The 64,332-nt window shown below is 53.9% G+C and overlaps 4 protein-coding genes across 5 annotated transcripts; 3 read left to right on the top strand and 1 right to left on the bottom strand.

Moving 5' to 3' along the window:
- Nucleotides 1-10,694: 10,694 nt before the first annotated feature.
- RSPO1 (R-spondin 1) lies at nt 10,695-34,747 on the top strand. The gene is given in 7 exon segments (XM_063418923.1): nt 10,695-12,175; nt 12,177-12,354; nt 28,717-28,815; nt 30,635-30,826; nt 31,619-31,768; nt 32,497-32,685; nt 33,630-34,747. Coding segments are annotated over 7 exon segments (981 nt in total). The 5' UTR covers nt 10,695-12,154; the 3' UTR covers nt 33,782-34,747.
- A 6,191-nt stretch (nt 34,748-40,938) lies between these two features.
- On the top strand, nt 40,939-51,691 carry GNL2 (G protein nucleolar 2). Its single transcript, XM_063418725.1, has 17 exons — nt 40,939-41,042; nt 41,091-41,164; nt 41,248-41,332; nt 42,855-42,949; nt 43,846-43,985; nt 45,228-45,412; nt 45,658-45,724; nt 46,780-46,938; nt 47,486-47,599; nt 47,745-47,873; nt 48,221-48,325; nt 48,417-48,575; nt 48,719-48,835; nt 49,157-49,593; nt 50,238-50,317; nt 51,000-51,097; nt 51,511-51,691. The coding sequence occupies exons 2-17, from the start codon at nt 41,101-41,103 to the stop codon at nt 51,658-51,660; spliced, it is 2,184 nt and encodes a 727-aa protein (XP_063274795.1). The 5' UTR covers nt 40,939-41,042; nt 41,091-41,100; the 3' UTR covers nt 51,661-51,691.
- A 605-nt stretch (nt 51,692-52,296) lies between these two features.
- Nucleotides 52,297-57,707, bottom strand: DNALI1 (dynein axonemal light intermediate chain 1). The gene is made up of 6 exons (XM_063418728.1): nt 57,584-57,707; nt 56,928-57,022; nt 56,682-56,851; nt 54,664-54,842; nt 53,710-53,874; nt 52,297-52,639 (listed from the first exon to the last, which is right to left on the bottom strand). Exons 1-6 carry the CDS (start codon nt 57,650-57,652, stop codon nt 52,604-52,606), a joined length of 714 nt encoding a protein of 237 aa, XP_063274798.1. The 5' UTR covers nt 57,653-57,707; the 3' UTR covers nt 52,297-52,603.
- Nucleotides 57,651-63,134, top strand: SNIP1 (Smad nuclear interacting protein 1). Of its 2 annotated transcripts, XR_010082951.1 has the most exons (5): nt 57,651-57,943; nt 58,016-58,118; nt 58,560-59,158; nt 61,678-62,071; nt 62,178-63,134. XR_010082951.1 is itself a non-coding variant. In XM_063418726.1 (4 exons), exons 1-4 carry the CDS (start codon nt 57,651-57,653, stop codon nt 61,940-61,942), a joined length of 1,260 nt encoding a protein of 419 aa, XP_063274796.1. In that variant the 3' UTR covers nt 61,943-63,134. The 2 variants fall into 2 exon arrangements, 1 of the variants encoding a protein (XP_063274796.1); XM_063418726.1 differs by having other exon boundaries at nt 61,678-63,134.
- The last annotated feature ends 1,198 nt before the right edge of the window (nt 63,135-64,332 follow it).

Below are 64,332 nucleotides of genomic sequence, written 5' to 3'. Positions count from 1 at the left end.
TTCCCATTCCCATTCCCATTCCCATTCCCATTCCCATCCCATTCCTATTCCCATCCCCATCCCCATCCCCATTCCCATCCCCATTCCCATTCCCATTCCCATTCCCATTCCCATTCCCATTCCCATTCCCATTCCCATTCCCATTCCCATTCCCATTCCATCCCCTCCCCACCCCGGTGGAGGCCCCCGGCACAGCCCCGGGCAGGAGCTCTCCTTTCCCCCTCCTGCTTCTCCCGCTGTTTACGAGCTGTGAGTGGGGATCCTCGCCGTGACTCACCGCCCGCAGCCACGGCTCAACCACAACTGTAACTTTCCAGTTTGCCTCAGAAACAGGGGGAGGGCAGCACGGAGGGGGGAGAGCTGGAAAATGTTAGGAAAAGGCAGCAAAGTCTCTAAAGAGACCAGAGGCAGCCGAGAAAAACAACAAATGGTCTTAGTAGGATACTAACATTTTAACAAGAATTCCTTTAATTTAATCACAATGAGATTCACCAAGAGGAGGAAGAAGCAGAAAGTTTCATCTGAGCATTTAATGAAAAAATCTTCACAGTACAGGCCAGTGCTCCTGCAATTAATTCCCCTTTGGTGGAGAGTTTCCATGTGCACCTCCGGAGTCAGAGCTTTCACGCCTTGGCGTTCACAGAGCCACCAAAGGGTTGGCTTTAATCTTCTGCATCTGCCTCTGATGTTTGTGGCATGGCAGCCACTCTCTGGGATGTCCCAAGGGGAGACTCCGGAGGTGGCAGGAGGCTCTATGGTGAGAGCAGCATCCCTGAGGGCTCCGTGTCCCTGTCCCCAAGGGGCTGGCAGTGCCATGTGCGCAGTGGGCAGGGGAGCTCTGCCCTGGGCACAGCTGCTGAGAGCTTCCCTGGCCCTGCTAATGAAATCAGCTCATTTGGGGTTTAGGTGGAGAGCAGCTCTCGCTGCCACTGAGCTCCGAGTCAGACAATACAGATGACACGTCCTAAACGGCGCTTTTAAAGGCTCACAGCAAGCTTGTAAAGATTTTATTTGTATTTGAGGCTGTGATGAATAAAGGAGTTGGCATTGCTGCCTCCACCACCCTCCAGGAGCCCCGTCTGCCTTCCTGAGGGGAACACGCCAGGGAGCAGGGCTGTGACACCAGGGCAGCCTGGCACAGGGCACGGGGCAAAGAAAACAGGGTAAAGGACACAGGGCACAGGGCACAGGGTAAAGAAAACAGGGCACAGGACAAAGAACACAGGGCTCAGGGTAAAGAAAACAGGGCTCAGGATAAAGGGCACAGGGCACAGGGTAAAGGAAACAGGGCACAGGGCACAAGGCATGGGGCACAGGGCAAAGAAAGCAGGGCACAGGGCACAGGGTAAAGAAAGCAGGACACCGGGCAAAGAACACCAGGCACAGGGCAAATAAAACAGGGCACAGGGCAAACAAAACAGGGCACAGAGCAAAGAAAGCAGGGCAAAGAAAACAGGGCACAGGGCAAACAAAACAGGGCAGAGGGCACAGGGCACAGGCCTCAGGGTATAGGGCACAGGGCTCAGTGTATAGGGCACAGGGCCCAAGGTGTGGAGCTCACAGCACAGGGCACAGGACAAAGGACACAGGGCACAGGGCACAGGATGGTGGGCACGGGGCTCAGGGCACAGGCTGGTTCTGATGGGGTCTCTTGCTCCCCGTGCTCGGGCAGCAGGGCACCTCTCCCTGTCACACTGCAGGTGACAAGGTGTCCTGTTTCCAGGCTTGCTGCTTTGGGAAGTATCTTAAGAGAAACCTACTTTGCATTTAACCATCTTCCTTGAGGAAAAAAGCAGGGCACAGGGGTGGTGAGAGGCCAGGGAGGGGCTGTCCTGAGGCTCTTGTCAAGGGCAAGCTGGAGCAGCTGCTCATTGACCTGCTCTGAGCCTGGCTGCCCCCCTGGGGCAGCTCCTGACTCCCCCCAGCCTCCCCAGCACAAAATCCAGTGCTGCCCTTTCCCAGACGTCCTTCCCAGGCTGCACGGGGTGATTTCACCAGCTAATCCCGGGCAACTGCTGAACCATTGTCTGCCCAGCGCTGAGCTAGGATATTATGGCTGGGAAAACTTCCTTCCGATCTGCAAGCTGTGTGAACAGAACTTGTTTAAAATAGCTGCTTTGACAAACAAACAGAGCCAGCTCCGTTTTCATCAGCATCTCCCCTCCTCAAACATCAACATTTGCGTTTCGGTAACAGGAGACGGCGTCCGGAGCAACCGCGGCCGGGGCCGGGCGGATCCTCGCCAGCACTGCTGGAAAAGGGCAGGAGTGAGGGAGAGGCTGGAGGGCCAATTTGGACAGTGACAGGACCCCTGGTGTCCCAGCAAGGCCCTGCCAGCAGCCACTGTCCCTGCCCAGATTGTAGCCCCACGGGCGCCCTGAGTGGCGAGAGGCACCCCAGGAAAGGCTGGAGTTCCTGGGTGCGCTCCCTGGGATGGGAAGGAGCAGTGCTGTCAGACAGCCCCTGAGCCACAGAACATCCCCAGGACAGGCTCTGAAGGCCACCTTGTTTTCGTTTGGGTGTCATTATTGAAAGAGTCACTTGCGTGTTTTCTGGTAAAACGGTTTGCTGCAACGCTCCTCTTCTCCTCCTGCCTCAAACAGAACCCAACAGGAGCACATGTGGGGATGGGATGGGATGGGATGGGATGGGATGGGATGGGATGGGATGGGATGGGATGGGATGGGATGGGATGGGATGGGATGGGATGGGATGGGATGGGATGGGATGGGATGGGATGGGATGGGATGGGATGGGATGGAATGGGGGCAGCTTCTCATCAAAAACCTCTGCAAGGGACCGGGGTGATGGTGGGGACAACATCCTGGGCACCATGATCTTGTCAGACCTAGCTGATGCTGGGTGCCCAACCTGCCATCTCCCAGAGCTGGGGCTGAACCTGAGGAGGGGCAGGAACTCTCTGGGTTTCCAGCACGGTGTAGCCTTGCTGCAGGCAGTGCAGAGGCAACAGGAAGAAGTTCTGTGGAAGAAGGAGAAGGCCAAGTGGCTGGGTTGGTCTGCAGCCACTGGCACTGCTCAGGGCCACCCCCCTGGGAGCACAGCCCTGTATGGCCAGCACAGCTGTCCCCACGGGCAGTGCCATGGTGCTGCAGGGAACTGGGTTGTATCTAGAGGTGTTTGATAAAGACAAACAGTTAGGCTTGTCCAAAAATGAAGCAGCACACCATTGGGACAGGCAGGAACCCAGGAGTGCTGCCACTGCCTCTCCGAGGCTGCTCTTGAGAGGAAAGGGTGTCCCGTGCTTTAGAAATCACTTTCACTGACTCTTAAACCCAGAGGATCCCTGCTTAGCTGGAAACTACCCTTCCAACAGAGAAAATTAATTATGTCCCAAAAACAGTGCGAGAAGCAGCAAGGAGGCCAGCTGGAAGCAGCCTGAGTGCTCTGGCACCCAGGGCCAAGTTCCATTTCTCATGACATCAGTGGGTGCTTTGGCTGCCATGCCAAAGCAGCCAAGGTCTGTCCCGGGTGCAGACAGCTGCCTCCACAGAGAGGAGAAACTCCAGGCCTCTGGATGGTGCTCCCAGTGCAAAGGGTTCCCCCCCTGCTGCTCGTTTTAGGGATTTGGAGTGCGCTGCCCTGAGCCACAGCGCAGGCTGGGCTGCCCCAAGCCCACATGGGCAGAGTGGGACCCACCAGGCCTGTGCAGCCCCATTGCCCTGAGAGCCCCAGCAAAGAGGAGCTGGTTTGGGACTGCCTCTTCTGTTGCTGGCCATGGGCGGCAGCCCCAAGGGGCTAGGGAGTGCCTAGGGGGTGGTGGGTGACTGTGTGCCAAACCCCTTTGCCCTTGGGGGAGGGTGAGCGTGGCCATGGGAGACGCTTTCAGCCCTGGGGACTGGGCAGGGACTGGCAGAGAGCTGTCCCAGGGCCTCTCATCCACCCAGATCAGTGAGGGAGAGCGTTTGACTCCAATAAGAGCCCCTGGGGACAGCTCCTGCTGGGTGACACTCTGTGTGCAGCCCGTGATGGACGCGGGATGGATGCAGCCCAGGATGGATGTGTGCAGCCTGCTCCTTCCCACACTGACAGCAGCATCCTGCAGACACTGTGAGGAAGGTGAAGGGATACAGCAGAGTGAAGAGAGGCCTGGGGACAGCCTGGGGGACACCACCAGCCTCAGTGCAGTTGTGTGTCATGGATGGTCCCTGCTCAGCTCGGGTATCTCAGCTTCCCTCTCTGCTGCAGCAGCAGTCCTTCAAGCCCAGCTCGCCATGGGACCATTCCTGCTGGGACTGAGTAGGGCACAAGGGGTCACTGGCACAGGTCCAATCAATGCAGCTCCCCTGAGTCCCCCCCTGCACAGCTCTCAGGCTCCAGCACAGCCAGGCAGCCTTGCCACGAGCTGGGGAGGCCTCGCACCATGCTCTGCTTCCCCTGCCAGCAGCGCTCAGGTTACACCGACACAGCGAAGCGGCAGCAAAATGAATTCAATTTATTTACTTTTTAAATGCAATGGTGGGAAACAAAACATGTTGCAAAAGTTGTTTGTCCCGTACCAGCTCTGCAAACCCGCTGCAGAAGGAGTGGCTCCTGGCAGCCCAGCTCTTCAGAGAGCAGCGATTGCTGGAGTGACACGCTGTGCCAAGGGCCAGGGGATGGCTGGGCTGACATGCTGTGCCAGGGATCAGGGCAGTGCTGGAGTGACACACTGTGCCAAGGACAGGGCATTCCTGGGCTGACACGCTGTGCCAGGGATCAGGGCATTGCTGGGCTGACACACTGTGCCAAGGACAGGGCACTGCTGGGCTGACACGCTGTGCCAAGGACAGGGCACTGCTGGGCTGACACACTGTGCCAGGGAGCAGGGCATTGCTGGGCTGACACGCTGTGCCAGGGAGCAGGGGATGGCTGAGCTGACACACTGTGCCAGGGATCAGGGCATTGCTGGGCTGACACACTGTGCCAGGGAGCAGGGCATTGCTGGGCTGACACGCTGTGCCAGGGATCAGGGCATTGCTGGGCTGACACGCTGTGCCAGGGAGCAGGGGATGGCTGAGCTGACACACTGTGCCAAGGACAGGGCATTGCTGGGCTGACACGCTGTGCCAAGGACAGGGCATTGCTGGGCTGACACGCTGTGCCAGGGATCAGGGCACTGCTGGGCTGACACGCTGTGCCAGGGATCAGGGCACTGCTGGGCTGACACGCTGTGCCAGGGATCAGGGCACTGCTGGGCTGACACGCTGTGCCAGGGATCAGGGCACTGCTGGGCTGACACACTGTGGTGCCAAGGAGCAGGGCATTGCTGGGCTGTGACAAGGACAGGGCACTGCTGTTGGAGACACCCTCCCCACCCTCTCTCCCTCCCTTGGGGGCTGCTCCAGGCACAGCCAGGCCTCGGACCAGCCCAGCTCCCCAGCCAGGGTGACCATGTGGGCTCCCAGCACCACTGGGCTGCAGCCAGTGCCAGGCAGAGCTGGGGCAAATGCTGAGGCAGAGGTGCTGTCAGCGTGGGGCAGCTCCTGCCCAGCACCCTGCAGCTCCCCTGAGCCGTTCTGCCCCATCCCTGCTGCCTCCAGACCAGGCCTGGGACAGAGAGGGAGCGGTACCTCTGGGGAGAAGGGGCACCCACCAATGCAGCTGGCACCTGCCCAGGTAGGACAGGGCAGGGGGATGAGGTGGGAGCCATTGGCAGGGCTCACCCAGCAGTGGGGCTGGGCAGGGCTGGGGCTGGTGTGTCTGGAGAGCCCCGTGATGCCCCCGAGGCACCACCACCCCCCTTGGCCCAAACTTTCCCGTGGCACCGTCAGCGCTGACGATTTACGAGGGACCACCAAGCCTGGGCATTGTCGAGCACCTAATTGAAAACACTGTGAGGGCACCACGGCAGCGTGGCCCGGGAGCTGATGCTGATGGCCACCCAGGTGCCTGGTGGCACTGGGGTCCCAGCAGGGCACGGCTGGCATGCAGTGGCACTGCCAGGCCAGGATCCCCCGTGGTGGGCACTGCTTGGCTCTGAATTCATCCTGCTCAGGCATCTGTGGAAAGGGGAGAGGCCCCAGGGAAACCTCCCACAGATTGCTGCCTCCCACACAGGAGGGTGCTCCTTCCCAGAGCTTTGGTTAGGAGATACTCATGAGTTAATTAATCCTTGAGTTTTTAAGCAGAGACATATTTATGAGCCCTCTAAGAGGCTGGGGCCCAGAGAGACGTTTCTTTATTCTTCCTCCAGCTCAGCTGAAGGAAACCATAAGGGGAAAGAGCGACTGAGCCACGAAATCATGGAAGATGGACTTCAGGCTGGTGATGGGGAAACAAGCCCCAACTTGCCAGGGTGGGAACAGTGGCCAAATGACTGCTCCCTTCCCTCTCCTTTGTCTCCTCATCCTTTGTCAAGGGGTATCTCCAGTTTGAAGTGCAGATGTGAAGCCCACATGGGGTTTGAGTACCCACCACGAACCTCCCCAGCTCCTTCAAGGTGGAAGATACCATGGTCTCATCTGTCCCCTTCCCTGGCACCTGTGGGGGGCACTGGCCCCAGAGCTGCAGCTCCCCGTGCCAAGGGGGCCTGGCAGGATTTTGTGCCAGGGGATGCAGGAGCACAGGGAAGCTGCCCTTGGTGTCAGCAGCCCAGAGTGCAGCAGAGCTGAGAACATCAGCCAAGGCACCAATGTAAAACCAGGAGTGGAGGACGCATCCACTGTGCTTTTGTTGGGCTCTGCTGCATCCCAAGCAGCCAAGATAATGCCCAGATACCTTCCTGGGCAGGGCACGTTTTTCCAGGCTAAAAGCTTGGAACTGAGGCTGTTTTGCTTTACCCATTTCCTCAGGGCGAGCTGCTCCTGGCATTCCCTGTCTCCCTGCAATCACCAGTTTATCTATCCACCTCAGAGGATGCTTCCTCAGCTTTACTGTGCATCTTGGCCAATAGCAGTGGAGAAATGTGGCCACCACATGTTGGCAGCAATTGAATCCTGGGCACATTTTTTCTCTGCGCAGCCTTTAAGCTGTGGGAACCATTTCAAAGGAAACCATTCCCCCTATAACATGCTTGTGATCTGAAGATGTCTATTTAGATGGCAGCCCGGCATTAATTTAGCAATTCACTACAGAGTTTGGCGTGATGTTTAAAGCACTAAAATAAATTGTGGCGAAGCCGTTTCCCTCAAACCAGATTGTGTGGTTTACATTATTTGTCAACCTTAAGTACAACTGGCATGTTTGTATCACTCATGCAAAGCCCCATTGTGCCTCTCTAGAAGGGGGAAGAATCCGCACAGAAATGCATCCAAGTTCCTGCCCCGGCAGTTTCGTGTCCCTGGGAGATCTGCCCCGGAGGCACGCAGCCCAACCGGCTGGAAGAGAGCCTGGGCTTTCCTCACGATGATGGGTGTTAAGTGCAGGCTCATATAGGTTATATTACAAAGGGCCGCTTTAATCAGAGGCAGATTTGCGCTCTCCGCCTGCAGTGCCTGAACTCCGCCGAGCCGCGGTGGCTTCGGCACACCCAGGCGAGCGCACACACGCACTGAGAACAGGGCTGGGGGGCTTGGGAGGCTGCTCGCCCACCGAGGAGGGTGCCCAGGGCCAGCACCGGGGACAGCCGGCCCTGCTGCCTCACCGCCCCGGCCCGATGTGCCCCGGGTATGGGACAGGAGGGAGGGGAGGAACAGGTGAGGGAAAGCTGCCCCGAGCTTCTCAGACCCCGCGGGGTCAGGTTCTGCCCTCTGGCAGCTCTCCGAGGGGCTGCTCTGGTGATCCCCCAGGCACGCAGACAGCCCAGGGGAGCCGGGACGGGCTGCGGGCTGCCCGCCCCGCTCCTGGAACACCTGGAGAGCAGCTCACACCTGGAGATGCTGCCCCAGCCTGGCAGCACCAGGCAGCCCCGCAGGGTCCCCGGTGGCTCCGGCTGTCCCCGCTGCCCTGGGCTTTCCGCGGGGTCAGGCGGGGACAGCACGGCGGCACTTTCGCCAGCGCCGCCGGGAGCAGGTTGGCGGGGCGTGCTGCGCCTGCCTCTGGGCGAGCAGGCGGGATCTCGTCTGTGATCTCAGCGCTTTATCCCTTCCTTCCCTCGCCTCGGTAGCGGCAGCAGCCAGAGAAATCCCCGGATGGCTGTCACAGCTCTCCGCACACAAGCTGGGCTGGCAGCGCCGAGGGTGTTTCATTCCTCCACCTCCCCGGTGCCAGCAGAAGCGTCCTGCGGAAGCGGCCGGGGCTCTGCACTGACACAATCGCGCTCGCACATCCCTCCCAGCCCCGGCAGCTGCCGCGGGCTCCCAGCTGAGGGTCCAGCCCAGCCCACCCCACCCAGCCCGCACCCCGGGGCGCCGGCACCACGGGCAGGTCTGCTCCGCAGGACAGCGGCTCCCTCCCCTCCTCCTGGATGGTGGCATCACAATCCCTTGGGATCACTGCCCAGTCACCGAGGTTCTGCTGTTCTCCTCTTCTCCCCGGCCGCCCCAGCCCCTCTGAGCCCCCTCCCCTGGGCCCTGCTTGGGGCATTTCCCCACCGCGCCCCCAGAGCGGCGTGGGGGCGTGTGCCCTCCTCGCCCTTCCCGCAGCAGCTCCTCAGCTGCATTTCTCCTGCAGCATTTCTGAATTGTAAGAGACACCCGATTTTCTGGAAATTAAGCTTGAGACAACAACAAAAAAAAGCTCTGTTGCTGCCCAGAGCCGCCTGTGCTCTGGCCATGGACGTGTTTGTGCTTTCACTGGGTGGTGGCAGAAACTCCTTCGCTGGGATGGGGATTCCGAGGGAATCTCCGGGCAGACATGCGGCAGCAGCGGCTGCAGTCCCCTCCTGTCGCAGGTACCCTGCTCCGGCAGCGCCTCTCGATGAGACACCGCCCGCAAGGGCCGCACAAAAGCTCCCAGCCACGGCATGAAGTAATTGTCACATTTTTCTTCTGTAAGGATTAACGTTCCTGCTAACCTTGCAAACCTTCATTGAGCCATTGTCACCCCCCGAAAGGCGGCACAATCGCCAAGGGATTAGGGTGTCTGCGGAGCAGCCTGTCCCCGCTATTGTGCGCTCCCGGCGGGGGGAGGAAATCCGGCGACATCAGCCGATGAGTCCCTGCGGCGGGGACGCCAAATTCACTGCCGGCCGGGCACACGGCAGCCCCCGGGGAGCAGGGCACTGGCGGCCTGCGGTGGCACCTGCGAGCTGTCCCTGAAGCCGGTGGGTGGCCGGGAACCTGGCCGGGCTGATGGCCCCAGCGCGGGCAGCCCCTGCCCCGGGCACCAGGGAGGCAGGCAGTGCCCAGCCCCATCTCCTGTGGGCACCAGGCAGTGCCAGCCCTGTCCCTTCTGGACAGCAGACAATCCCCAGCCCTGTCCCCTCCAGACAGCAGGCAGTGCCAGCCCTGTCCCTTCTGGACAGCAGACAATCCCCAGCCCTGTCCCCTCCGGGCAGCAGGCAGTACCACCCCTGTCCCCTCTGGGCACCAGGCAGTGCCCAGCCCTGTCTCCTCCGGGCAGCAGGCAGTGCCACCCCTGTCCCCTCCGGGCAGCAGGTTTTCCCTCTTGGCTTTGCCAGTGACGGGGCTCTTGGGTGCTGAGGAAATCCCATAAATATTTAACAGGAAATACAGAGCCGTGAAGGGAAGGTCCTGGCGTTTCTGCCGGCTGCCGGCAGTGCCCGCTATGTGTGCTGTGCTCAGGCACCTGGCAGCCGCAGCAGGACCGTGGCCAGGCCAAGCTGCGTTAGCAGCTCATTCCCAAGGCCCTCCCTTTGGAGCAGGAGCAGATGAGCATGGCAGCAGCACAGCCCGATGTTCCTGGGAGCAGAACTCCAGATTCTGCAAAGCTCAGGCTTGCAGGAGGCAGGGCGGGCAGAAGCCGTGCTGCAAGGATGCAAGAGGAAAGAGGAATGCTAAAGCAAACCCAAGATTTATGCACACAGGTCCCAGGAGGGTCCTACAGAGCTTATAAATGACAATACATATTGTCGTTCCAACCCCCATGCTCAGTAGCAAAGGAAAAGGAGTGGGAAGCGTCTCCAGTGCTGGGGCCATTGCACAACAGCAGAGAATGGAAAACAACCTCATCTGCTTCTCCCCAGCATCTGGGCCCTGCATCAGCATCCCTGCTCCCACGGCACTTTCCCAGGAGACAGAGCCACCCCTTCCAGAGAGCCACGGGGAGGGTGGGGACAGCAGAGTCCCCAGCGTGGTGCTCAGGGAGCAGAGCCTGGTGTCCTTCTGTTGTGCCCTGTCTGGACTGCTCAGCCAGAAAAATCAAGCTCCAGCCCTCTGCTCAATGCAAATAAGGGCTCTTCCAACTAAAACAGAGTGAAGTCTTGGTCATGTGTGCCTCTGAGTCCTGCAAGTGTTCATTTCTGGAAAAGAGCTGGGTTATGGGGAGGCTGGGCTGGGGCTGGGCTGCTGCAGACCTGCACCAAGAGGATCTGTCGAGGCAGATGTGGCATCTGGATGCCTCCGCCCAGCACAATCTGGATTTGCCAGCCCTTTGGCAGGGCACTCAGTGTTTGGAAGCCAGGATTGTTCCTGCTGTGCAGTGGGATTTCATGGCAGTTTTTCATAAGCTCTGCACGTGTTTGATAGTACAAATAGGAACTGAATCTCCCCACAAGTGACAGCAGCCTGGCTGCCTGGGGCCCGCTGGGGCTTGAGAGGAAAGATGTCCATTCACATTCAGAAACTCTCTGTATTCATTGGGCACATGGGACTTTGAATTTGGCTTCTCTTCTCTGGTGTCCTGGCAGGGGAAGGGCTTCCCATTCTGCCTTGAGGATGTACAGGTGACTGCAGACAGAAAAAGAGCACTCCTAAATCCAGACAGCAACCTGGAGTTCCTCTGCTAAATCCTGCAGTGTGAGCTTTCCCTGGACACCTCTGCTGAAGGCAATAAATGGGTTTTGCATTTTGATCTCTTTTGCTTCATCTGGAGTAACTTTGAGAAATGAGCCCTGCAGTCAGACTGGCTCTTCTTGGTCTCATCTCCTGAGGCTGAACGAGCCCCATGGACAAGGCAGGGCTGTTGAGGGCACTCAGAGTCTCCCCGTGCCTCTGTGGGGCTTCTTCTCATCGAATCCTCCTCAGACCACACCTTCTGTTCCATCGGGGTGTCCATTCCCAAAAAGCAGGTGGTGACTGTGGTGACCAGGATCCATCCTGGGACATCTGGAGGGAGGCTGATCTTTGGAAAGCAGCAGCAGATGGGCGTAGTGCCTGTTGAAAATTAGGCTCTGACTGTATACACTGTCCTTAAAACACAAGCAGCTGCAAGATTCTTGGTCTTCCAAAGGCAGGAGGAGGTGATGCCTCCCCTTGGCTGGCCTGGCTTGCTCTGTGTGGGGCAGGTTGTGGCCGTGCACACGCAACAGCCACAGCAAAACCAGGAGAGTTCCAAAGAATTAAAATTTTTCAGCAGAAAAGGTCACGAGGTCCAGGGTGAGTGTCCCACCCTGGCAGCAAAAGTTGGCTGATGCCAGTGCAGCCACCACCACAGCAGTCCCAGCCACCACAGCCCCTGCTCCACTGGCTCAACGTGACCCATGGCTATTGGCTATTCCGGAGATGGCTTCCATCAGGACTTCTTCGTTTTCTTTTTTTTTTTTTTTTTTTTTTTGGTAAAAAATGTTGAACAATTCTGGTTTCGTCCCCATGTGGAGCGGGAAAAATTTTGAAATCTTGAACATTTTTGAGGGCTTAAAAACAATTTCCCACCCAGTTATAGCCACCAGTCTCATCAGGATGTGTTTGAAAAGCCTCCAGCAGGAGCTGAGCAGAGCTGGTCTCAGCTGGATACCACTCTCAACGAGAAATGCCGTGGCAAAGGGTCATGTTTCTTCAGAAAAAAAGTATCTTCAATAGCTCAGGAAGTTATTAGTGTCTGCTAACAATAAGAGCTTTGGATTGATTCAATAGATGCTCATTTTAATTGTAAAATGCCAGTAATGAGAAATGTGCCATCCAATGACTCATTTTTCCCTTGTAAAAATTATTGGACATTTTTATTAGTTTTACAAATGACAGGACCTCGTATTTCTGAGAACACTTTATACAAGCCTTGCACAAGCCCACTCTCATAAAAGCGTGTCTGTGGTGACATCCAGAGCCACAAGAAGGGGAGCGGTAGAAAGGCCCAAAGTGGTGAGGACAGCCCACAAGTGGAACTGGCAGGAGCGAACCCCAAGAGGGTGGGAAGGGGTGGATACAGCACCGGAGACATGAGCCCCGGCACTCCTTCCCCAGCAGTGCCTTTCTGGAGAGGCACGGGGCAGGCCGGGGGATGGGTGCCAGGCGGCGCCCGCAGCTCTGCCCGGCGCCGAGCCCCGCAGCGGGGCAGCGCTGAGCGGCCGCCGGGGCGGGCGATGCGCGGGGCGCAGGGAGGGCAGCAGCCAGCGCCGGCCGAGCGGAGCTGAGCCAGGTAAGCGCCGTGCCCCGGCACCGGGCAGAGCGGGAGCGCGGAGGGTCCTCCCGCCATCCCACCGAGCGGAGCGATCCGTGCCGGCGTTATCGGTGCTGCGGACAGGCGGGCCCCGAGCGTCCAGAGAGCCCGGCTCGCCTGCCCCTGGCTGGCGACAAACACGATAAGGGGTCAAGCGCGGCCAGGGAGACGGGGGAAGGGACGGCGGGACATCCCGGAGCAGCCCGGCTGAAGGGGAGCGCCGGCATCACGTTCCTCCTTGCTCCAGAGCTGCTTTGGCCAGGCTGTGCTCTTTAAAAAAAATCCGAGAGATTTTCCGTGGAGAATTAATTTGAACAAGGAAGGGGGAAAAATAGTTTTAGAGAATTTGTCATTTCAGCATTTCGTTTCTCCTCCCTTGCTGACATTATTTGTATTTTTGTTTACATCTCCTCATGCAAAGTCATCTGTGACTCTGCATGGTGTGCTGTGAGCTGGCATGATATGACATAATGCAAGAGCTGAGATAGCCCAACACTTCTATTTTAGTTCGGAGGATATTTTAAACTTTATGTTATCCAGGAAATTTCTGAAATATTTGTCTTCACTCCAAGCCAGAATGAAAACAATTTCTGAAATGTCGGAAGTTCCCGTGAAACAAGCAGCGAGAGCTTCCAGCTCTGCCACCGTGCGCCACCGGGCAGCGGCTGGGGAGGCCCCAGCCTTGGGCAGGAGAGTGGCAGCGGGCACTGGAGAGCAGGGAATGGGGTTTTGTGTCCCCAGGAGGGACCTGTGGTGACTTTACAAAGCCTCTCTGGTTTGTGGGGCACCAGTCTAGAGGGGGAGAGGCTCTGAGCAGGAGCCCCCAGCCCCGGCGCTGTGTTTACCAAGGCTGAGGTGCCGTGGGGCAGGCAGGGCTCCGTGGGGGCAGCAGGAGGCCGGGGTCCTCACGTCTCTGTGTCTGGGTGGAAAGTGCTATCAGGTTCCCAAAATCTCTGCCTTTGCCTCTGTGCTGAGACACTCAATCCTCAGAGCTTTGCTTTGTGTACTCTGGGAACTGACAATTTGTAAAGACACGCTGCTGGGGCTAATCCTCCATCGGCTCCTGGAGACCAGCTGGATCTGGCAGCTCTCTCCCTTCTCCCACCTCAGGCTGCCGGAGCAGCGAGTGTCTGGAACCAGCAGCTCTCAGGTTTTGACTTATACGCAGAGCAGAGCAGCAACTTCCCCAGCTGGGACCACACAGGCACCTTGTCCTGGGCCGGCACAGCGAGGAGTGCGTGCCCTGGCAGCGATGCCAGCCTTGGTGCTGAACCCATCCTGGCTCCCCTCTGCCCTCAGCCGTGCCCTGGGGATGCTCTCAGGGAAGGTTTCCACAGCACCGTTTGCTGTTGCTGCACTCCTCATTGCGTCAGGGAAGCGATGAAATTGAGGCTCTAAAAAAGACCCCTTCCTCTTTACATGCAGAAATCTCACAAAAGGCAAAGGGCCGAGGGTCCCTTGCCCGTTGTTCCACGCCCAGTGGGGTCTCCTGTGTTTGGGGGCCCTGGAAAGCTGTGGGAGCTGGGTGTCCCTTCAGACTGGTCCCAGAAAAATGGGATCACTCTGCAGCCTGGCTGGGAAGGTACCAGTGCCATTGCCTGGCATGTGCAAGGCCTCAGACTTCAGGAAAACTCCGTTTTTAAGCTACTTGGGGTCTGTCAGAGCAAATGAGTTGCAGTTTCAGCAGCCACTTGGTTTAACCCTGGGAAAGCAACCGTGTTACAAATACTTACCTGATGAGGTAAACCATCAATATCCTCAAAACTTACATTAAAAAATACTGGGCTAGAGCATCTTGTGGGTTTTGCCTTTTTCCCCTGCTGATTTGTTTCACAATATGCCAGAAGCATGGCTTGAGTTAGGGCTTTGGCAGGGGCTTTTATCATGATTGATATAGTGGAGGATAGAAAAGAAATTTGGTTATCAGAGGATGCCAGAACTCAGCTTCCTAGCACATACATTCAATAATGCAAAAATTCTCCTTTAAAGGTCTCCTTAGAACAAATCCCAATCATCACAAAACCCATGGAGATAAATTAAATTACACTTTAATAGTGGAGAACTCATTCCTGGGCCAGGCGCAGCAGTGAAAGTATGTTGTCTCTTAGGCAAAAGTAGCCTCATCTCCCATCAAAATTCTGAATGTTACCATATGAAAAACCTAATTGGAAATGAAACCCCAAAGCTCCCAGGTCAGAGGCACCATGAGAGACTGCCCCACCTCCTGCTCCACTGCCCCACTGCTGCTCTGGCTGTGTTCTTGCTTGTCCTGCCCTGGGATTGGTGTGGTCCTGAAAAAGCCACGCTTGACCCATCTCTTCCTCATGCCGTTGTCCTGTAGATGTTTAAAATTCACACAAATGCAGGCACGGGTGTCTGAAGGTCTGGTGTTGGTGTGGGGCTGTTGGAGGTGGAGGCGCAGGGGAGGATGGGCAGGAAGGAGGGCTGGTGATGCAGGGTGCTGTGGGGTGCTGTAGGGTGCTGTGGGGTGCTGTGAGGTGATTCAGGGTGCTGTGGGGTGCTGTGGGGTGCTGTGGGGTGCTGTGAGGTGATTCAGGGTGCTGTGAGGTGCTGTGAGGTGATTCAGGGTGCTGCTGTGGGGTGCAGGCTGGCCCAGCCTCACCTCGAGGTGCCACATAATGAATGCACCCAAAAACTGACAGGGGGCAAAAGGCAGAAAGAGAAAGGGCAGAAAGAGAAAGGGCAGAAAGAGAAAGGGCAGAAAGAGAAAGGGCAGAGCTGCCACAGCTGTGCTGCCAGTCCCTCCCACCAAGGGAACCTTTCACTCCTCACCCTCCCCACCTCAGCCTCCCCTTGCCCCGGCTCTGGGAGCCTCATCCTTGCTCCCTGCCCAGCCTCCTCCATCCCAGCCTCGTCCTGCTTTGCCTGGGCTGGGCCCTCACTCTGCTCCATGCCTGTGCCATGACCAAAGCCCCTGGGCCGAATTAGCTCCTTGCTCGGCGCTGCATCCAATTAATTATACAGCTTAAGACACAATATGTAGACATTTGCCATCCACACCAGCCAAACTCTTGGCTCTGCTGGGAAGCTCTGCAGAACTGCTGTGTGGCAGAAGGTGGCTGGGCACGGGCAGATGTGTGCCCTTGGCACGGGCATGGCAGAGCCCCAAGCTTAATTAAAGTAATTACAGGTGCTCTGCAGGTGGCTCAGGGTACAGCACAGCGAGCACATCCCTGCTGCTTTTGCTGCACAGGGTTCTCCTCCACGTGTTTGCTGCTGGTCTGTTCAGTGCTGTCAGTGCAGTGATGCTCCTGGGACAGCCTGGATGTGTCCCTGGCTGGGGACACACGTCCACTGTGGGTGAGGACACACGGACAGGCACTTTCCATCCACTGGTGTAATGTCAGTACAACCCAGAGCAGCAGCATCCATTCTGTGGGTAAGCAGGGACCTCCAGCTCATGCCTGGGGCATTCCCAAACTCATCCAGCATCCCCAAATCACCTCAGGGTCCCAAAACTGCTGCAGGTCCCCTCTGCTGCGGCCTCTTCATGGACACAGCTGTGCCAGCAAGGAGCTCTGTGTCACTGCCAGTGCCAGCCCAGGATGCAGGGCTCTGCTCTGGCCCTGGCAGGTGACCCACGGGACTGCCAAGGTAACCAGCCTGTCCCCACACAGCAATGACAGCCTTCCTGCATGTCCCGCCCATGGGGTTTTGTCACACATGATGTTCCACATCTGGGACTCACCAGTTGGAGATGGCAGTGCTATTTCCATGTTGAACTGTAACTTTTTTACCCCCAGCCGTTCCAGGGCTTACAACTATTGTGTGGGGTTTGTAATGTTGCAAGAATTTATATTGGGAAAAAAGTCCTTTTTTTTCTTTTTTTCCCTCAATGCCTTGGGAAATGTCATCCAGCAGGAATGTTCCCAAGAGCTGATCATGGCTGAGAGAAGGGTGGGCTCGAGCAGGGGCTGCATGCCCAGCTCCCACCCCGTCCCAGTCTCTCAGCACTGCCCCAAAGGGCTGTGGCTCCCTTGGGTGCCCCTCCGTGCTCCTCAGGCTCTGCCCCGTGGTCCTGAGGGAATCTGCAGCAGCAGAGGCAGGAGGGAGGGAGCAGCTGCCTGGAGAGGGACAAGCTGCTCACAAAGCCACTCCTGCTGCAGAGGCTCTTGGTTTCATGTCCTCGTGGCTGTGCTTCTTCCACTTCCAGCTCTGGAGGGAGCTTACAAGAAATGCTGGAAATCCCAGCCCTGTGATGTGTCATCATTCAAACTTCTCTTTAACAGCATCCCAAAGTAATTTATTTTTCCCAAACATGAAAGCCCCCCCAGCAATGGGAGAGGCAGGACTTCCCCCCAAACCCTGGAGGCTCCTGCTCCCCTCTGCCCTGCTTGGGGGGGCTGGACCCCCTCCTTGGCTGTGTTGGCTTCATGGGGCCGTGGGGCCAGGGGAGGCAGAGCTGTGATGCAAGATGAGAAGGCAGAATCTCCCCCTGGAAATCCAAGTGAGATGGATATGGACTGCCCTGCTGTGAGGGTGCTGAGGCCTCTTCCAGGCTCAACATCACATCACAGACAACTTTCAGAAGCAGGTACCAAGGGAAAAAGAATAATAATGAGAAAGAAATAGTGAGGAGATGCGAGTCTGCATCCCCTTCTCTTCTGCCAGGATTCAGAGCCACCTTCCACCCTCTGCCATCCCCACCATGGGGATGCAGGCACAGCATCTCCTCAGCTGAACCTCTGTGCTCGGGGCATCCTCCTGCTCCCCAGTGCTGCTGTTCTCCCCAGCTGCATGAGTTTTGCAGAGGGAATTTAACAGAAAAATTGCAGCAGCTCCTGGCTCTACGAACACAGCGTGCTGCTGTCCCTGCTAGCACTCCATGCTGGTTTGCCTCAAGGAATCTGTGACATCCGTCCTGCTGTGATCTGTAACAATATTGGGATTAAATTAGCTTCCCCGAGCTGCAGAGAGGTCAGTGTGTAAGGCCCCTGGTTAATCCAGCAGGCCAGAGAGAACAGAAGCCTCCCTGCATTGGGAAAGGAAAACAACGGGGTCTGTTTGCAATCCGTGCAGCTAATTCAAACAGCATTCCTCAAACAACAGGGGAAAGGGCCCTCGGAGCAAACGGGAACAGAGCATTTCCCAACACGCACATAATGTGCTCCTTGGGGAGAGGGGAAATGTCCAGACTGCCCAGCCGAGGTGCCAGGAGACATGCCAGGCCCAAGAAAAGGGTCTGAACATCAAGGCAGCCCGTGGGGCACGCAGGAATTACCCCCAGCCCTGGGCACGGAGAGCCTAGAGCAGGTCAGTCCTGCTGGACCCTCCTGAGCAGGGCACAGGGCACAGGGCACAGGGCACAGGGCACAGGGCACAGGGCACAGGGCACAGGGGTGCAGGCTGGCACAAATCTGGGGCAGGGTGGGCATCTCACCCCCCACCTCTGGCACGGCAGGGCCTCGCTCTCCTGGCACCGGCAGGGACTTTAACACGGGAGGAATTCTTCACGGCTTTGCAGCCTGTGGCTCTCGGCACCAGCCTGGGATGAGGACCCGGGACAATCCCGGCTGGGGACGCTTCCAGCGGGGGCCGGGCTGCAGCGCCGCTGAGCAGCACGGGCTGGAGGAAAGCCCGGGCTCGCTCGGGAAGCAGAGGCACGCCAGGGTGATCCTCTCAGGGAGTCAGCTCCGCATCCCCCGGCTCTCACATCCCCCGCAGACGGCGCCGTGCCCCGGTGCCTGACCCGCGGTGCTCCCTGCCCGCAGCGCAGCCGTGCCCTGCGGCCGGGCAGGTGTCGGGGCAGCGGGCGGGCTCTGTGCTCCTCAGCTCCTCAGGGCTGCTGATGCTCAGATGTTGTTACAAACATTGCCGGGGCTATCAGTCCTCCTGCAGCAGAGAATCCTCAGAGCAGCACACCAGAAAAGCTCTCGTGTCCAGTCTGGGAGTGTCACAGACACTTCAGGATGTACTCGCTTCCCTTCTGCTTTCTCTGTGAGTGTCTTTTCTGCTTTTTGCTTATGCTGAGATATTATCAAAGGCTGATGAGGCACCAGGGATGAGTAATGCCCCTTCTGTGCCAGCTGGGGATTCGTAGGCTCTGGTGGGGTTGGTGTGGGTCTGAAAGAAGCTGTGGTGCTCAGTGCTGGATCTGCTTGGTGCAGACCTGGGCACACCCGCAGCCCCCTGTCCTCAGCTGCACCAGGGCCAGGGCTGCTGCTTGTCCCTGCACTCAGCCTTCCGTGGAGACACCTTCCCCTCTCCCAGAGGGTTTTGTAAACAAGAACTGTAGAGGGATGAAAAGGACCAAATATTGCAGGTTTTTAATGAAGAGAAAAATGTACTTTAAGGGTGGGCTAGGGGATGTGGGGGAATTGGCACTGCCCGTGCAGAAACAGAGTGGGGTTGTCCCCTCAGCTTTGTGCAGAGCCACTGTGCCCCTGTCCCAGCCAGAGGAGCCCAGGGAACCTGTGGGTGTCCAGGAACCCTCTGCTCCCAGCCTGGAGCAGCTTGGCATCTTATCCTGCTGAAAGGGGACATTTCATCTTCTTTTGTACAGGAAAGAAACAACCTGTTTGTGATCAACTTAGGATCAGCATCAACAGCCATTAGCCAAAGAAAACCAAGCCTGTAAATGAGCTCCTGTCAGAGGGGGTAGAAATGCAGGACTTGGGGCTGAATTTATTGTGCAGGGGGTTCAGGCAGGTTTTATTTGGTTTCCCATCCTCTGGCACCAGGGAGCTGTGAGCCTGTCCCGTTGCCTTCAGCCAGACACGCTGCTGTGCTGGCTGATTGCTGCTGTGCCAGTAGCCCTGCTGCTGCATCTGGCTCTGGCAGCTCTGCCAGTACAGAGCTCTGGCTTTGGGGTTTATTGCTCAGTTAGGAACTTGATCTACAGCTGTCAGCTGAGGCTGCACCACTCCAGCATCAGAAAGGAGGTCTGGCTGTTCAATGTGTATGAAATGCAGATCTTGGGTTTATCAGATTTTTTTACGCATACAGTCAACAGAGTAACGTTGTCCCTGACAACGTTTGAGAATTTCCTAGAAGAGAAAGTAAAAAAGCTGCAAATAAAAATAGGAATAGGAAAAGGTCTCTGATATGGAGACTTGCAGCAGTGACTGCTCAGCATCTGCCAACAAGCAGAACACATTCACAACACCCCTGTGAGACAGGAAAGATCTCAGTGACATCACTTACAAATAGGAAACTTAACGAGGTGCCAAGGAAAAGTCAGGATGAATAAAACTTCCATGTACACGAGCACTAACACACACAGCAAAAGGAAAAGCTGCAGAAAGGGTGAGTTTTCCCTGTGTTCGGGTTATTTTGCACCTCTGTGTTCACAGCTGCCCCCACACAAGCGCTGTGTGCAGCAGGGAGGGTGGCAGGTGTGTGAAGAACTCGTGAGGCTCTCCAAAGCTCTGTCTGGGGAGGATCTGTCTGTCAGTCTGGGGGCTGTTTGATGCCCTGTTCTCTATCCATCCCCTTGCCCTCCTCTTCCTCAGGGCTGCTGGGTGCAAACCGAGTCCCAGTGAGCACTGCTGCCTCATGCCAGCAGCTGTCAGGGATGCTCATGGGCAGCAGAGTGTTGAAGGGGAATTGTCCTGGCCCCAGCAGGGGATCCAGGAGGGGTTCAGGAGCCACCACAGGGCTTGTCACATCGTCTGAAAGAGCCTGTGCTCTCTGGCTTCCAGCTCAGAGCCTTGCAAGCCTGGGGAATCTCCCCTGGGAGATGCTGGGGTCCACAGGCATGCCATGCTGAGGGGCTGCCTGGCAGCTTGTCACAGCCCCCTGGGACAACCCAGCAGGGCACCAGGGCTCTGGGCAGAGCCCCACGGCTTTGAGCACCACATCAGCCCTGCCAGAGCCAGGGACGAGGGTCACTCATGGTGGCCACCACTTCCTCTGTATGGCCTGCACAGGAGCACTGGGCCAGGCTCCAGCACGGCTCCTGGGAACACCTGGGGACAACCTGAGCCCCGGTGCAGGACCTGCTCCTCCCACCAGGCGTGGTGGGGCTCAGGGAAGGTCCCTGGGCACTGATGTCCCCTGTTCACCCACACAGAGCAGGGTCTGTCACTGGTCCATCCTGGGGGGCAGGTGGAGGAGGGAAAGGAGCTGCCAGCACAGGGAGGAGAGCTCCAGGCTGCTCAGGTGTGCTAGAGGACAGGTGTCCCAGGCAGTCCCACTGTTCTCCTGAGCAGGAGTGTTTCCTCCTGCTGCACAGCCAGCGATGGAAAAACCACCGGGCTCTGAGCTCTTTGCCTTCATGCCTTCCCCCCTCCAGAGGATAATAAGCTGCTTTTAATATCTGACATGTTTATTAACAGATGCAGTTGTGACAGCTGATGACTTCATATGCCACTTACCACTGAAATGTTAGTAATAACTCGGAATTAACTGTCATAAATAAAAAACACTACAAAGACAACTGGATGGTGTGTCACTCTGCAGTAATTTACTGAGACCCTGTTGGCTCTGGATGCGAGGCTGGAAGGTCCTTTGTGGAGCTCCAGTCCGGGTTTTGCAACAGTCACAATATTTTTGGCTGGATATTGTCTTAGGAGGTGGTACTAGTGGGGTGGAATTCCCTCATGCAGGAGTTTGCACTGGATGCCTTTACAAAGCTGGATACTCCGGTAATAATAATAATAATAATAAAAAGCCCCTAGCCGGTGGATGGGGACGGAGTCTGCGGCCTGAGACCAGGATTTATTAACGTGCAAATTGCTCTGATATGATCACATACTTTCTGCTTTGCATACGCAGGGAGCAGCGTGGGCTGGTGGAGCAGGAGCCAGCCCGAGCCATCTGCACGAGCTGAGATCCTGCACATCGCAGGGGGGTTTGCAAAACCTGGGACCCCCTCAGAGACCGCCTGCAAAAAACGAGTGACCAAAACACCCAAACGCGCCAGGCTTCTCCATGAACTCGCCATGAATGTATTTTTAATCTTTTTTGACAGAAAAGCGCGTGTAACTTTCCCTGGAGGAACTGAGGAATTTTGTAGTTGTTCTCACAGTGTTTTAAATCTGAGAACCCGGTAGAGGCTTTTCCGCGGTGATGAGGGAGTGACAAGTTGCAGGTAAGGGCTGCAGCATGCATGTTTGTGTCGATGGAGCTTTTGCAACGCGGGCTGCTAATGAAGAACGCGAGCCGTGTCAGCATCTGACTGCGGGTTTGCCTTGTGCAACGTGGATAATGAGCTCAGACAATGAGAGCCGTGCGAAATCGCGGCACGATCCGTGGGATCCCCTTCCTCCCCGCCCCCCCGAGGTGCGTGGGGCTCGCAGGGAAGCGGGGCTGCCGTGCGTGTCCCCTGGCACCGCGCTGCCCTCCCGCTCTGGGGAAGGGGACATCGAGCAGCTCGCTGGAGCTCAGAGCCGGGGCTGGACCGGGGGTCCCCGGGGCAGAGGGTGGCCGTGCCCCGACCCCAGGGACAGCGGCACTGGGGGCACTGGGGGGAGTGAATTCGCTGCTGTCTCCCAAGCCAAGGCTCGTGCCAGGCACCCATGGGGGCACGGCAGGCGCTGCGAGAGCGCGGGGTAAGTGCGGGCTGCGCGGAGCTCGGGGCGGGCGATCAGCGGAGGAGCTGTTAATTAACAGGGATTACGGCAGCAATTAGAGGTGGTGCGAGCAGCTGATGTGCAGGGAAGCGCTGCTGGATGCGGTGCTGGCTCAGGCCGGGATCCCGCAGCCAGGCTGGGACACAGCGAGGGTCAGCCCCAGCCTCGCTGCTCTGTGCTGGTGCAGCCGGTGCTGCCAGACCCGGGGTGGGGGTGACCGGGGTCTGCCCTGGCTGCTGGGGGTTCTGCAGGCTCAGGCACGGATGTTCTTCCCCTGAACGGCCCTGGGTACGGAGGAGGGGTGTTCAGGTGTCGCATTTTGGGGTTAAAGAGGCGCCTTACGGTAAAAGGCATTGAAATAGGGTAGTAGTGGCAGAAGGAAATGCTGCATAAAGCACGCACGGAGCCTCCACTCTGCTGCCCAGGGGTCAGCAGGTACCCACTGGAAAAAATCGTGTCACCTGGAGGTCTGTGAACTTGGGGCAGAGCCTACAGTGCTGTTTGGGGTGGCCAGGTCGGTGCTGATACCCCACAGGGACTGAGCACTCGCCGTGAAACCTCTGCCTGGAGGGTTCTCCACTCGGGGTGGTTTTCTCTGAAGCCCAGCGGTGCCCCTGGAGCGGGTGAACTCCTGGCTCCATCCTCTCACCGCGCTGTGGGGCCGGGACTGCGGAGCTGGAAGGGAGGACGGCAGCAGCACCGCGGGCCTGGGAATGCCAGGGCTGCAACACGCCTGGAAACCGCCCTGGAAAACAACAAAAAAAAGAGGCTCGTTTCAGCTGGATCAGCTCCCCGGCCCCTGCGCGGCCGCTGCGAGAGCAGCAGCACCACCCTGAGGGACGCGGCAGGGCAGGAGGAGCCGGGGTGCAGACACGGGGCAGCGATGCCCCAGGCACGGGCAGAACCAGCCGGCAGCAGCTGAGCCCAGCACAAACCCCGCGTTTCCATCAGCCGGGCTAGATGGGAGCTGGCACAGCCCTTCCTGGACTGTGAGGCTGGGGCTGTGGTGAGCAACAGAGAGGAGGGCCAGGTCAGCCCTCCTGGGCTATGGGGACAGCCCTGGAGTGAGACAGAGGGCACCAAGCAGCAGGGACAGGTGGCACTGGCAGCAGAGAGCCTTGCCCTGTGCGGTGTGAGGGTGACCTGTCATCTTGCCAAGGGTGGAAGTGCCTGTCTTTGCCTAAGAGCTGGCAAACACCGACAGGTTTGCTGTCATGCCCACCTCCAGCCTGCCTCCAGGACGGTCCTGTGGGGCTGCAGCTTCCTCACAGGTCATGGGCACTGCAGGATGTCCCACCCTGAGCACTGCCACACCTGCAGAGCTCAGAACCTGCTCCCCCCTGTCCTGGTGGTGCACAGGGCTGTCATCGCACAAAAAGGCAGAGTTTGGATGGGCTCAGTCCAGGCTGGCAGCAGCAGCTGGTCCTGAGGACACACTGGCTGCCTGCTCACTCCTGCCACATGCCCAGAGCTGAGGCTGTGGGTTATTTTTCCCAGTTTGTTTTCCTCTGCTGCTGGAGCTGGTGCTACTCCTGGCTCTGCAGGGCTCAGGTTTCCCAGGCAGTGATGTCTGGGAGACCAGAGCACCGGGAATCCCTTCAGGAAGCCCTGCTTGGCAGATGGTTCCTGTGCACATGGCCAAGCAGAAAGGCCCAGGTGCTGCTCAGGACTTTGCCCTTGGCTTCAGGGTTTGGCTCTGCCTTTGCAGCTCATCACAGAAGCTCATGGCTCATCGGGCCCCTGTGAGCCTGGAAATTGGTGTTTACAAAGCTGGCAGGCAGGGTCTGTGCTGGAAGGAGCTGTAAGCCCTTGTTTGCATGGATTTCCACAGGAAAAAAAGAGGGGAATTGTGTCGCGAGCTGAATGTGTGCACTTGTTGTAGGATGAGCCTCAGCACCCCTGACTGAGCTCCACAGTTTGTGCCAGACCCCCCTGCTCCCCACCCCAGGGCTACACCTGACATGGTGTGTGTCCACCCCACACCTCCGGGGGCACCTGCTGAGCCTGTCCCTGCTCAGCAATGGGCCTTTAGGGAGTCCTTTTGGGGTAAGAGCCCGATTTTCAGTGCCCTAGTCTCTGTTACATTGAACTGGCCTGTTCTGTTTCCTGGTCTGAAGTTTGGTTGTGCCGTTCTGGTGAGTTACTGATCTCTAGGAGGCTCAAACCCACCTGAGTTGTACCTAACAGACCCAGGTTTGCTGCCCCCATGACTGCAGTCAGATCCCCAGGCATGGAGCTGTTCCTGCCAGGATGTTCCCAGTACAATCCCAGATGCTGCTCTGGTCCTGTGGAGAAGCAGCAGGCATGGATCCTGCAGCCTGCCTCAGGGCTCTGCCTCCTCCTCCTCCAGAGCAGCGTGCTGCCTCTGCGCTGGCATGAGGGCCATGGGAATCCCCCTGTAAAACATTTCCTGATGTTTTACAGTGCTGAAGCACAAGCTCTCCTGGAGGGAGGCCTGTGGCACTATGGATCACAGCGTTTCTTGGAGCAGCTACTGTGGGGGCACTGAGCGAGGAGGGCGAGGAGCTGGGGCTGGAGCTGGGAGCTGGAGCTGCAGGGGCTGCAGGGGCTGCAGGGGCTGGGGTGCTGCTGACCCCCGGAGCAGTTCCCAGTGCCAGGCCAGGGCAGAGGGATGCCCAGGAGCAGCAGCCTCTCCTCAGTGTGTTCCCCACCAGTGGGTCACAGCACAGCTCCGCTGATGCAGGGAATGCAGTGCAGGAGCTGGGGGAAGAAGTCAGACCTCAACAATGCTGTGGATAGCTCTGCTGCCAGATTGGGCTTTATTATTTTATTTTATTTTATTTTTTTCAGTGAAGTTTATGGGTTGGGGATTTTGCAGAACTTGGCACTGGGATCTAATATCAAATGAAGACCTTCTGGTTCGGAAATTTGACTTAACGCAGCCGTCTTTTATTGCTTCAAGGATTAAGCAGAACAAAGTGGCTGTGCCTGTGCATGTGCAGAGATGTTTGCCAGAGGCACGTGAGACACCCTGTGGCAGCTGTGATGGCCGAGCCAGGCGTGGTGGGACCTTCACTGGGGAGGTTTTCACAGCGCTGCTCCTGCAGCATTAGCCCTGCCGGCAGGAAGACAGCCCTGGGGAGCACAGAAGAAGAGAGGGACTCTCCCAAAGAGAAGGAGGGCCCAAACCTGCTCCCTCAGCCCTTCCCTTGCACGGTGGGGCTGCTGGAGCAGGCAGGGAGCTCTGCTGTGGGGTCACCAGCATGGGAGCAGGGCGCAGGCAGAGCAGGCAGCAGGCTCAGGGAGCAGCAGCAGCGTGGACACGTGCCTGGGGGACAGGGACAAGGGTAACCAGGTGCCATCATGGTATTTGAGGGCCTGGTGAAAGCTCCACAGAGGCAGGCTGGGGAATGAGCCGGCAGCGTGGAGCTGCTGCTGCCACCCACAACCTCCCAGAGCGGGACCCTGCCCTGGGGCTGGGTGTTGTCCCCTGGTGTGGGGCTGGGAGATGTGGGACCAGAGAGACCCTGCCAAGCCATGACTGCTCCTGCAGGAAATATATTCACATATTCACATTGTGCATATTCACAGCCCTTGCTGACTGCTGAGGGGAAATTCAAATTCCCTATCCAGCCCCAAAACCTGGAACCCCAAATTTCCCATCTCACAGCCCTCTGTTGGCAGCGACCTGGCAGTTCCCAGGGGTTCATTCCTGCTGTAACCAGGTTTGTCCTGCCTCCAGCATCTGGTCCTTCTCTCCAAAGCTCAGTAAACCTTTGGAGAGCCTGTTTACATTTCGGATCCCTGCTACATTCAGCAAGAGGCAATATATCAGCAATTTAGTTATTGTGGATTAGGTCTCAAATATCCCGGGGATATAATGTTGGTCTTTCTCACCTTGTGTGTAGGAGGACTAATGGCAAATTATCTGGATGGTTTACATTTTCTGGGTCGTATTGGAGCTCCCAAGGACCAATTTATCCTGATTGAATTGCAAACAAGGCTTAGTGCCATCTCAGATTCAGGGGCCAGGTCTCTCCATAAATGAATTCAGAGCAATTCAGGTTACCCCAAATTCTTCCTGTAGATGGGATAATGGCATAAATCCTGCTAATGTTTAGACTGGAAATTGTTTGTAGCAACCTGAGCTTGACTGATGGCTGCAGTAACAGAAAGAATCATAACTCGTGTCCTGCAATGAGGGTGGGAAGAGCTCACCACAGACCCCCAGGTGCTCACGGGGGGGATTTGGATCATGTGTGACCTGCCGAGACACTTGTCTCTGCAGCAGCTGGAATGCCAGTGGCCTCTCTGTGCCGAGGCAGCAGCTGTGGCCAAGCCCAGGCTCTCTTTGGGCTAGAAATGAAACAAGGAGGGAAAAGTGTGTTCTCTGGGTTTGTGCTGCGGTCTCACGGATTCCCATGGCACTTCCCTGCCCCGGACCCCTCACAAAAGGGGTCTGTGGTGGCGGCACGAGCTTCACGCTGGCTCTTGGCACACCGGGGCTGTGTTTGCTCCCTCCGGACATCCATCCCCGCTGCTGTCCCCAAACTGCGAGTGTTGTGTAAACACGGCGTGTGCTTCCTGTGGACGCGCTTCACCCGCAAAGCCGCCCTAATTAAAACCCGGGGCCGCTGGCACCCGGCACCGGCCCGGGGAGAGTTCGGGTCGTGCTGCACTGTCGGGACCGCTCACACCCCCAGGGCCCTGTGGCCGGGCTGTCGCGGCCGGAGTGTCCCACGCCACCTGTCCGGAGGGACCCTCCTGACCCGCCGTGCCCAGGTCCCCGCACAAGTGCGGAGGAGCCGCGGGATCCCCGCCCTGCGCAGCTCCCTGAACACTCCCGCGGCCCGGCTTAAGCACTTGACAGTGTTTATAAAGCAGCTTGCAGCAAACAGGCTTGGAAGTGCAGGACAAGTTGGTGTTTACACAAGTGACTAATTATTTATTTGAAAATCCTGCGGACGGGCCGTGGGCTGTAACGACAAGCACATGGGGAGCGCTGGGCTCCTGCCCCGGCAGGCGCAGCGGGGACGCGGTGAAAAGTTCAGAAGCACCGGGGCTTGGGGACAGCGGTGGGGACACCGGCACAGGTGAGCCGGCGCTGCCGGCAGGTGCCCGCACCAGGCTCGGTGTCGGTGCCACAGGGCTCGGCGGTCCGGGGTCACTCCTCCCTGCAGCCCCCTTCCTCCAGGTGCTCTGTTCTGTGGCCGTAACTCCCCCGGGTGCTCTGAGGCAGGTCCCGCACCCGGGGTGGGGCAGGGAGGGGACCGGGCCCCCGGGGACCGAGTCCATCCCAGGCTGAGCCGGGCTTGCTTCCAGCACTGTCGCCACCAGTTGTTTGGGGCATCGGTGATTGCGCAGTTGTTATAAAGGGATTAAAACAATTTTCTGTTTCATTTGACTTCACAGGGCGAGTGTTGTCGCCTTTATTCCAGCACAATGTCCGCCGTTGGCAGGGCTTTGCTCTGCCAGCTGCAGAGAGGAGTGGGGCCCGGCTTGGCAGTGCCAGATCTCCTGGTGCAGCAGGGAGCATTTTCCCTCGCCCTCGCTTCACACCGGGCACAGGGAAAACCGCGTGAAAACTACAGGGAAAATGCTCTGTCAGCACCAGCTGGAGCAAGGGCTGGGGCACCCTCAGGAAAGGCTGGTACATGTGGAGTCCTGGGTGCTGGCTGGCAACTGGGCCTCCCTTCTCTCTCTGGTTTGCTGCCCAGCCTGTCCTGCTGGTGTTGCCATCTCATCACTCTGCCCTGCCATGCACATTGGGCCACTCTGTGCCGTGGCTTGGAGAGGGCAGTGTGTCACTCACAGCCAGGCTCGCTGCCCCACACCAAAGCTCAGTGTCCCATGTCAAGCTCTCTGCCCCATGTCAAGCTCATTGCCCCACATTGGACTCACTGCCCCATGCCAGGCTCACTGCCCCATGATGAGCTCTCTGCCCCACACTGGGCTTGTTGCCCGATGGATTCTCTGCCCCATGCCAGGCTCTCTGTTCCACATTGGACTCTCTGCCCACACCAGGCTCACTGCCCCATAATGAGCTCACTGCCCCATGTTGGGCTCACTGCCTCATGATGAGCTCTCTGCCCCAACTGGGCTTTCTACCCCATGCCAGGCTCTCTGTTCCACACTGGACTCTCTGCCCCACACCAGGCTCTCTGCCCCATGATGAGCTTTCTGCCCCACACTGGGTTTGTTGCCCCATGGGCTCTCTGTCGCACGCTGGACTCTGCCCCACACCAGGCTCTCTGCCCTGCCCTGGCCCCACTGCCCCACCCTGGGCTGTCTCTGCTGCTGAGCCTGGGGCAGAGCAGCTCCCGCGCTCAGCCCTGCGCAGGCAGCGCTGACCCTGCCCTGTGCTTCGGGGAATGGGAGATGGGAGGTTTGGAAATTCCCTCAGAGCAGAAAAGCAGCGTTTCAGGCAGCTCGGGGAGGATCCCACCCCGTCCCCAGACAGCCCCAGCCCCGGCTGGGGACTGCAGGCTCGCTCTCTGCTTTGCTTGACTGCCAGCCCCAGAGGTGCCCGCTTGATGGGAAACATCTTGTGTGCCTGGCACCCACAGCAGCCATCTGCTGCTTGGGGAGGGTGGCCCAGGGGTCTGGCTCTGTTTTAAACAAGTTCCAGCTATAACTACTGTTTGCAGCACTGGCAAGATGCGCTGAGCATTTCCATGGGTGCTCATTATTAGCAACAGGGACTTATGTATGAGACTGAGCACAGCTCTCCCCACACCACTCTGGGTGCTGCTACCTGCCAGCACCTCCAGCACCCCCGTGCTCACCCCCAGCCATGGTGGGAGTGATGCTGTCTGTCAGGTTAACCTGTTCTCCTCCTCTTTTGCAGTTCCTGCAATCGTACCTGGAAAGTGCCAGCAGCCAACGCCCACTGCCGAGCCCCCGATGGGACTAGGGCTGAGCTCCTGCACTCCTGACAGGGATGAAGGTAGAGCCATGTTACCTGCCACCTAAGCCCGCTGCTGCTGCTGTGGTTTGTGGATATGGTCCCAGGCCTGGCTCTGTGCACAGACTCTCAGCTCTGATCCCACCCGAGAGGATTTAGCAGCAGCAGAGAGCCCAGCTGTGGAGCAACCTCCCCCGACCACCCCGCGACGGAGGGGCTGCAGCGCTGGAGAGTTACTATGCAGCTTGGACTGCTTGTGGTGGTGGTTTTTCTAAGCTCGATGGATCTAACAGGCAGCAGCAAGGTGGTGAAGGGCAAGAGGCAAAGACGAAGTATGTATGAAATGCTTTTCTTCTCTACTTCCTCCCTTGATGCCGTGAAGGTCGTGCTGGTGTGAATGTGTTTACAGCACAGGGAGCCCCAAGAGCCTGGAGAGATCCCCCAGTGCCACTCCCCGTGTCCCCTGACCTGCCACAGCTCTGAGCTGCAGTGTCCCCTGAGGTCACAAAGGGGCTCAGTTGTGCCCCCAGCCCTGAGGGTCCCTGGTGGGGCTCGTGCAGGGCAGCCAGGCAGAATTGGCACAAGAGCAGCCACAGGCGTTTGCCCTCCTTTATTCAAGCTCATGTCAGAACTGTTTTACATTAAAACTGGTTTAAATTGAATTATATAAAATTGATTTTGTATTGAAACTGGGACTGCTGAGCCCTGGGAGAACAAGGAAAACCTGACGTCATGGCTAATGCTATAAAGGGCAATTTCCAGCGAGGGCCCAGTTTATACCTTTGCCATGGAGGCAGAGCTTGGCACCAGGGCCCAGCTCTGCGGGAGGGACGGGGCTGCATCCCCGGGGGTCTCTGTGCAGAGGGGCCCACAGTGCCAAGGGGGTCCCAGTCCAGAGCAGTGAATCCTCCTGAAGCTGGGGGGCTGAGGACCCCCTGCCTTTGGTGTCTCCTCCTAAGGGTGAAGCAGCCCCACACCCCCAGGCCTGGTGATGGGGCTGGGGCAGGCAGGGGGGGCTGCCAGGCTCTTGGGTCACAGCAGGGGGACAGGGCAGCTCTCTCACCTCCAGTCCTGACACGTGAGCACTGCCCTGTGCTTGCTTTTGAAGTGTAGTAAACACGGTATTTAAAAGAATACATCTTTTAAATACACAGCTTTTCTATAAACAAGGACATGGCTTGCATAATAAACTAATAAAAATAACCTGCATTCTAGTCTGCAAAGAATGCGATTGGTTTCAAAACAAGCAGCATTTTATACGATAATGAAAAGCAGAAAACTCTCAAGACATGGGACTGAGTATTTTTCTTGGACTGAAAGTAGGAGCTGAGAACACATCTCTATTTTGGGGGCAGTGACACCTCCTGACTGCCAGAGAAAATTTACCATAGGCAAGGTCATAGTGAGATCCAGCCTGGGACACAGCACGGATGGAATTAGTGGAACAGTTTTGCTCCAGGGCCATGCTCTCTGGTCCCCATCAGTCCTCGGCATGGAGGCACCACCAGCTCCAAGCAGGGAGGCAGCAGGAGGTGCTGGACCCCTGGGCACATGCCCATCGTTGGTGTCTGCCCCACAGGGGCATCAGAGCTGGGAGGCAGTGGGCTCTGGGCACAGCTGGTGGCTGTTTCTGGGTGCTGCTCCTCAGCAGGGCCACTGTTGTGACCCTGTGTGACAGCTCCTGTGATCATGGGGGACAGGGCCAAGGTGTCTGGCCAGAGCAGTGCTGCGAGGGTGGCAGAGCTGCAGGACCTTGCTCTGTCCCAGTTGCTGCCCTTCCTGCCAGTGGTGCCAGTGGTTTGGGTCACAGCTGAGCCTGCAGAGCCCGGCACTAACCACAGCCTCTGTCCTGCTCTTCCAGTCAGCACCGAGCTGAGTCAGGGCTGTGCCAGAGGCTGTGACCTGTGCTCCGAGTTCAATGGGTGCCTGAGGTGTTCCCCCAAACTCTTCATCCTGCTGGAGCGGAACGATATCCGACAAATCGGGATTTGCCTGCCGTCTTGCCCGCTGGGATACTTTGGCCTTCGCAATACGGACATGAACAAGTGCATCAGTGAGTGTGGGGCTGGGAGGGACGGGGCACGGGCAGGTGGCAGTGCCCTGCAGTGCCTCTGCTCAGGTGCAGGACATGCTGTGGCTGTGTGGAAGGGGTGAGGCAGGGCTGAGGCTCAAAAGAGCCCTGCTCAGCACCGCACGGGCATCCTGGACGTGGAATCTTGCAGGACCTCTGGGCAGTTTTGTTACATGGGTTGGCAGACTGGCAGCCCTTGGGAGGAGGGAGATCCTTTCAGGCATTTAGTGCATCTTTTCCAGCTCTACTGCTCCCCAGACTCAGGAGGCTCTGAGGCAATCACAAGGCAATCCTTGGCTTGCATCTTGTAGCCAGAGCACCAGAAAGAGCTGCATGTGGAAACATGTGACCATTCCCCTGGCAGCTCCATGCACAGCACCCTCATGGCCAGGTTTCCATCCAGCTCCCTTTCCCTGCAGCCTGTCCTGTAGCTGCAGCTGGAGCTGGGACTGTGTCCTTTGCACCATCCCCTTTGGCTGACTGATGCTCCCCTGAACACCAGCCCAAAATTTTCCTGCCTGATTCTGTCCTGGCAGTGGCTGCTGCTGGCTGGCTGTGAGAGCTGCAGCACAGGGAATGGTGCAAAGAGAACTCATGTCTGAGTGGCACAGCCAGGCCTGGCAGGATGCTCAGAGACTTGTCCTGGCTGCTGCGAGACCCCTGGGAGCCAGGACTGGGCTCTGGTTGGCAGCATGGAGCTTCTCGAGTCTTTTGTTCACATCGGACTACATGATGGCTTTGGTGTTTGTTTGGTGTTTTTTTTTGTTCCCTCAGAATGCAAAATTGAGAACTGTGAGTCCTGTTTCAGTCGAAACTTTTGCACAAAATGTAAGGAAGGTTTGTATTTGCACAAAGGGAGATGTTACGTCACGTGCCCCGAAGGCTACGCTGCTGCCAACGGCACCATGGAGTGCAGCAGTCCTGGTAAGCAGCCCTGAACTCGTGGGTGGTGCTGCAGGGGGGTTTAGAGGATGATTTGAACCCCTCATGGTATCTGTGTCGAGGGGGTGACAGCACAGCCCTCCGTGGGGCAGGGCCCCCTGGGAACCAGCCTGGATGGGGAGCAGCCCCGGGTGTGACCCAGAGCTGGTGTGGTGTGGCAGGAAGGGGGTGCTGGGGGACTCAGGAGCCTGCTGGGGAAACACAGGCTCCCTTTAGCCAAAGGTGGGGGAGAGGTGCAGGGTGGGCTCTGGGATGGCCTGAGCTGGCCCCTGTCGCAGTCCAGCTCACGGCGACTCCGGGTCCATGGCGAAAATAGAGGGGTGGGAATGATGGAGTGCCTGAAAATAAACTTTATTGGTGGTAAAATAACAAATGCAGGGACTGCATGGTCTGAGGGGCAGCATCCAAAGACCCGGGAGCGTGGATAACTTAACAATATATAAAGTCATCTGGGGGCAGGGGTCCAATCCCAAACACAGGATAGGGGCATGACTTTATACGTCAAAGGTCCCAAACCAGTGGAGAACCAGAACCAGAGACATGACCTATTTTGGAATGATGCCATCAGCATCCTGACTCCCATATCCCACCTCCCACAGTCTCAGGTTATGGTTTCTGCTTTACCTGAGCTGTTATCCATCCCAGCCAGCTGGGTTCCCACAGCCACCCAGCAATGGGAGTTACAGCTGGGCTCTCTTGTTATCTGGCAGCACAATGTGAAATGAGTGAGTGGGGGCCGTGGGGGCCCTGCTCCAAGAAAAGGAAGCTCTGTGGCTTCAAGAAGGGCAATGAGGACCGAACACGGCGGATCCTGCAGGCCCCCTCTGGGGACGTGTCCCTGTGTCCTCCCACCACAGAGGTGCGGCGGTGCACGGTGCAGAAGAGCCAGTGCCCCGAAGGTGAGCAGGGGTGGGGATGCCTTGGGAGGGCTGAGCTGGCACAGAGACTGGACAGAGCTAAGAGAATAAAGTAGGTATTTATTAAAAGGCCTTTTAAGGACAAGAGCCTGGCCAGGGTTACACCCAGGGTGGACCCAAAATGGTCACAAAATGGATGAACGGTCATGAGGTCTTACACTTTTATAAGTTGTGGTCCATTTGCATATTGGGGTTTAATTGTCCAATTACAGTTTCAGATTATGAAGTCCCACTCTTGTTTTCTCTCTTCAGTCCATTGTTGTTTATACTTTTGGGCCTGAAAACTTGTAACAGTTGTCCTGAGTCTCCAGGAGGAAAGAGATTTATTTTGTGTCCCTGCTCTGTGCAGAGCTGATTGACCCTGGATGTGAGCTCAGAACTGCTCACATCCCTGGGCAGCACAGAGTCTGAAAAGCATGAAAAATAAAACTTCAGGCATCAGTGAGGGGTCTTGCCATCCCACCCCACACCCTGCAGAGGTCAGGCACAAGGAGTCAGCCAATTGTCCAGTGTCACAAATGTGCTGTGCAGCTCCTGACTCCCCTGAAGTGCAGGGGATGTGATGGCACTCAGAGAGCTGCAGGTGGAAGGGGCACAGCCCCCAGGGGGGTGATCCTTGGCACACCTTGCCATGTGTGCCACAGGTTTCAGCTATTTTAGTTTCTCCCCTGGCCGGAGAGCACCCAAGGGTGCATGCCTATGATGGGAGTTGTCCTCTCTACTGGGATGCTTAGATCTGTTTTATCCCAGGAATTAATATCTTCAGGTGGGTTGGTTATTTAGTTGCAGGATGGACAAGGATTGCAGCTCTGAGGGGAAAGGGTTCTGAGCAGTGATTAATTGCACAGTAATCAACCCCTGGGGCCGTGGTTGATCTGCTCCCCGACACCTCGCGTTCCTCACGCCGCCCCTTTGCTTTGCTGCAGGGAAAAGGAAGAAAAAGGAGGAGCAAGGAAAGCAAGGTAACGGCAACAGGAATCGGAAAGACACCAAAGACACCAAGTCTGGCACCAAGAAGAGGAAGAACAGGCAGAGGGGGCCCACGGTGCCCGCCACGCCCGCCAGCCCTGCCCAGTAGCTGGCCCCGCGTGTCGCCCGCTGGCAAGACAACGTTGCTGCTATGTATATGAAAGCTTTATTGAACAGAGCACTGCTACACCATGTACACGTGTCCAGAGACAGACATATACTCCAGACTGACCACGGACCGACACAGGCCACACACACAGTGCTGCAGGAGGCTGCACACCCCTCACCACCCCGCCCAGGAGCGTGGGAGGACGCTGCTGAGGAGTGGGAGCGCACACGGAGGCAAAGCCACAGCCCCAGGGCTCCGTGGGGACACTGCAGGGAGGAGAGGGGGAGCATAAGCCAGTGAAGGACCCAGATATGGGATTGATTTCATGAACGAAGGCCTCAGCTGGAGCACAAGCACGTGGCCCCAGCACAGCCCCACTCAGCCAGGGGATGAGACTGAACCCACTCTCCATGACCTGGCACCCAGACACACACAGCAGTGGCCTCTTTCTCTTCCCTCACCCTTTATTTTGTGTTTTAAGCTGTATGACTTTATCATTGTGAATACATGTTAAAAGTTTGTGGTAAGAGGTCAGTGGTATCTGCCCTGAATCTGCTTCAAAGAATTATTTCAAATTAAAAAAGAAAAAAAGAGAAAAAAAACCCAACAACACAACAAAACAAATCAAAATGACAACCAGCTTCCTGAGTGTGTGGTTCATACCTTGGCCCCTATGGAGGCTGGTGTCCCACAGGACAGAGACTCACTTGTGGAAGGGAAACTCACCAAAGCTTTAAGAAAAATCCCAGAAAACGCTGCCAGCAGCCACAGATCAGCTGTCCTGCGTGAGGGACCCCAGCTGCACCCCGCCGAGCCCCGAGGGATTCCCCGCTGAAGGATGCACTTAACACACAGCAGATTGAGAAAATGAGAGGTTACAACAACCCACGGGCTGGTGGAACATCGTGACTGCTCTCAGACAGTCCCAGCTGGGGGACAGTCCCAGCTGGGGACAGTCCCAGCTGGGGACAGTCCCAGCTGGGGGACAGTCCCAGCTGGGGACAGTCCCAGCTGGGGGACAGTCCCAGCTGGGGACAGTCCCAGCTGGGGACAGCCGGTCCTGCTGCCGGCCACCACCCCGGCGTGTGGCAGGAGGGAGGCAGGCGGGAGGGGGAAGGCACAGCTCGTGTCCTTCAGAAGAGAAACAAATCTGTAAATTGGGTAGAAACTACTTGTCTGCATCCCGCTGGCTAGAATTTCCTGGATTCTCCTGCTCTGCGAGAGGTGACACCTGAGCAGAGGAACTGGGACAAGGACTGTGCAAGCCGGACCCGGCGAGCCCTGCGTGGGTTCACTGCTCTGCTCAGGGAGCTCTTCCTTCAGCAGTGTCACAGGGTGTCCCACCCCTCGCTGCCCTGCGGTTTTAAAATGTGCTTTCTCTGTATGAACACGTAGAGACACATTTCGTTTCTCCAGAGCTCAGCAGGAGCTCTCTGGTCCCGAGGGATGGTGCCGTGGCTCACAGAGACGTGCCCAGGGTGGATCAGGGATGTGCTGCTGGAGCTGCAGCTCCCCTGCTAGGGCAAAGGGCAGGGAAACCTCAGCCCAGACTAACCCTGGTGAACCCAATCTTTGCTTCCATGCCACCCTCTGCCCTGTGGCTTTGGAGGGCACAGTGAGCCAGCAGGTGTGCAGGACAGAGCTGCCTGTCCCTGCCAGGGGTCCCCTGCCCACACCCACGGCCCTGGCTCTCTCCTGTAGCTCGTGGTGCCCACTGAGGACTCAGCTCTGGCGCAGGACACCCCAAATCCTTCACCCGGCCCCCCCAGGGCTGGCTTGGCTCGGTGCAGGGTGTGGAGGCTGCACAGTTGTTTCTGTACCAAGCTCTCCGTGACTGCTCCGCTGGCAGAAAAACCTTTCAGCCTATCGTCCACTTTGTGTTTAAGTAAACAAGGAGCTGTTCCATCTTTGAAAGGGGATTCCATTTCAGCACAATGATAAACGACCAGCATACCAAGCAGGGGGAGAAAGAGGTTCTGAAAGTCATCCTTTAAGTTGTTTACGGATCATGCTCATATGATTTCTGAAATCTTCCCAGCTGAACGATCCGATCTTGCTCTATTTTCTAGCCTGTGAGAGAAGCATTTTGTTTGTGCCATGGCATTGTTTGTAAGCAGAACCATTTTCCCTTCCATTTTTCCCAGCACCCAGCAGTCACCCCCAGTGAAGCTCAGCTCCCTCACTCGCTGTGCCTCCCTCCTGTCCCCACCGAGTGCTCAGCGAGGATTAAGGAAAGCAGAATGCATTAGGAAAGTTTTCTACATGAGGCTCTGCTAATGACTTGATTCCCTACAGTAACTCCTGGCACTATTAGCACAAGTATTTCAAAACTAAACTGCATGTAATAAATCAACAGAACCTATTTTAGAGAACTCTAGGGATTATTAGAAAAACTGACAAACTTCTTTCTGTTGTAGCCTTTCCCCTACTTTCTTCCTTTTTTTGGAGCAAAATGGGAAGAAAAAAGGACAAAGGCAACAGGAAGTTTAAGATGCATATTAAGAATATCCAAGATTTTTCATTAGGGGTGATTTTAAAATTAAATTGTTTTAGAAAAATTAGGAGGAAAAATATAAAAAATAAATCCAATTTATTTCCTTTTTTTATTTTTTTGAGTCAGCTCAAGAACTGTGCTTATTCCCACTCCCAGAGAGCTGGTTCAGTTATGAATTTAGGATCATTTTGCCTTTTGACCGACGTGAACTGCACACTGAGCTCCCCAGTGCAAGCTGAGATGTCCTGAGCTGGGTGATGTCACCTCAACTCACACACACGTGAATGCTCTTTTTCCATGCACTAAATAACCCTCTTGTGGTGTTGTCTCCACGGCATCACTGTAAAATACATGTCTTTAAACAAATAAATCAATAAATGGGTTTGCTGAACCAGCTTCATTTGTTTTTTCACCAAAACTGGAGTCAGACCCAACTCATTAAAATGTCCACGGACACAGTGAGCCTGTCCTGAGAGCCAAAGCAACCCCATGGATCATGGATTGGAAATTCCTGCCCCAACTCCTGCATGTATCCCCCAATGCTTTGCTCAGCTTGATGCTGAACTGGAGAAGCAACTGCTGGATGGACAGACAGACAGACAGACAGACAGACAGAGAGATTCTCTGTCAGGAACTGCACTGCACAGGAAACAGCTTCATTTTCCCTGCTGAATAACCTGGTGTTGTTTGCTGGACAGAATTCCATTCACTCAGAATGTGCAGGATGGTTTCTAGGCCCTGCCCTCAGCTTTTGAGCGATGCCATGGGGAGAACAAAGGGCAGGAATAATGGACAGCTTGCAGCCATGGGTTTGGAACTGTTTAATTTCTCTCCTACTTGCTGTGATTTGGAACCTAAAGCAGATGAATGTCACCAAACACACGTTGGTTCTGTCACATTCTTAACCCTCTCCGGGTAATAGAAATATTTTTCATCATCTACAGTCAATGAACTGTGCACACACACTACTCACACAGGAATTCACTGACTTTCCAGCCTCAGAGGGGTGAAGGTAATGTATATACTCCTTAGCCCATGTTTATGTTTAAATGATTTCTCACTCAGGAGAAATCTTAGCTTTGATTAAAGGAAACAAAGTAGGATAGTGAAACAGGTTATCTCCAAAACTATTGTTTAGATTACATTGTCTGAGAATACTAAAAGGGATAATTCAGATATATATTTACAGATTTTATTAAGTCAATAGACTTTACAGAGAGATGATAGGCATCACATTTAAAAAATCTATACTAAAATTACAGAAATACCAATGTATTTAATCAGTCACCATAAATAATTCACCCTGATGGCATTTATATACACGGTAATACATCACCCCCAGCTGAATGCCAAACCATGGTCTGGATGGAGCTGCTTGCTGGAATTGCCGGGATTTTTGAAGAACAGGAATAAAGGGGCAGCCAGGTAGGTCATGTATTATTTACAGCCTGAGGTAAAGCTCTGGTTATGGGGCACTGACAGGGCCCTGGTGGCCACAGCCCCTCCTGTGCCACTGAGGAGCCCAGCCCATAAGGGCAGAAGTCATTTTTCATGACTGTTCACATCAAACCACAGGAAAACATTCTCATTTAACTGCTTTAGCTCCCAGAGTGCTGCTGAGCGCTGGATCCGTGGTGCTGGCAGATGTCCCCAGGGCTCTGCAGCCAGCACAGCTCCGAGCCTGGCACAGCTCAGCCTGGCCCCTCAAAGCCCTCCTACACCTTTTTGCCTTTTTTCTTGACTTCAGTTTTCTCCCTCATGAGTTCCCCTGTTGCTTTCAATCACCTTTTTGGGAACTCCACATCCAAGGCAACAATCCAGGATCACTTTGTTTTTCCTGTTCAAGAGCTGTCACACCTGGAGCCTCCTGCCAGCTGCATCCCTGGGAAGCCACGCCTGAGGAACTGAGCTGGGAAAGCTGCTGTGGTGATAAACTGCCTACAATATCTTCTGCTTTGATTTTAAAGACGAGCCACAAAATCCACGTGCACCCTTGTGCTCTGCAGGGAATGGCTGCAGTAGAGGGAGGTGGCTGATGCTGCTTTATCCTGTTAAATAAAACAGTGGAGCTCAATCCCACACTGAAAAAGGGCTCCGAGTGCAAGTCCGGTCTTGTTCTGAACCCTTGGAAATCTCCTTTTCCTTCATTTAATTGACAAAATCTGTAGATCATACGAGGAAGATAGTCCCTGCCAAAAATCCAACATCACTAGTTTTTAATAATACAATGGGAATAACCCCTCAGAACATATGTAATTATGGGAATGAGTCATTCCGATGGCATCACGTAACCACATTCACTGGGATTTGACAAAGATGAGGCCACATAAAACTCAAAATTATTTCATTTCAGCCCTGGTCAGGGCAGTGGTGCTGAGGAGCTGAGGCCACATAGCAGAGGCGACAGACAACGATCTGTGACCCTGCTGTCCTGCCTGGTTGTGGCACAGACACAGCCAATGGCAACAGAAGGAAAAAAAGCTAAAGATTGAAATGGGGGAATGCATCAACAGCAAAGGAAGAGCTGTGAGTCATAGAGCAACAAAACATCAGTTTAGTGGAGCAAAATAACTCGCACGTTATCAGATACGCGCTAAGCAGCTGCAGCCTCAGGGATGCTGCAAGTTAAACACCAACTGCTGGCCCCAGGGGTGGAATTGGGGTCAGGGAATATGTGAGAGTGAGGAAAGCACCACAGGAAGGTGCCAGTTTGAATGAGGGTCCCACACATTATAGGATCTTTTCTTAGGACACAAAATCCAGGCTGGTAGCCCACCCTAAATGGGGCGTGGGGCTGGGTAAAGGGCCTGAGCCTTCCCATCAATGCTTCCAGACTGGGAATTCAGCACCCAACTCTGAGGCATCCCCAAGACAAGTTCTCCCTGCCACAGCCTCCTGCCCAAAGCTGGCTGGGGCTGTTCCCTCACAGAAAGAGACGGCGACTTCCTGGCTGCACCCCACCATCTCTTGCTAACAATAAAGAGGGTGTTTTCTTAAGGGAAGGGAAGAAAGAGTTGGGGAGAGCAGAGCAAAAGTATTACTCAACTATTTAGTCTAAAATTTTGAAAATCAAAAGGCTCTTCTGACAGATTGATATCGACTCTAATAGAAAACACACTTGTCCCGGGAAAACTCTTCTACATGAGCCTCGAGTCTGATAGCTTAAACAATTATCTACAATTTGGAATTGATTTTGTATGCCCACATCAATGTGTACTTTTTCAATGCCCAAGGCACAGATAATTCTATTAAGAGAAAAACCAGAACGTGTAGGCTTAAGCCAAACAGCCTCCAACTCCAGACTCAGTCTTACAAAACATGTCCCAAGGCTTGACTCATCAGGGCTCCCTTGTACAGCAGGGACTCCACACCTCACAGCAAAACGCTGAAAATCATTAAAAGAACAAAATCCCAGCAGCTCTGTTATTGTTCTGGGTTTAAAGGAGCATTAGCAGCACCAGAAGGACATTGCACTGGCTGGGAACGCTCTGCTGCTAATAAGGGTTTGGGAAGGATGGGCCAGAGCTGTGTTTTGGGCAAGTATTCCCCAAGGTGCTGAGCTTGGCCCCAGCCCAAGCTCTGGTATCAATTAACACTGTTTCAATTCAGCTTTGTTCATTTCCCCTAGGTGAGGAGCTTTCAAACTGCTGTTACAGTCTGGCAGTGACACGAATGTGGGCTTGTGCTTTGCACACAGAGCTTGCACAGATTTGATTTGTTAGTGCGCCATCCGTGCGACTCTTTACACTCATGTAAAAACACACGGCGTTGTGATCGCTGATTTTTACAATTCCTTGCCAGTAACCCAGCAAGAACAGCCCTGTGAACGTGCACCAGCACTGCCCTGTGCTCCAGTCTCTGCTGTGGCACTGCCCTCTGGCAGCCCTGGTGCCTTACGAGCAGCATCAGGGTCCCATGAGGAGCCTCAGTGTCCCTCCAGGTGCTCAAGTGTCCCTCCAGCAGTCCCAGTGTCCTACAAGCAGCCCCAGTGTCCCTCCAGCTGCCCCAGTGTCCCTCCAGTATCCTCAGTGTCCCTCCAGTTGCTCAAGTGTCCCTCCAGTAGTCCCAGTGTCCCACCGGCCATCCTGATGCCCCTCCAGCAGCCCCAGTGCCCTCTATGAGCCCCAGTGTGTCCCACCAGCAGCCCCCAGTGTCCCACCAGCAGCCCCAGTGTCCCACCTGCTACTCCAGTGTCACACCAGCAGCCCCAGTGCCCTCTATGAGCCCCAGTATGTCCCATCAGCAGCCTCAGTGTGCCACCAGCTGCCCCGGTGTCCTCCAAGCAGCCCCGGTATCCCACCAGCTGCCCCGGTGTCCTGTACGAGCCCCAGTGTGTCCCACCAGCAGTCCCCATCCAGCAGCGAGGGGCAGGGCGCGTTCCCGCCGCTCTCCGTTCTGTGTCTGTGAACCATTCCCCACACCGTGGGGGCTCCCGCGCCAGCGCCCCCGCCGCGCCCTCCAACAACCCCGGAGACGGGCAGCGACACGGAGCACGGGGGGACACGGGGGGACACGGGGGGACACGGGGGACACGGGGGGACACGGGGGGGGCGAGCCCGAGCGTTGCCGTGGCAACCGGGCCCGGCGATGCCGCCTGCGCCTGCGCCGCCGCGCGGCAGCTCCCGGAAGTGCGTCACGCGCTGCCGCGCGCCGGAAGTGCCGCCCGCGTGTCCCCGGCCGGGCCCGAGCGCTCCGGGCCTGTCCCGTCACCGGTACCGGCACCGGCACCAGAACCGGCACCAGAACCGGCACCAGAACCGGCACCAGAACCGGCACCAGAACCGGCACCAGAACCGCCACCAGGACCGACACCAGGACCGCCACCATGGTGAAGCCGCGCTACAAGGGCCGCTGCTCCATCAACCCCTCCCGCGCCAGCACCAACCCCGGTACGGGCAGGGCCGCGGGCCGAGCCGGGCTGGGTCGGACCGAACCGGAGCGGGCCGAGGCTGATGTTGTGTTGTCTCCGCAGATCGCATCGGGGGCGAGGGAGGGAACAACATGCGGGACCGAGCGACCATCCGGCGCCTCAACATGTACCGGCAGAAGGAGCGCAGGTGAGCGCGGCCCGGCCCGCGGGGAGCTGGGTCATGGCCCGGCCGCGGGCCCGGTACCGGGGACAGGCGACAGAACACCTCGGTACTGGCACGGTGTCACTCCCTGTCGGTAACCCCGTGGGCTGAGGAGCCTGATCCCGATCCCGAGCTGTCAGCATGAGACGCTAATTTTGAAGATTTGAGAAAAGCTAAGGTTACGGTTAACAATAGATGTTGCTGATTTAGCTGAAATGAATGGATAAGCTTTGCTGAAATCAGTTAAAAGTTAGAGGATGGTTAGAAGAAACCGGACTTAAGATAAGCTACCCCGGATCTAATAACTCATTGCTTGTCAAACAGAGAAACTAATCAATACAACACCAGAGCTCCTGTTTCCAGAAACCCACTGAAATAGTCCTGGAAAACAGGAAACAGGGAGTTCTACCATCCATCAGTCACATCTGCAGTGAAAAGGTTGAAAGTTTAGAATGAGGAAGACTCGTTTTACTTCCTCCTTTTGGTGACCACTCCTCACAAAAGGACCCCCGACCCATTTCAGGGAACAAACTGCACGTGCTTAATAGCCTTTGTGTCAATATGAAGCAGAGAAGAGGAAGTGACAGGGGTATGAATATGCATTTGTATTTTATGTATTCACCATTTTTGTAAATAAAAGGCTTTGTAATGACCTGTGATCTTTGCAGTGTGCATTAGGGAGCTATCCCACGCAATAAACATACACTTTCTAACTTGAACTGTTAGAGAGTTTTTTGTCCATCACAGTTGAATATTGATATTAGATCGATATTCATATTTTAATAAATCAAGCAGCCCAGCGATGTACCGGGGACACAGCTGGCAAACACCTGATGTGTCTGCGTGGAGTGTGTGACACCCAAATCACACAGGATTCCCGAATTTCCCACAGCAGCTTAGCTCCAAAGTTCCCCAAAATACCTGAAGAGCTTCAGCTCCCCTCAGCACCTCCACAGAGTGTCCCCTGTCCCCTCTGTGCCACACCCAGGGATGGCTGGCAGGGGGGCAGCCCCCACAGTACCCTGGCAGTTCTGAGATCCTGTCCCACATCAGCGTGTTTGGGTTCCTTTGCCGAATTTCCCACGGTTTGGAGAGCAGAGGGGGAGGAGGGATCTTGAAATATTGCTGAATTCAAAGCAGGTCTCATCTGGTGAATCCTGTGTGGGTGAGTCCTGCAGAGCTGTGGGCAGAGCTGGTTCAAAGGCTTGGTGAGAGAACACAGTGGGATTTGCTAGAAAACGATCCTTGATGGCTTTTGCAGCCCCGTGAGCCCTTCCTGGGCTGGCACAAGCAGCTGCAGGGAGGCTCCGGCCAGGCTGGAGTGGGAGCAAGGGCTGTGAGTGCCATCACTGCTGCCCAGGGCTGGATTCACTCACCCTTGGGGAATGCAGCTGTAGGTGAAGGGTCTGTCTGCATTTCGTGTCTCTGCTTCTGGCCTGGCACACACGAGGGCTGGAGAGGGCAGTGCTGCCCTCTGTGCACTCACACGAGTTCATTTGTCCCTCAGGAACAAACGTGGCAAAGTGATCAAACCCCTGCAGTATCAGTCCACTGTGGCACCAGGCACTGTGGCAAGAGTGGAGCCAAACATCAAATGGTTTGGTGAGTTTTGTGCAACTTCCAGACTTGGCAAGCCTCAAAACTGTTGGATTTTATGTGTTGAAAGGTGTTTGTTTCAGAATGCTGGTCTGAGAGCTGTGTAGAGAAGGTGAGGGACCCCTGCTGTTGTTGATGCCTTGTGGGGCTACCTAAAAACAGAGGCCAGAGAAAACTAAGAAAATAAAAAGCAGTTCTATTTATTGAAGGATCTTCAGGTGCATTTAGGGCAGACAAAGCCCACCCAAGGGCTGCACCTAAAAATGGATGACAAGTCACAGGTTTTCACACTTTTATAAGTTTGGTCCATTTGCAGATTGGGGGTTCATCTTCCAATTACAGCTTCAGGTCATGAAGTCATTCACCTCCAGTTTGCTCCCCCAACTCACTTTAGTTTCCATCTCTCAGGCCTGAGGCAGTGAGGTGTCCTTGACTGCCAGGCCTGGAGAGGAATTGCTGTGTCTGCCCAAAATGGGGAAGCAGCAGCTCACACTGTGTGTGGAGTTTGGAGTTACACACTAAAGAACTGCAGGATTACAAATATATGAAAAATATAAAAGCTAAAATCCGAGGCATCACTGGCACCCCTTGCCTGTACCTGTGCTTTGGGGGTTTGCTTTGCACACACTCCCCTAAGCGTGATCATTTACCTTCTGTGGCCATTCCACATGGTTTGCCCATCTGTATGGCTGTTTAGTGTCCTAGATAATTCTAAATTTTCCTATAAATGGTTGGAAAGAAAGTCATTGGCTGCCTATTTGGGCTTTGTCCCAAGTAGAACCCCTTGGGTTTCTCCCTGCTATTTTTGTTCCTAGATGGAAAGTTCATATTTCATTAGTGCCCCCAGTTGGAGGAGTTAAGATCAGGAACAGCCAAGTGTGATGTTTGTTTTTTCCCCTCAGGAAATACTCGTGTGATCAAGCAAGCATCCCTGCAGAAATTCCGGGAGGAGATGGAGACTGTGATGAAGGATCCCTACAGGGTGATCATGAAGCAGAAGAAGCTGCCCATGTCCCTGTTCTATGACCGGATCAAGCCACACGTGGGTATCACACACAGGGATTTACCTGGGAACAGCTGTGCTGTCTCTGCTCACTCTGGGGAAATCCTGGGTTCTGGAAGCCTTGTGGGGCAGCTGTAGTAGATTCCTTGGGGAAGGATGGGTCTGATTCTCTGTCACTGTGGGCATCGAGTGTGAGGGCAAAGAAAGATATATTATTTAATAAAATTTTCATTTTCCAATAGGAAATTAACCCAAAAATTCTTTCCTGTGAGGGTGGGGAGGCTCTGTCACAGGGTGCCCAGAGCAGCTGTGGCTGCCCCATCCCTGGAAATGTCCAAGGCCAGGCTGGACAGGGCTTGGAGCACCCTGGGGTAGTGGAAGGTGCCCTGCCCATGCACAGGGTGGCACTGGATGGGATTTAAGGGCCTGTCCAGCCCAAAACCTTCTGTGATTCTATGGCAGGTTGTGATACTATCATATCATGATGTGATTTCTGATGGGTTAGTGTGCCAGCTGATATTCTAATGCCTCCAGCAGCTCCTGGGCCTTTCTTGAGGCTGCTTCACCCTGCAGACACTCTCGTGATGAATTTGAACTCAAATCCATGTGTTTTATCCTGTATCAGAAATTCTTACTCATTCAGCCTTCATTTCTAATACATCAAGTTATTTAGTTCTTTAATTACATTTAGTTATTGCCATTTTTTTTCTCGCTGTCTAAACCATTATTTTGGACTATTGGTAGCTATTTTGTCATATGGAAACTTTCTAAGTTCATGTCTTAAGAAGATTATTTAAATTAGGGGGAAAGTTGTGTTAAAACGTGCATTACAAAAACAAATTGCTGCTTTCAGCGATGGATTGTTTGCTGTTCCAAGACAAGCTGGCTCTCATTGCCAGCTTTAAAATCTACAGTTTTGATTGTAATTGACCCTGACAAAAATCTGAGAATTTGGCGAGATTTGTGCTCTTGTTACAAAAACAAGAAATGATCAAAGATAGCAGCTGAATTTTCATCATGGTGCCTGTAATTGCATTTGACACCATTTATGGTGGGAGAACTGAAGCATGGTTTGTTGGCGAGTGCAGAATGTTTTGTTGCTTATTAAATATCCACTCTTGTGTTTCTCAAAGCTTGAGAAAACTCAAACATTGTTAGGGAAGTGCCTGTCACTTGTTCCAGGCTGTGCTGAACTTGGGGCTCCTTCTCTGCATGTCACGAGAGTTGGGAAAAAAAATGCTTGGATTTTGATTTTTTTTTTACCAACCTGTTTTTCCTCAGACCTCCAGAGTTCACATTCTTGACACAGAAACATTTGAAACAACGTTTGGCCCCAAAGCACAAAGGAAAAGACCAAATCTGTCTGCGAGTGATGTGCAGTCCCTGGTGGAGAACGCTGAGGCCTCGTCAGAGTCTTATGACCAGGGCAAGGACCGAGACCTGGTGACAGAGGACACTGGTGTGAGGTGACTGGAAAGGACAAAGGATTCATTGTTTACATGTATGAAAAGGCAGCCTTGTTTGTAAAGAAGTATCTGTGCTGTTACAGTGTGAGGAGGAAGGAAAAGATTCGCTGAATTTGGGATTTTGGCTAAATGCCAGCTGTCACTTGGGCTTTGTGCCCTCTTTTGTCTGTAAATGGTTTAAGAGAAGAGAAGAAGATCCTGACCCTGTATATATGTTTGCTAATGTTTCTGGTGATGTCTTCTAGGAATGAAGCACAAGAGGAAATCTTTAAGAAAGGACAGTCCAAAAGAATCTGGGGTGAGCTCTACAAGGTAAATGACATTTGGAATTTCAGCAGTCACATCTGCCAGCCTTTACATGGTTAGGGGCTTCAGCACAGCATTGAAATCCTGTACAGTAACCATGAGAAGAATTCAAAAAGAGTAGATTTTAATTTCCAAATCTCTGCCTGACTGAGCTTGATTCTTGAGCTCTACAAGAACAAATATTCTTAAAGTGTAGGATTTAGAAGAGGACTGGCGGAGGGAAGGTGTAAGTTTCTCTTGGATTCCTTGGTCTTCACCACAAGTAGAAGAGTCATGTTCCCTTAAGTTTCTTTAGGCCAAAAACATCTGGCATGTTGATGGGGTCATCCTGGGAGAGCTCTGACCCTCAATTCTCCATGAGCCACCAAGGCTGCCAGAGAAATTGGGGTGGTATGAGCAGTTTGTGTGCTCTCTGTGACTCTTAGGTGTGAGTTGCTTGACTTTTTGCTCTGAATTTCTGAATGTAGCTTCAAACCTTTTCATTTGGATCTAAAAGCACTGGAAATGGTTGAGCAAAACAGATTTCAGTAAGAGGCTGCCAAAACTGCAGGAAAAAGCTGTGAAACAAATTCACTTGGCTTGAAGCAAGTCGTAAAATGACAGCTCCCTGCTGTAGTTGCTTCGTGGACTAACAGCAGGTTCCTGCCTGGTTGTGTGTTTCATATTGGTCCAGAAAACATCCTTTATACCCTGACCCATTATGAAATGGTAGAAGGGAGTTATTGCTGAATGGATGATGAACACTGAGGGTTTGTGTGCTGCAGAACTTTAGTTTTCCCATTTGGGTGTAGTGGTTTTTTTTCCCCTGGCATAAGAACAGGTAAAAGTCTTTCAGCTGTCCAGGCTGGATTTCAAGGGGATTTAGGAGAGGAGAGAGCAGAGCATCAGTGGATGTTAGCCTGAACTTCCCTGGTCTGTGGGAACTAGCAGTTTGTGAAGGATATAAGGTTTTAAATTAAATTACGTAGTTTCAAATATGACTAATTTTCATTTGGGAGGTACAGATATCTTGCTTTCTGCAAAATCCTTTACTTCTGTGTGATTTTTTTTTAATTTTTCAGGTGATTGACTCATCAGATGTTGTTGTTCAAGTTCTGGATGCCCGGGATCCCATAGGCACTCGCTCCCCTCATGTGGAATCTTACCTTAAAAAGGAGAAGCCCTGGAAACATCTCATTTTTGTCCTGAACAAATGTGATCTTGTTCCCACCTGGGCCACAGTAAGCACAGTCCTGCCTGTTGTTGTGTGGACCTTCTTTGTTCTTGCTGTGGCTGTGCTGTAGCTCTGTGCCAGTCCCTTTACTGGTCTGGAAGGCTGAACTGCAACTGGGGTGCTGGGAGTTCTCTGCTTGCCTGCAGTAAAAGTAACAATTACCATGTAAATCTGTCCAAGTTTGGCCAAGTTGAGCAACACACGCCAGCCACAAATTCCCTACTTCCTCTGTCTGGATTTAACAGTTCAGCTGTTGTCTCCAGAGTGTGCTAAATGTTAGTCTGCCTAGGATCTGTATCCACCCCAGCTGGTTTGCTTTATGTCATTAAACTAATGAGTTTTAGCTAGCAGTGAAGGCGTTTTTGGGAAATTGTTTGTCTTTTATACAAACAATACTCAGTGCTTTTAGCTGTTGGGTTGGGGAAGTGCTTCAAAGGTTCTTCCCTAGCAATGTTGATGGCCAGTTGCAGTTGTGAGCGCAGTGCAGACGCTGTGTGCTCCTCAGTGTCCCTCTGCAGCCCTGCCTCTCTAACCCAGTCCCTTTGCCTCTGCAGAAGCGCTGGGTTGCTGTCCTTTCCCAGGAGTATCCAACACTGGCTTTCCACGCCAGCCTCACAAACCCGTTTGGCAAAGGTGCTTTCATACAGCTCATAAGGCAGTTTGGAAAGGTACAGAACAATTTTGGGGATCTCTGGTTGGTTTGGGGGGTGGTTTCTGTGTGTGGTAGCTTTGTTAGCATTTGTGGGTTCAGGACTGCAGTGGTAGTTGTGTCCCTCACTCCAAGATGTAAAAGCACACGTTATTTCTCCCCAGTTACACTCTGACAAGAAGCAGATCAGTGTGGGGTTCATTGGTTACCCCAACGTTGGCAAGAGCTCAGTGATCAACACCCTGAGGTCCAAGAAGGTCTGCAGCGTGGCCCCCATCGCAGGGGAGACAAAGGTAGGAACATCCATCCCTGTGTTAAAGGTGCAAATGTGCCTGAAGGCAGAATTCGTGTGAAATCAGCCTAATGACACAGGTTGTGTCACCCTGAGGAGGGGCTAATTGGCAGCATTCCCAAATTCCCACTCTGCCCTACTGCAGGGCTGTGATGGGAATGCTCAGCTGCCCTCGCTCCCTGACTGTGCTCTCCTGATCCAAATGCTGGGTCAGGCTCTGTTTCTCTGACTCTGGTCTTGAAAAATTAAACAAGAGCTGTGTGGAAGGTGCTGATGGGGAGCTGCTGATCCTTTTATTAAACAAGAGCAGTGTGGAAGGTGCTGATGGGAGCTGCTGCTCTCTTCCAGGTGTGGCAGTACATCACCTTGATGCGGCGGATCTTTCTCATCGACTGCCCCGGGGTTGTTTATCCATCAGGAGACTCAGAGACAGACATTGTGCTGAAGGGAGTGGTATGTGTCTGCACTGGCTGCTGGAAAGCTTTGCTTGTTGCTGTGATGGTCTCAGAGGGTTGATTCTCTCCACTCTGCTGTGCTTTTTCAGGTTCAAGTTGAAAAGATTAGAAGCCCTGAAGATCACATTGTTGCTGTGCTGGAAAGAGCCAAAGCAGAGTACATCAGGAAGACATACAAAATTGATTCCTGGACGGATGCAGAAGACTTCCTTGAGAAACTTGCTGCTAGGACTGGAAAACTGCTAAAGGTGCAACAGCTTCCTGCATTTGTGGGCTGGAGGAGTGTGTGGCCTGTTCTGAGCATGGGAAATGGCAATGTTTGTGTTGCTCACAGGGCACAGGAGGGCTGTGTGCCCTGCAAACATGGACATAAACTGTTCCTGTCTCTCAGGGTGGTGAGCCTGACTTGCAGACTGTGAGCAAGATGGTTCTCAATGACTGGCAGAGGGGCAGAATCCCTTTCTTTGTGAAGCCACCGAATGCAGAACCACCTCAGCCAGATCCCCAGGTAAGAATGGGATGCTTGTGCCTCCTCTTCCCACATATTTGATTTTCCTGATGGTATTCACTGCTGCTTTAGTGCCATGAGACTTGGGCAGTGCATGGCCCGGGCTCTGCCCAAGCATGGTCCTTCAGGTGACACCTGAATTTGGTGAGGACCAGGTAGCAATGCTCTTTACAGAGATGTCTGAGTCATTACTGACTACCAGCAATGTCAGTGCTCATGGTGTCTGTCATCTTAGGCTTTTTCCAAAGAGAGAAAATGGAAATGGTTCCTGGAGATGGTGGGATGGACTTTAGGGATAATATATCCTGCTCTTCCTTGCAGCCTCCTGTGTTGGAAGCATCTGTGACATCCATCCAAGATAATACTGAGGAGAAAGTCTCTGAGTTGGTGGCATCAGGTGTGGAGGCAGCAGGAGAGGGGAACAACACCAACACTGAGATCAGGCAGCTCATGTCCCAGGTGCGGCAGAACTTCGGCAGGATCAACGTGGCACCTCAGTTCTCAGAGGAGGACCTGGTTCCTGTGGATGTGCCAGGTTTTGATGACACAGACAACGATTCCTCTGGAGAGGAGGAGCAGGGGGAGGAGGAGGAAGAGGAGAATGAGCAACATCAGAATCCAGCAGTGGAGGAATCAGAGGTGGCCACACCAGATGCCCAGGAGAGCTCTAAAGAAGTTCTTAAAGCTTTGGAGGACAAGATTGCAAAATACAAAAAATTTTTGGAGAAAGCCAAGGCTAAGAGATTCTCAGCTATAAGGTACCTGAATCTGTCCAATACATTGCAGGGGGGAAAAGGGTTGATGAGGCTCTGCTGTTGTTTGACTCCATTTTTGACTTGCCTGACAAGTTCCCCTGTGCTGCCACACACAAATTGCCACAGCTTATTTGGCTTAGCTCTAAGGGTTGGAAATTGGGCCAAGTAGCAGTTTCTTTTTGAAACATTATTCCAAGAGCTGCTGTTTACCAGCAAATTAAAAATTTTCTCGCTTTTGGAAAGCTGCCTCTTAAACTTTGGATTAGAGTTAGCATTATCTTGGTTTTCTGGGCAGTAATACTGCATCCTTGGATCTCTCTTTGATGGGGGGTAATGCCAGGGCTGGATATTCCTGGGTCTTGGTGCATGTGCAGTGAATCCTGGCCCATGTAGCAGGCCCAGTTTTAGCAAAGCTCACCCACCAGCCTTGTGAGGACTGAGATTTCAAGGTTTAAGTGCTGCATTTTCTCTCTCATATAGCACACAAGCACAGTAACACCAGCAACCGAGGGTATTGCAATATTCTGGTGCAAAGGCTGGCTTTGATGCTGACAGGGGACTGGGATCTGCTGGAGTCTGATGGCTTCTCAGAGGTGGTCACTGTTTGTGTAACAACAATCTTTTATTGCTGGTTTTATCTTCCATAGAATCCCCAACAGACTTAGTGACAAAGTGTTTGCAAAATCCACGCAGAAGGCTGAAGAGCCCAAAGAAGCTGAAGACAGAGGTAAAACAAGATTAGTAGATTTTGGTAATCTACATTTGGGAATTTTATGAGCCAGAGAAAAAAATGGCATTAGGAGAGAAGCATCCACTGGATCCTCCGTGCAAGTTCTTTTCCCCTAAAACTACTTAAATCTCCCTTTAGCTGACCCAAGGGCTGCTGCTAACCTGGTGCAGCCTCCCTAAAGAAAGCTGTCTGTGAGATGGGAGTTGTTCCTCTTAGTGAGGGAAGAGACAGTGGAGGAAAGTGTTGAATTCCACCAGCCTGGGCTCCAGCAGGCTGCAGCCAGAGCAGCTCCCATTCCCTGGGGAAGATAGGAAGGAGTGGATGGGGCTTGGGATTTTATAAAAGCAGAGATACTTCAGGCTGTAGGTTTCTACTGTGGCTTCAGTTGTTGTAATCAGTTTAAATAAAGACACAATCAGGTGGAGAGCCCTGTCCTGACAGGACTGTGGAATTCTCCTGGACTTGAATGGGGCTGGAGTAACCTGCTTCTCAAGAGCAGTTTTCACAGTAATAGCTGTGATTCTCTTGTGAGGAACACTCCTGTTGTTTTGGTAGAAGCTCTTAAATACAGCCCAGTGAATGTGTTGCTCAAGGAGTTGAGAGGGTGACCTCAGCCTGATGTTCTTCAGACAAATGAATGTTCTGGAAGGTACCAAGTCATGCTCTCTGCTGTTTGCAGGCAGCACAGCGAAGAAAAGAAAGAGGAGAGAAGAGGAAGGTGATGATGATGATGACCAGTTGGATAAACAGCCTTGTAGGAAACTCACATCCAAAGAAGTAAGTGTGCTTTCCTGTAATCCAACAGAGCAGGGAAATAAGCTGGCTTTTTTATCCTTGGTGATACCACTAAAGAGCCTGTTGTCACTAAAGAGCTTTGAGACTTGGGGCATGGACAGAAGAACGAAAACTCATTTCTGTTATGAATGTTCTTCTGTCACCCCCTCTTACCTGACTATGCACACCAGATTGCATCTTGTATCTTGCTGGCTACTTCTGCAAAGACTGAAGTGGAACTTTCTCTGCCAAGAGCAGGGAGTGGGTTTTTCATATAGGGTCACATCAGTAACATTTTGTTTGAAATTATTTCTTTTACTAAATGTGTGTGGAATGCAAAGTGAACACCACTGGAGAGCTGCAGACACCGAGGCTCTGGATGTTGGGGTTTTTGCTAATGTGTTTTGTGTTTGCAGAGGAGACGAGCCGAGAGGCAGCAGCGCTCCAAGAAAGTCGGAGTCCGCTATTATGAAACTCACAACGTGAAAAATAAGAATAAGAACAAGAAAAAAACTGGCTTGGAGGGACAAAGATCAAAGCCCAAAAAATACAAACATAAGCAATAGCTGCTTATTCTATTAAATTTTACATAAACCAGCTCTAGCATGCGGTGGCTTTTTTTACTATAAAACTTGCGGTTCCTGTTCAAAGCCCAGTGTGACCAGTCTGTCCTGGCCCCAGCAGCAGCATCCCTCTCTTTGTTTCTGCATCATCTGAAAGTTCTTTGTGCTCTTGGAGCTGATGGTATTTCCACATCGCTGTCCTAGGCCAGCAAACACTGCAGTGGCCAAACAGCTATTGCAGTGTTCTCAGTGGTGGGGTTTGGGTGGGTTTTTCTTCTGGAAACTGGCTTTATGGGGTTTTTCACAGGACTGCAGGGAATTCTCATTCCCATGTTCACTTACTAGGTAACAGCTGCTCACAGAGGCACCTCAAGCAGGGATTTCATTTGTTTCCACTGAGAAGTGAATCTGTTGTGCCCCTTCATTTCACTAGAAACAATCACACCCAGAGCTTTGGTGTTGCCTGTGCTCAGTTACTGCTGATGGTTCTGATTTTCTAAGGAAAAAGCCCCAAGACACCTGTCCAAGAGTGAGCTGCCATTTCTTTCTTGGTGCGTGTGACTTACTTTTCTTGTAGGCACTTCTATATTGTTTCTGAATCTTCTACAACGTTTTCAAACCAATAATATCAGAGAGATGTTTGCATTTAAAAATGTTTATTAGTTATTGCTCTGAGGGTCATTAGCACGTTACCAACAGGCAAGTCCCAGACAAGTTCACTGTTCAAAGAGCTGACTGCTGAGATGGCTCTGAAGGAGGGAGCAGTAATTAATGAAGCTCTTGAATTTCAACTCTTCAAGAGAGAAAGAAAGAACACAGTTACACTGCCTGCTGTTACTGGTAAGTGAAAACTCAAGATCGTTTTAGGAAGACAAATCTTAGTCACTAATTGCAAGCTTCTTGCTCTGACAGCTCTTCTGAGCCTGCCTCGAGGACAACAAAACAATTAATTCTTTGCTGCAATGAGGCATTCAAGTTGGGCCTGAAAAACAAATGAGACAGTGAGACAAATTAGATTTCCTTAACCTAAAAAATAAACCCTCAGTGCTGTGAAGGGCTAAATTTTCTGTTGGATGTTCACAGCAAGGAGCTGAGGGACGCTGTGCTGCTGCCAGGAGAGCCAGGCCAGGTTTGTTCCCCAGCAATTTCATTCCTACATGTTTTATAAATCAGTTTGTCCTTCCTGGCATGCACACTTATTGCATTCTGAGGAGAACAGAGCTGGCCTTGGCTCTGTTGTACGATGAGAGACTTGGTTTAGAATGTGAAGCATCGAGGGGGAAATTAAATAAAAACTGTTGAAACAGTGGTCTGAATTCTCTGATTTCAGGCTGGAATATGTGAGCTAAATTAAGTATTTGGCTCTCTAGCATTTGGAACATGGACTGTCTCTGGGACAAGAGGAGCTGAGAACAACAAGTTTTGTGATTACTGAGACAATTTGATCCCAGTTCGTGGAGGGATGGGAGCAGCCAGCACAGTAACCCACAGCAGTGGCACAAACAGCTGGTCAAGGACAGGTACTTCAAGGAAGAAATGGATTCACATATCTGATCTGAGATTTTGTGTCCTAAAACATTCCAGGGCAGTCCTAAAATGTGAGTTAAAAAGTAGGATCTGCAGGAAAAGCAGCTTGTTCTAAGGGAAATGTTTTTAGCTGTAGCCAGAAACATTTGACGTTGTTCAGGGAGACATTCCTTCCTTACTCAAAAGATGTGGGATTCTTTTCCTTTTAAAAACAAAGTGCAGAACAGAAGCTCTGCTCTCCCCAAAGCCACATGCACAAATAATTATCCAGTCCCTGCACAGTTGTTCTTGGGTAATATTTAATGTTAAGTGGTGTGTTGTGTTACTGGGGCTTTAATGATTTTAATGGGAATTTTACCACTAGTATTTGGAATTCTGGATTTTTACTGACCTGTAAAGCCATTAAAGCCCCTGTGTTACTGGGGCTTTAATGGTTTTAATGAGAATTTTACCACTAGAATTTGGAAGTCTGCATTTTAATGAGAATTTTACCACTAGAATTTGGAATTATGCATTTTTACTGACCTTCAGCTGCTGGTTTGTCCGTTTGAGGAACTGAACCTCTTCACTGTGTTTCTTCTCTTCTATTTCTCGCCGTTCAGTTTCCTGCCTTTCAATAGCCTCACATTTTGCTTTCTCTTCGCTCACTTGTTTTTCCAGCTCTTTATTTTCCTCTTCCAGCTCTACAATCTTGGAAAAGAGTACAGATGGGTCAAGTTTTGTTGGCAAATAGTCAATTTTCAGTTAAGATGGGACTAATACTTTGAGAGGCTACCTAGAACAGAGGCTAGACAGTGTTAAAGGAATAAAGTAGGGGTTTTTTAAAAAGGCCTTTAAAGGGTACACCTTGGGCAGTACAAGAGCCTGGCTGAGACTACACCCAAGATGCACCATGGGTCACGAGTTTTCACACTTTTATAAGTTTTGGTCCATTTATTTGGGTTAATTGTAATCTCCATATTTGGATTAATTGTCCAATTACAGCTCCAGGTTATGCAGTCCCATCCTCACAGATTCACTGCTGGTTTTACTTTTGGGCTTGCAGCTGCAACAGTGTCCTTGGTTCTGGGGCTGGAAAAGGATTGTTTTGTTTAATTAAACTGTGAAAAGAACTTGCTAACACTCTGTATGAAGTTCAGAGTTACGTACTAATGCAGTACAGAAGCTGGAAAAGGATTGTTTTGTCTAATTAAGCTGTGAAGAGAACTTGCTAACACTCTGTATGAAGTTCAGAGTTACATACTAATGCAGTACAGAAGCTGGAAAATGACAGCTAAAACTTAAAGCATCAGGACAAAGTGGTGTGTGGTACAATCTTTAAAGCTGTAGAACAAGCTTCACAAGTGCAGCTAACCCTGAGGACAGCCAGCTGAGTATTTTAACGGTCTTTGCTGCCATCCCGTGGAAACAACGGATGTAAGGCTATAAAATCCGCTCATTTCCCCCGCAGGGAGCTCTGTCCCGGGGCTCCCCACTCACCCTTTTCTCCAGGTGGGCCTTGCCCTGCTCGGCCTGCAGCGCCTTGCGCACACCGAAGCTCACGCTGCTCTCGTAGAGCGTCTGGTACGCGGCCAGCGTCAGCTGCAGCTCGTCCCGCACCCGCAGCAGCAGCAGCCCCCGCTCCGCGCAGCTCACCGTGGTCTGCCGGATCAGCTCGTCTGCAACGGGCAACGCAGGCTGCAGAGCCTGCAGCTGGGAGTGCTGGCACTGCTCCTCTCACTGCTGCTCTCACCCACCCCTGCAGAGCCTGCAGCTGGGAGTGCTGGCACTGCTGCTCTCACCCACCCCTGCAGAGCCTGCAGCTGGGAGCGCTGGCACAGTTCCTCCCACTGCTCCTCTCACTGCTCCTCTCGCTGCTCCTCTCACTGCTGCTCACTGCATCCCTGCTGCTCTCACTGCTGCTCTCACTGCTCCTCTCACTGCTGCTCTCACTGCTCCTCTCTGCTCCTCTCACTGCTCCTCTCACTGCTGTTCTCACTGCTGTTCTCACTGCTCCTCTCACTGCTGTTCTCACTGCTGCTCTCACTGCTGCTCTCACTGCTCCTCTCTGCTCCTCTCACTGCTGTTCTCACTGCTCCTCTCACTGCTGCTCTCACTGCTCCTCTCTGCTCCTCTCACTGCTGTTCTCACTGCTGCTCTCACTGCTGCTCTCACTGCTCCTCTCTGCTGCTCTCACTGCTCCTCTCACTGCTCCTCTCACTGCTGCTCTCACTGCTCCTCTCACTGCTCCTCTCACTGCTGCTCTCACTGCTCCTCTCTGCTCCTCTCACTGCTCCTCTCACTGCTCCTCTCACTGCTCCTCTCAGTGCTCCTCTCACTGCTGCTCTCACTGCTCCTCTCAGTGCTCCTCTCACCCATTCCCTGCACATCACAGCCAGGGACAGGTAATAATTGTCCCGTGGTTGTTGAGATGGACGCTGCACTCAGAGTGCTTCTTATAAACTTCAGCAGGCTCTGAGCACCGGGATCTTGTTATCCACAAGTCCCTTATACTTTTTCTGTGTAACCTCCCATGAGCAGCTCCACACAGCTCTGGCTCTTTCTCTCCTCCCTTCCTTCTGCAATTCCAGCTGGCTCCTTCCTGTCCCTAGCACAGCCACCTAACCCTGTCTGTCCCTTGTACAGCAACTTCTCTTATCTGTCCCTTACACAACCTCCTGTCCCTCCTCCTCACAGCACAGCCAGCAGACTCCAACTATTTTACTATTTTATCACACCCAAGGCTCTTCCCACTCTTTGATAATTAACACAGCTCCAATATAGTGGAGGCAGGATTGCCTTTAGCACTATCTCTGTCTGTCTCCCCACAGTCCCTGTTACATGAGGGTGTAAAATAAGGTTCTGGAAGGGTAAATGTGGCCCTGAAGGGTCACTGAGGTCCTGAGGTGTAAATGGGGTCCTGGAAGAATAACGATCATTTTCAAAGAATAAATGGGGTCCTGGAAGGGTAAATGGAGACCTGAGGGGAAAATGAAGTCCTGGAAGTGATGCCTTAAGCTTTAGCTTTTACATGGGGGGGGTGAAGAAGGTTCTGAGGCAATAAAGAGGTACTGGAAAGGCAAATGCAGGCCGTTGGGGTAAATGGGCCCACATTTAGGATGACATCTACTAGTGGCAGCAATAATTGATTTGTTTTGAAACATTGCAGCCGTAGCATTGAGAGCAGCAGGTCAAAGCAGAGTGCTTGTAGCCCTTCGGGTAATGCCAGTGATGCAGATCCCCTAAAGCTGTAACAGCAAACACTAAAACCTGTTATAAACCTGTTATAGTCATGGGGGAACCTTCAGAGGATCCTGCGCTCCAACCCTCACCTTTGGGAGACCAGCACTGAGTCATCAGAGCGTATGAGATACACACGGCTCTAAGTTACTTCAAATAAACTTGGTTTGAGTGCAACTAGGAGGATAACTAAGAGTGTTTAAAGCTGTTTGCCATGTGCGGGCACCTCCTGGCGGCCCGTCCCCGGGGTGTGAGCGGCGTGCTCAGCGGGCACTGACCGAAGCACTGCGTGTACAGCTCCCTGCGCACGGGGCACAGCCCGGTCTCCCGCGCCTGCCGCTGCTTCAGCTGCCGGTCCAGCTGCTCCTGCAGCAGCACCACGTCCTGGCGGGTGCTGGGCGCGGTGGACACCTCCTGCACCCACAGCTTCCGCGCCTCCTCCCACTCCCTGCCGGAGAAGCACGGGCCGTCAGCGGAGCCCCGGGCGCCCCCGGGCGCTGCCAGCCCCGGCCCGGCCCGCTCACCGCGGCGGCAGGATGGTGTTCAGGAGCTCCTGCGGCTGCTGCGAGGACGGGATGCTGGCGGGGGTCCGCGGGCGGGTCCCCTTCACCGAGTGGCCCTGCGGGAACACGAGAGGACAGCGCCGTAGTGTTAGCGTAGGAAAACATAGAACCACACGAAGGCGATCATATGCGGTTCTTTATTTGCGCGCGGGGACACAGGGGCGATGATACACCCAAATCTTGTGCCCAAGAATACAGAGTCGATTTGTGATTTTTATAGTTTAAATTATACACATGTTAACTAACCTCCACCCCTAGATACTGATTATCCTATTCCTTAGTTACTATCTTAAATCATACCTACGCTTCTACCCTGATCCACACTTGATTTGGTTAAAACAATGCTTCTCAGTTATCTTCCTGGGCTACAGTCACACTTGATTCGGTCATTACAATGGCATGGAGCTGGTTGCAGAAGCTGACGCTTGTTCCAAAGCCGAGCTGCGTCAAGTTCCAGTTGTACGTTCTCTACTTTCCTCCCCCCACACATACCTCAACTTAACCCCGTGGTTAACTTATACAGAAATTATATTTTTTAACCCTCCACCATCAGTAGCATCAGGCAGGGCACCGCGCTGCCCTGGGTCCCCGGCGGGGCGCGGTGTCCCCCCGCTCACCCTGTCTCCTCGCCGGGACACCAGCACGGGCTGCGAGTACCGCAGCAGCGACTCCTGCGGCGCCGCCATGACAGCCGCGGGCCCGTCACCATGGCGACCGCCACCATGGCGACCGCGCGCGGCCCCGCGCAGGCGCAGCAGCGCCCGGGCGGAAGCGCGGTTGGGCGGAAGCTCTGGCGGACCGGAAGTGGCGGCACTTCCCGTGGGGACGGGCGCCATGGAGGCGGCGGCGGAGGAGCGGCGGCGGGAGCGGCGGCGGCGGCGGGAGGCGGCGGTGGTGAAGGCCGAGCGGCGAAGCCCCCGGCGCAGCCCGTCGCCGCCGGGCGAGGAGCGGCGGGGTCCGGGCAGCCGCGGCAGCAGGTAGGGAGGCCCGGCCGCGCGGCCCCACGCTCGGCCCGGCCCCCCCGCTCAACCCCTCCCGTTGTTCCCCAGGTCGCCCCGGCGGAGGAGCCGGTCCGGGCGGAGGAGCCGCTCCCCGCGAGGCAGGAGGAGCCGCAGCCACAGCCCGCACCACGGCGCCGTGAGGGTAAAGCAGGTAAGCGGTGCTGTCGGTACAGCGGGGCCCTGCGGGCGCCGCAGCGGACGCGGCTCCCGGGGACTCGGCTGTGCCGAGAACAGAAAGCGCCTCCTCACTTGTCAGTTCAGAGTGGGCCCTGCAGAGCGTCCCGTGAGCAGAGGGAGGATCTGGGCGAGTCAGGAGCTCCCACTGCCCAGCTCAGGCTGTGCCACCAGACTGCAGCTCCTGTTCGAGCCCAGCCTGTGCCACAGCTCGGGCGTCCTTCACCCAGAGCAGGTCACACCGCCTGTTTCTGGTGCTTTATTCTCTGCAAATTATGGGAACCCAAGTAGGTTGGCAAGGAAATCTGTTCCACAGCGTATCAGAGCTGCACACACACGTCTCAGTGTGTGAAGGGTTGGGATTTCCCGAAAGGTCGAGGTGGATGTGCTGCTGTTTGACCTTGGCTGTCCCTTGCAGGAGCGAGAGGATCACTGCCGCAGGGGGAACGAGGAGCGGAAACCGAGGCACCCCTCGGAGCAGGAGCACCGGCGGGACAGGAGCGGGGACAGGGACAGGAGCGGGGACAGGGACAGGCACAAGGAGCACGCCGACAGAAAGAGGAACCCCGGTGACAGGCCGGGAGCTCGCGGCCACGAGCGGGACACGCAGAACCTGCGGGAGCAGCAGGCGGAGAGGGAGTTCTACAACGAGAGGAGGCGCGAGCACCGGCAGGGCACCGAGGGCGGCGGCGAGCAGAACGCGGAGCCGTGGCAGCCGGAGAGCAAACCCAAAGAAAAAGCTGCTGAGAACAAGCAGAAGCCGAGCTTTGAGCTGTCGGGGGCGCTGCTGGAGGACACCAACACCTTCCGCGGGGTGGTGATCAAGTACAGCGAGCCCCCCGAGGCGCGCATCCCCAAGACCCGCTGGCGCCTGTACCCCTTCAAGAACGACGAGTTCCTGCCCGTCATGTACATCCACCGGCAGAGCGCCTACCTGCTGGGCCGGCACCGCCGCATCGCCGACATCCCCATCGACCACCCCTCCTGCTCCAAGCAGCACGCCGTCTTCCAGTACCGGTGAGCACCGGGGGGCTCGGGCAGGGGACAGCTGTCACACCCGGGGTGCTTGGGCAGGGGGACAGCTGTCACACCCAGGGGGGCTCGGGCAGGGGGCAGCTGTCACACCCGGGGGGCAGCTGTCACACCCGGGGGGCTCGGGCAGGGGGCAGCTGTCACACCCCGGGGGGCTCGGGCAGGGGGCAGCTGTCACACCCGGGGGGGCTCGGGCAGGGGGCAGCTGTCACACCCCGGGGGGGCTCGGGCAGGGGGCAGCTGTCACACCCCGGGGGGCTCGGGCAGGGGACAGCTGTCACACCCGGAAGGGCTCAGGGGCAGCTGTCACACCCGTGGGGGCTCGGGCAGGGGGCAGCTGTCACACCCGGAAGGGCTCAGGGGCAGCTGTCACACCCGGGGGGCTTCGGGCAGGGGGCAGCTGTCACACCCGGGGGGCTCGGGCAGGGGACAGCTGTCACACCCGGAATGGCTCAGGGGCAGCTGTCACACCCGTGGGGGCTCGGGCAGGGCACAGCTGTCACGGTCCTGTGTTGGAGACCTCGGCATCTCCACGCACGGCCAGCCCAGACACCGCGACACGGGACGAGGATCAGTTTGTGCGCTGTACGATGATGCTGATTCCTGTGAGTTCTTGTTTTGAGAGATCTTTGGCAGCGGTCTTAAAGCGACGAAGCAGAGGTAGGGTGGAAGGCAGCGAGGTAGCGATGTTTATTGTGCCGCAAGCGCACAATATGTGAGTTAGAAAGTAGGATCTGCAGGAAAAGCAGCTTGCTCTAAGGGAAATGTTTTTAGCTGTAGCCAGAAACATTTGACGTTGTTCAGGGAGACATTCTTTCCTTACTCAAAAGATGTGGGATTCTTTTCCTTTTAAAAACAAAGTTCAGAACAGAAGCGATACCTCACGCCTGCGTCTGCTCTCGCAACTGCCCCGAGGGCGGTTCTGCGTACACCTTTATACAGATGGTGTCAGGGAGAGGTAAAGGCAAAACAACCAATAGAGGGAGTTCTAGGGACTGTTAGACAGGTGCAATATTCAACTTTTGTCAGCCAGGGGACAGGGAGAAATACAAAACTCGCGGGCTTTCTGACGGACAGAAAACTGACAGTTACGTCACTTGCCGCAGGGGTACACGTGGATGGGGAGGGAACAAAGGAAGATATAACAAGCTTAATAAACCAAATTTCACACACCGCCACAGGCAGCAAAGCAAAGCACCTCGGGGTGGGTGGTGGGGAGGGTGATTTGCTGTCAGCATGCTGGGAGTGAAATTTGTGTGTGAGTGCTGCGGTGTTGCAATTAGACACGAAGTAAAGATGCTTGGCTGCAGCAGTTAGAAGGCATCAGAAGGCTTTAAGGTAATTCCTTTCAGCCTTTTTATAGCCTGCTGTGCTAAAAAGGGATGCCATTGGTCCACAGGATGGACACTCTCTCTGTTGGTTAAGTAACACAAACAACACCTGAGAGAGTAACACAAACTACACCTTTCCTGTAGTGGGAAAGGAATATTGATTGCCCCAGAAATGTTATGGGAAGAAAAGTTATTTACACAAAGCTGCCTGAGAAAGGAGAAACTTTTGAAAACTTTCTCTTGGGAAAAGCCAGCAGTTTTTAGGCTGCAGAAAACCAGGCCTACACTGCAGATCATCCCAGCAGCAGGCAAAGATATCTGAGATTCCTGTAATTTAGCTGCAAGCAGAGAAATCAAGTAGTGGGGTTAGGCACAGCATGGGGTGTGAATCCAGGCTGGAATAACCCACCAGGTGTGATGGACAGTAAAAGCATTTCAAGGAGAGGTTTGTTGGTTTGCTGTCTCACAGGGAGGGCAGCTGTGCTCTGATGCAGAGGGGGCTGCTGCTGCCAGCAGTGCTCTCTTGGAGAACATCTGTCCCAGTGCAGGAGTTGCTGTGGTACATCACCACAGGCTGGAAATGAAATTTATGTGTGAGGGCTGCAGTGTCACAATTAGACACAAAGTAAAGATGCTTGGCTGCAGCAGTTAGAGGCTGAGGGAATGGTGCAGCCTCTCTGTCTCAGTTTCTTGTTGCTGCTCCAGTCTTGGGGCGGATGAGCGCTCACTGCACAAACCCGCCTGCCCGTGGAGCACAGTTTCTGTCTCCCCTGCTTTTGCTGCTTTTGCAGGATGCTTCCTGTCTCTCTGGTGGCTGAGGCAGCTGTTGCCATGAGGTTTTTTCCTGGTTTGCTGAGTGTTCATATTAAAGGAGAAATGTGCAGTTTCTCGTGCTCGTGAATGTAAACACAGGACCATATTTTGTAAACCCTGCCCTTGTTATGAATTCCTTCTCAAGGAGAAGGGGAGGTTGAATGACAGCCTCCTTGGCCAATGTGGTGGGGAGGTGGGAATTCCATCCTCCAATCCACAGGCCTCATAGGAAATGTATAAAAGTGGGTTTTTGTAAATAAACTTGGTCTTCCTGCCCTGCATGCTCGATGAACCCAGATCTGTCCCCGAGTCTCACTTCTCTATCACCCCGCGGTGACAGGCAGCGTTTCTGTTTTGCAGGCTGGTGGAGTACACCCGGGCTGACGGCACCGTGGGCCGCAGGGTGAGGCCCTACATCATCGACCTGGGCTCGGGGAACGGCACCTTCCTCAACAACCAGCGCATCGAGCCCCAGCGCTACTACGAACTCAAGGAGAAGGACGTGCTCAAGTTCGGCTTCAGCAGCAGGGAGTACGTCCTGCTCCACGAGTCCTCAGATAAATCTGAGGCCAATGCGAAGGACGATGATGAGGATGAGGAGAAGGAGGAAGAGTCTGACAGTTAACGGATGAGGAAGAAGCTGGGGAGAGGCAGAGGAGAGAAACTCCTTGCGATTGAACAGGACGGGGATGTGAACACGGAGCAGTGCAGCACTGACGCCTCTTGTTGCCTTAAAGTCCTTTCTGTGTTGCTGGTCTGTTCCCATAGTTTGTTTTGGGGGGCTTTGCTCGTTATTTGTCTTTGATAGTTTTGCATATCAGGAAATACAGCTTTACTTTTTATTTTATTTTTCTCCCAAGAAGCTGAAGAGCGCCTGGAGGTGAAAGCTCTGGTGCTGGAAACCCTCCACAGATGTTGCCAGACTTCCAGCAAACCATGTCAAACACGGACAGCATCTGGAAAATTATTTTTATGGCTGGTTTTGTTATAGCCCTTTGAAAATGCTACAGACTGAAAGATTAATTAGAGAGTACCTGATGCGTGTCCTGTTCCGTAGTTTGCCAAATTCCTCTGCCTGTTGGGAGTTCAGACAGGAGAATTTACCTGGATCACTGCTAAATTGGCAGAAATGTGGCAAAGACCCTCGTATATTTGTATGTTTGGGGTATTGAATTTGCCTCATGGTGACTGAGGGATGGGCATTTCACTGGAATTACGCCTGGAAATCACAAGGGAACAGGAAACAGACATTACACAGCTCCTGGAATTTCAGGTGAAGAGACTGTGACCCAAGTTTCCTGTTCCCACACACGATGCTGAAACTGTCCTGGATGTGGAGTGTCTGGGTTGAAAGCTGGAGCCCTTATTTCTGACCCCACCCCAGGGTTTGTTTGTGTCACACAGAATCACCACTGCTAGGGTGACATGTTTAAACCAGTTTGCACTATTTAAGTTCTCTTTTTATAAAAACATCCCCCTGTCCTTTGTTTAACACAGTAAAGAAGTCAGTGTTCAGGGAGAGAAGCACCAGCCCCATTCAGTGGGAGTTGCAGAGTCTTTGGTGTCTCCTCCACGTTGCTTTATGTTCAGTGTGTGTGTCCCAGCCTTTATTGATCCACCTGGGTGTTTGTGGTGTCACCTGTTTGTCCCTGCTGTGTACACACTGTACACCAAGGTGCTTGTTGTACACGTTGATAGTGTAAATACGGGGCATTGCTGTGGGGTTTCAGATGGGTAGGATGGGGTTTGAGCAGGAGGAGCTCCTTTATATCTACTCCAAGGGTTTTTAAATAAACAATTTGTAAATTTAGCCCTGGTTGCTTTCAGTTGTAATATTTTTCTAGTGTCTTTTTTTTTTCCCTTGAAAGAAATGAAGTTTCAGTACTTGTTTCTGTAGTAAAGAAACCAAGTAAGTTAAAAACTGCACAATTTATATCCTGGAGAGGCTGTGAACACAGGAAGTTTGTGTCACCCCCTTGGTGGGGCCTTTCTCAGCTGAGGGTGGCCAGGGTGACTCGTTCTGTGTCCCCTGACAGTTCACACAGGAGTGTGAAGTGACAGAACTGCTCTGCTGCTGAAGTGCAGACTGTTCCCTCAGTGTCACTGCAGAGGACTGGAGTGCCACAGTTTAATAGGATCATAGAAAGGTTTGGGTTGGAGGTGTCAGGAAAATTAATCCACTAACACCAGAGGTTTACATCCAAAAAGGAGACAGAGGAGTCCTGGAACTTTATTAGAATAAATTAGAGGCCGTGGGGCATTTCCCATGGGGTCTCTCAAGTTGTTGTTGGACACAGCCTCCTTTTTATTCCAATTTCCTGGGCACATTTCCTTCTCTCTGAGGTACCTGAGACACACAGACTTCCCAAATCACCTGGTATTAATGTAATCACCTAGTTCTAATGTATAACCCCCCCTTTTTCTTTTCCTTTTGTCAGTCAGTGCAATTCCTATGGAATTTATGGTTCTTCCCATTGCTTCTTTCATCCCTCAGTATCCAATTTTATTTATCAGCAGACCTACAATAGATCTGTGAAGACAAATCCTTCTGATTCCATTCATAAATCAGTGGAATCCTTCCCACTGTTTCTATCTCTCAGCACTAGTTTTATCCACTAGCAGTTGGTTTGTAAAGACAAACCCCTCATTCCTTTCAGAGGGACCCCAAAGATCACAGATTCATGGAACCTCTGAGTTACTGAGGCCAGCAAAATACTGAAATCCTTAAGGCTGGCACAATCACAGAATATTGAAATCATTAGGGCTGGCACAATCACAGAATATTGAAATCATGAAGGTTATTGAGTTATTAAGGCTGACAGAATCATGGAATATTGAAATCATTAAGGTTTTTGAGTGCTTAGGCTGGCAGAATCACAGAACACTGAAATCATGAAGGATTTAGAGTTACTAAGGCTGGCAGAATCACAGAACACTGAAGTCGTTAATATTTTTGAGTTCAGGCTGGCACAATCACGGAATATTGAAATCATTGATATTTTTGATTTCTTCAGT

The sequence above is a fragment of the Prinia subflava genome, chromosome 24 (assembly GCF_021018805.1).
Source record: "Prinia subflava isolate CZ2003 ecotype Zambia chromosome 24, Cam_Psub_1.2, whole genome shotgun sequence".
NCBI lineage: Eukaryota > Metazoa > Chordata > Aves > Passeriformes > Cisticolidae > Prinia > Prinia subflava.
This window is presented reverse-complemented; position numbering and strand designations above follow the sequence as displayed.

Coding starts and splice junctions, on each gene's coding strand:
- GNL2 (XM_063418725.1), top strand. CDS start 41,101: ATGGTGAAGCCGCGCTACAAGGGCCGCTGCTCCATCAACCCCTCCCGC. Junction 41,333..42,854: donor TACCGGCAGAAGGAGCGCAG/GTGAGCGCGGCC, acceptor TTTGTCCCTCAG/GAACAAACGTGGCAAAGTGA. Junction 42,950..43,845: donor GCCAAACATCAAATGGTTTG/GTGAGTTTTGTG, acceptor TTTTCCCCTCAG/GAAATACTCGTGTGATCAAG.
- SNIP1 (XM_063418726.1), top strand. CDS start 57,651: ATGACAGCCGCGGGCCCGTCACCATGGCGACCGCCACCATGGCGACCG. Junction 57,944..58,015: donor CCGGGCAGCCGCGGCAGCAG/GTAGGGAGGCCC, acceptor GTTGTTCCCCAG/GTCGCCCCGGCGGAGGAGCC. Junction 59,159..61,677: donor CACGCCGTCTTCCAGTACCG/GTGAGCACCGGG, acceptor TCTGTTTTGCAG/GCTGGTGGAGTACACCCGGG.
- DNALI1 (XM_063418728.1), bottom strand. CDS start 57,652: ATGGCGGCGCCGCAGGAGTCGCTGCTGCGGTACTCGCAGCCCGTGCTG. Junction 57,023..57,583: donor TGTCCCGGCGAGGAGACAGG/GTGAGCGGGGGG, acceptor GTGTTCCCGCAG/GGCCACTCGGTGAAGGGGAC. Junction 53,875..54,663: donor AGGCCCACCTGGAGAAAAGG/GTGAGTGGGGAG, acceptor CTCTTTTCCAAG/ATTGTAGAGCTGGAAGAGGA.